Source organism: Cryptomeria japonica, chromosome 11, assembly GCF_030272615.1.
Source record: "Cryptomeria japonica chromosome 11, Sugi_1.0, whole genome shotgun sequence".
In the NCBI taxonomy this organism is placed as follows: Eukaryota; Viridiplantae; Streptophyta; class Pinopsida; order Cupressales; family Cupressaceae; genus Cryptomeria; species Cryptomeria japonica.
This window is the reverse complement of record NC_081415.1, coordinates 214,262,988-214,335,076: the sequence shown is the minus strand read 5'-3', so window position 1 is coordinate 214,335,076 and position 72,089 is coordinate 214,262,988.

The following is a 72,089-nucleotide window of genomic DNA, read 5'->3' as shown; positions in this document are numbered from 1 at the left end:
AGGCAGAGTGTCCATCTCTCTAAATGGAAAGAGTAGTGCTGACAATGTGTATTGGGTTGATGGTCTCAGACACAACCTTCTGAGTGTTGCGCAGCTGAATGATAGTGTTTTCACTATGGAATTCAAGAAAGGAATGTGCAGAATCAAAGGAAAGAATGGTGAAATGGTGGCCACCGGCATGAAGACCAAAGGTAACCTATTTCAGTTGAATGCAAATATCAGTACATGTCTCATGGCTAAGTTCGATGAAAATTGGATATGCCATAGGAGACTCTGCCATGTAAGCTTTGATAACATTGTAAAGGCTAGTTAGATCAAGGGAGTTAGAGGGTTGCTAGTGTTGAGCAAACTGGAAAATACCTTGTGCAGAGAGTGTCAATTGGGGAAAATGTCTTCCTCAATTTTTAAAGGTAAATCTTTCTCTGTAGACAATTTACTTGATCTTGTGCATACTAATTTGTGTGGTCCTATGAAAACTAGGAGTGTGCAGGGTGATAGGTACTTCATGATTCTCACTGATGACTGCTCAAGAATGATGTGGGTCACATTCTTGAAAGATAAGTCTGAAGCTTTTGGAAAGTTCAAAGCTTTTAGAGCATTAGTGGAAAAAGAAAGCGGTAAAAGGATTAAGTGCCTAAGAACTGATCAAGGAGGGGAATTCACTTCCAATGAATTCAACAAGTACTATGAGGAACATGGCATCAAAAGGTGGCAACTATCTGCCCCCTAGACTCCACAACAAAATGGCCTAGCAGAGAGGAATAACAAGATTGTGGTTGAAGCAACAAGAACAATGTTGATCCAAGGAAAGGTAGCTCACACCTTTTGGAGAGAAGCGGTTAGTACTGTAGTATACACAATGAACCAGGTACTCATCAAGAAAGGAAAAGATAAGACTCCTTATGAGTATTGGACCAATAAGACACCTGTGGTAAGCTACTTTATAATGTTTGGTAGAAAATGTTATATCAAGAGGAGTGAACATCGGAGCAAGTTTGATGCAAAATGTGATGAAGGAATATTCCTAGGATATTCCACCAAGAGAAAAGCTCTCAAGTGTTTCAACAATAGGACTCAGAGAATTATGGAAAACATCAATGTTAGAGTTGATGAAAACTCTAGAAAACCTAAAGAAACTAGTAGTAAGCAAGTAAGAGATGAACTGGCAGTAACCTTCTTGGAACTGGTTACTAATCAGCCAAGTACCAGTAACAGTGTTCCTTCACTGGTGAATGCTGATGCTGATGAAGATGAGGATGAAGAATAAAAGCATGAGGAATCAGTCAAGACCATTCCTTGGTATGTCAAGCTGAATCATGATCCTAAGCAGATCATAGGAGATAAGGATGCAAGAATCCTTACAAGAAGAAAGGTCAGAGAAAATTCTTGTATGATCTCTGAATTTGAGCCTAAATCATTCAAAGAGGCACATAAAGATGAGGACTGGATCAAGGCAATGGAGGAATAACTTGACCAGATAGAGAAGAATGGTACATGGTCTTTGGTACCCAGACTGGAGCATAAAAATGTCATTGGTACCAAATGGAAGAAAACACGTGATGGGTTATCAACCGCCATGAAAGCGATGGAGAACAAACAATGGAGAATGTCTTGGGATAGGTTCAAGATTGTTGCATTTAATGCAAATTGCTCAACAGTCAGGATTGAACCATTTGAATTACTTAACCTAAAAGTTTAGGGTTCAAGGTTTATGCTACCGACCTATCTATTTCCTATAAGGTCGATGTTGTGTGTCTGTCTGGGTTGTTGGCAAAAGTTGTGTGTGTGTATCCAACTAAAGAGATACATGATTCTTGCCAGACCAGAGGAAAGGATTGATACCTACAAAGTGTGAGTGCAGAAGGAGAAGAGGAACTAAAATGGATCTACATTGGCATTGAGTACTATTACCAAATCATTGTAATACCTGTTGATCTCTAACCACTTCAATAGTTAAGAAATCCCTTAACAGGGTAGCTTTAACTAGCTTGCAGTAGATCATTTGACAGGGTGACTCAAAACCATTGAGTTCTTGAAATCCTCTATCAAGGTAACCTTTAATAGGGTTTAACCCTTAATCAGGTGATCCCTAATAGGATCGGTTCTTAACAAAACCTATTGTATCAGTCTTTAACCGGACAAGGCTCTTAATAGAGCGGACTTCTAAAGAGTTCATAAAACAACTTGTGGGTATTCATCCCCACCATGGTTTTTCCCAATTGGGTTTCCATGTGAAAAATCTGTGTGTCATGTGTGATGATTTTCATGTGATGATTTAAATGTTTTGTGTCTGAAGGTAAATCATGTTGCTTGAGTCATTTGTGTATTTTGATGAGTGATTACCTGTTCATGCACTAGGGTGAAATGGAAATGAAGTATTAGACTATATGAATAGATAAGTCTCAACTGGTTAATGTTTGTCACAGTCATTCCTAACTTTACCAATTGCACTTTGTTTCAAACTAGTGTTAGTGCTCAGTTGCAATGTTTGTTGTCTAACCAGTTTGAAGAAAAAAAAAATTGTCTGTACTGATTCACCCCCCCTCTCAGTACCAGTTTGGTACTAACTGTTCATCATTGAGTTATTAGAAACATGAGCCTATATGATCTTGGTATGGTGTGCCTTTTAGGAGTGATGAATAGAATGCCAACACTTGAGCCATGTTGAGTATAGGACCCATCAAAGCATAGGGTCCATTGTTGTGTGGAAATAGTAAGAACATCCCTCTCTAGAAATTCAATCTCCATTGATTGTTTTCTAGGAAGCGGTGCTTAGCTAGTTGATTTGCAATTGCGTATCCCTTGATGGCTCATCGCTCTGTGTAGTGGATATCAAATTCACTGAGAATCATGACCCATTTAGCCAATTTGCCTGTAAGAGCTGCTTTGTTGAGTAAATATTTGAGAGGATCAATTTTTGCTATGAGCTTGATTGTGTGTGCTAGCATGTAATGCCGAAACTTTTGAGAGGCAAATACCACTATCAGACAAGCTTTCTCAATGAATGTATAGTTGAGTGCATATCCATTTAATGTCCTACTGATGTAATATATAGCTCATTCCTTGCATTGTTGATCTTCTTGTGCTAATAATGCCCCTAGTGATATATATGTTGTTGAAATGTAGAGAATGAGTGGCTTCCCTGCTATCGGTGGTACTAGATCTGGTGGGTTCATCAGGTATTGCTTGATTTCATAGAATGATTCTGCACATTTGGCTTCCCATATGAATGGTACATTTTTGTGTAGCAGATGGTTGAATGGTAGACTTTTATCTACTAATTGAGCAATGAATCACCTAATTGATTGGAGTCATCCTTGTAGAGATTTGAGTTGGCTGATATTCTTTGGTGGTGGCATTTCCATTATGGCTTGTACCTTTTTTGGATCTACTTCAATACCCTTAGCTGAAACTATGTATCCTAGTAACTTTCCTGATGTAACCCTAAAGACACACTTCTTAGGGTTGAGTCTGACTTGGAATTTTTCCAATCTATCAAATATTTTCTCTAGTATGTCCAAATGCTCTACCTAGGTAAATGATTTAGCCAGTAAATCATCCACATAGTCTTCCATGAAGGTGTGCATCATATCATGAAAGATTGTTGTCATCACTCGTTGATAAGTTGCCCCTAAATTCTTTAGGCCAAAAGGCATGACATTCCAATAGTATGTTCCCCAAGGATAGGTAAATTTTGTTCTATCTTGATCCTCTGGGGCTATCTTGATTTGATTATAGCTCAAAAAACTATCCATTAGTGATAGTATTGCATGAACTGCTATAAGGTCTACAATTATGTCACTACTGGGTAAAGGAAAGTCATCCTTTGGACAGGGTTTGTTGACATCTCTAAAATCAGTGCACATTCTGATACTACCATTTGGTTTAGAAACTGGTACACTGTTGGAAATCCATTCAACATAGTCGATAAGTCAGATAAATCCGATGTCTAATAGTTTCTTCAGCTTAGCTTTGACCATGAGTGCTACATGTGGATTCATATTTTGCAGCTTTTGCTTGACTGGCTTAGCTACTGGAGTAATAGACAAGTGATGCATGATTAGATATGGATCAATCCTGGGCATATATGCATATGACCAAGCAAAATTGATTTGCTTTTCTTTGAAAAATTTGATAAACTCTAATTTGTCTTCCTCTGTCAAAGATTCTGCAAGGTGTATGTTTTTGGTTGCTTTCGTAGTACCAACATTGATTGATTGAGTGGACTCAATCAATATGGGTGATGATTCCTGATAATGTTCAGGAAGAGTGTCAATTCTTCCATCTTTAGGTGCCTTAAAAAGGTTTCCACCCTCAGATGTGTCCTTTATTTTTACTTTTTTGTGATCTATTGCTCCCATTGACTGGTTTTCAGTAGTAGATCCTTTACTTTGTTCACTTTTGCAACTGAGAGACTTGGCACTCCCCTGATTGCATATGTCGTTACGTTGTTCACTGGTAGAGTCTATTTCTAGGTTAACGGTACATAAGTAATGGATAATGGATTCATCATTTGTGAAAATTGGTATGTTATGGTTTTCAGGTTTGTCCCAGTCTATGAGGTTAGGAAAGACAAGTCGTAAGGAGTCATTAGGCAGATCAAGTTCAGTTGCTATAAGTGTCAGGATGGAGGTATCATTATGGTTGGCTGGGGTATTAAAGAAGTTAAGGATGTTGTCGAAGTCTTCGATGGTATCATCTTCTGTGTAAACTTGCTCGTAATGTTGTTGCTCACTTTTTGTGGCATCACATCTATTTTGTGGACCAAATTCAAGTAGTCTAGGTTGTGTGTCGCATTCTTCTTGAGAGATGGGTGTATGACTGTCATTTTCAGAAATATCTTTAGTAATATTGGAACAACTACACCATTTATATTCATTTGAATCAGTCTCTGAGGTATCATCCCAGATTTTGGTAGTATTGTGGACTGGTATGTTGTAGGGTGAAATTAAGTCTTTGATGATTGATACAAGTATGATAGTTTTCTCTGATTCTGTGTTAGATCCTGCTTCCACTCTTTGCATTTTCTCATATACTATCTCTCCTCGGGGAGGAATGATGCTATCAGGAAGTGATTCTTCTTTATTGGATATTGGTTCTTGAACATGATGTACTTTTGTAGATGCTACCTTCTTTTGAATGATGGGCTTCTCTTGATGTTGCTTTTGTTCTTGATATTCACATTCTTTGCATATTGTCTCTGGTGACTCAAATAGTGCTTCCTGCTAGGAGTCCTCCTTGTATTTCTTCTTTGGTTTCCACTGAGGTTTTTGGTATTTTCTTGTTGTCTTCCTTGGTGGTAGAAGGTGTTCATAGCCCAATCTTGTTTCATCTTTACTGAATTATGAAGGAGGATCTAAAGGTTCTGTGATGCCTTCCTAATGTTTGCCGATAGGTCCTTTGCCATTGTATTCCATTTGTTGCATGATCAAGTAGCCTTTTTTGTATAGGTGTGTTGGTATAGCTACTTCCATAGTAGCCTCTCTGTCATTGTCTTCCTCATCCTTGTGTAGACAACTAAGGATGTCTTTTTCTTTTGATTCATGTGCTAGAGTTCCTAGTTGGATAAATTTTCCATCAAACTTGGTGATGGGTTGTGTTGCTTGATGTGTTGATGTTGTAGGTAATCCATGAGATTTAGGTGATGCTAGTAAGTTGGTTAAACAAAAAGGTTCCAAAGATTATTCTCCCATGCCTTGCTCTTTGATTTTCATTTTTTTCTTGAAATCCATAGATAGTGATTTAGACTTTTCTTGTTGAAGATCTGGTGCTGAGGAATTTTGTTTTTCTCTGTTATGTGGAACTAGGCTGTCTTGGGCTACCCCCATAGCATTACAATATTGAAAAGGGTTATGATCTGTTGATATAGAAATCTCCTGTCCATTGTAGGGGAATTTAGCACACCGATGATAAGTGGAAGGTACTGCTTGCATTTCATATATCCAAGGTCGACCCAATAATATATTATATGTGAGGTCTATGTCTAAGACTTAGCACATAGTGTCCTTTTGTATTGGTCCTACTTGAATTGGCAACATTACTATTCCTTTGGATGATCTTTCCTCATCATCATATTCTTTGATAGTGATCTTTTTGCGTGGATCAATAGACTCGTCAGAGAAGCCTAATGCACAAATAAGTTTCAAGGTACAGATATTTAGTCCAGCTCCTCCATCTATTAATACTCATTAACTTGGTGTTTATAGACCATGACTACAATATGGAGTGGAGTATTGTGTGGATGGCTTAATAAGATATTATCATGCTCTAAGAAGGTAGGGTTATGAGGCCTTATCATGTGAGCCACCATGGCTTGGAATTTGTCAGCATCTAGATCTTGAGGTACATTTGTTTCCAATAATGCTTGCTCCAATATGTCCTTGTGTTTTGGTGAAAGTTTTAACAACTCTAGTATAGATATTTGAGCAGGAGTTTTACACAATTGACTGACCAGATCATATTGAATTTTGGGTATGGTGTTTGTTGTTGACGTATGCCCCTTCAAGACATATTTTTGAGCACTGGTTGTTATGTTAACAGATTCATGTTCACGCTTGTCTTTGATTGTGATGACATTTACTTGATTTTCTTTAGCTGATATATGATTGATGGTGTTATTGTATATGTGATTGATACAAGCTCCATGTGTATCATTTGAGGTAGAAGCTCCATCCTTGTTGTAGTTTGGAAGAGGATTATTAAAGGCTCCATGGTCACTATTTGTCTTGAGACCATCAACTGTTAAATCATCTCTATAATTCATGTCTTGAACAATGTTTTTCAGTCTCATGCAGTCATTTATTTGATGACCTTTGTTGCGATGAAAATCACAAAAGTGTGAGTCATTCCACCAGGGTGGTTTGATTTGTGGCTCAAAGTTGTTGATTACTGGCAAGGCAATAATTTTGTTTGCTAGGAGTTCTCTGAATGTTGACTCTAATGATTGCCCTAGTGGTGTGTAAACGCATTTTGGAAAGTTATTGTTGTTACCTCATGAATTTGTATTAGGTCCTCGATTGGAGTTATTGCTTTGGGTATTGTTGGTGTTGTTTGTGTTGAGTTGATCTTGATTGGTATTTGGTGCATAATTGTTAGTGTCTTGGTTAGCACCTTTTGGATTCTTTGTAGCTTGAGGATTACCTGATAATGCTAGCATTGGTTGCTTGGATTTTGTATCATTTGATTCATTTTTGCCTTCATTTCCAGTGTTTTTGTTTTTGGTCCAGAACTTGGATTTGTCTAAGTTGTTGTTTTGATTGTTGTAGTTTGATGAATTTGTTCCTTCTTTGAAGAATTCCAATGTTCCTTTCTTGACACATGCCTCCTCTACCTGGATGCATTGTAGCTTGAGTACATAACTCATCTCACTATTCAAGTTGTCGATGAAAATTTCCATTTTTTCTTTTACGAGTACATCACGAGGATATCTCGAAACCATATGTCACCAATGTTGAAGGAATACCATGAATGTTTCGTTGCATTTCTACTTGGTGTTACATACATCTACCATAGTGATAGCATGTTGAATGTTGTAGGAATATTGAGTTATGAATTTGTTGACTAATTCATCAAATGATCTGATAGGAGGTGTGATTTTGGATAACAATTCCATTGTTTGTCCTCCCAAGCTTCTTGGGAATAACCTCATCAAATAGGTGTCATCATGAGCAAATTCAAGACTCATGGTACAAAATTCCTAAACATGATCACGATGATCACTTTTCTCATCATATTTGTCAAATTTGGGAATATCTGAGTTTGGGGGGAAAGGTACCATGTTTAACCATCTATCAAAAGGATAAGGACAAATTTCATTTAAGGAATACCGTACTGTTGATCCTTGTTGCATGTCTTGCATTTGTCTTTGTAGCATTTTCATTTGTTGTGTAAGAGCAACCAAGGGTGCATTCGTTTGCCAAGGGAAGAGTTCTTCTCTTCTATTGGTTCTAAACTAGTATGGTGTGTGTAGCAGCATGTTTTTCTCTAGGATGTTTTGCTCGGGTATATTTTGCTCTGGTATATTTTGCTCGGGTATGTTTTTCTCAATGTAACCTAGGTCTTCTTCTCTTTGTTTTTCTTGATAAGTGTAGAGGTTAGACCTCGTTCTAAAGGTGTTGGAATCAAAGTCTTCTGGAATCCTAACTCCTTTTCTCGCGAGCATGAGTAGATATTTTTCTTTGTTAGCCTCTATGAGTCTTTCCATGAGTCTTTGGAACAAGGCACTTTCTTGGTATTCTTAAAGGAGTTCTTTAGTGATCTTTGTATCTTCTAGATTTGGGAAGTCGAAAGGATTTGATAACCTTCACTCCATGCTGAACTCTGGCTCTGTTTCCCTTTGTTTGTTTTGTTGAGAGTGAGTAACAACGAGCATCTAGTAGAAGCTTTCTGTGACAAAAGGAACAAACTCTTCTTCGATGTTTTGTTCAGGAGTTAGTGGTTCAAATCGTAGTATATTGTAAGTGATGCACTCTTTGGGAAAGAAAGTTAGATTGATCTTTCCTCCTTGATTTAGGCATTGAGTGAATGCTATTTTTTGAAAGAATTCTCTACTCCTTAATGGTTCCTTGTCAAATTAGTTGGTTTTGTTTTGAAGGTATAAGTGGATATGATGAAGGAATGTTCGATGAGATTTGAAGAGTTGGTGATTGATGTATAAAAATTTATTCCGTTTGGCAAGTTTCAGAGAACTAGGTTTTTGTTTCCTCAACTTAGTGTTATGATAAATACTCTTTCTTGTCAAAATATGAGGATTAGTCATGCACAAGTGATCAATGGTTTCCTTTGATTTGTTTTGGATTTAGTTATCTTGTTTGGAAACGCAAGTTTTACTTTATCAAGTGAAGGTTTAGATGCCCCCTCATGAAAAAGTGTGTCAAATGATGTGGAATAAGAGCTTTCTCGATATGGAAACTTGTTTTGACAACTTGGAGTTTAAAACAAGTATGTTTTTGGATAGAAATCCATTTTGATTGAAGGACCTATTGATGCTTGTGATGAGGTTTCCTGATTTTGATAGGAGAAATGTGTTTTATCTTGCGACTAGTTTTCAGATTTTGACAACTTTGTTTTATGGAGAACTTTCTTTGAGAATAGGTTTTGATACTCTGTTTTGATTCTCTGTTTGATGAAGTTTAGGTTGAGGAAGGAAAACTCCCTAAATGGTTTTCAGATTTTTCAAAAATAACCTCTGTTTTCCCCTTGTTTTATTAGTTTTTGCCACACGCTAGGATAGAAACCCAATGCACCACAAAATTTCCTCAATGCGCTAGAGAAAAGACCCTACACGCTACGCTGCCCCTTGTGACACGCTAACTAGTTTGCTTTGATTTTGTTTTGGTCTAAAAGTTTATGCACTAATATGAGCTGCTAATGTGCTAACTGTTGGTCTCTACGCGCTAATATTTGGTCTCCATGCGCTAAACTGATGCTTCAATATGCTAGACTGTTTGGAAAAGGTGCTACTTTAAACTGCTAGTTTTGGATTTCTATGAATCGCCAATGTTAGGACTTAATGTGCTAAGGTGAAGGTCAAATGCGCTAAAGGATGGTTTCCATGTGCTAAGAAGTTGCTCTTATGCGCTAAACTACCCTAATAGTTCGACTTGGTTGTTTCTCTGCAAATTTTGGAATGTTGTTTTTAGTTTTCAATGATGATGGATGATTTTCTGAAGTAACAATTGAAAGCATGGCATAAAAGAAGCAACCATTTTTCTTATTCTAAATAATGAGTGTATGTTCTATGAGGATGTGTTCAATTCCCCAATGTTTTAATAAGTTTAGATACAATAACATACAATTCAGTCAGACTCTTTATTCAAGGGTCATAAGTAATATCATAGCCCACTAGTCTCGATACTCCGTCAACTCAAATAGCCGTGTCACCCCCTAGGGGGCGCCCATTTTTTTGCCTTTTGCCAGAAATTAAATCTAAGTGAATTTCTTCACAATTGAGTAGCTATCTTGGGAGATATATGGTGAGTGATCTTGGGGGCAGATTCTTCCCCACCCTTGCACTATGATATTACAAATGTCTGGATACTAACTCGGCTCAAAGTTTCTATGCTAAAGTTCACAATCAAGCTTCTTGTTCGGTCTTCAGTGATAAACTCCTTCAAGAGGCTTCCCAACCTTTAGAACAAAGATTTGATTTATCTCAAGGATACTTGGGGGAAACTAATCACTAAGCAAAACCGTTGAAGGGAATTTCGTCAACCTCCACTTTTGATTATAGTGGGTTGGAATACTTGGCTTCAAAGTCATTCCCCACTTAGGTCATTCCCTTCACACCGGAAAAAGAATGGCTTTAAGAGTTTTTCAACCCCTTGAGAAGGAAGGCCTACTAAAGGATTTAATGCAATAAACACTGAAAGCATAAGAGTGGTCTGTATTTTTGATCACCTAGTTAAGGGGAGAGCATATTCCTTCCACTTTCATAGTAAAGAAAACAAGTGTTCTTTTTAACTCTTCATTGCAATGATTTGTTAAAATATATATGGAGATGTTGCTCCACAAAAACATGGTGTTTATTTTATCCCTTAAAAGAAATGATTTATAATCTAGGAAAAGAACTTGGTCAACAAAGCAAAACTTTGATGTTTGGTCAACAAAAGAAATCGATCAACAGGGGAAGATTTTCCCTCTTTAATTGTGAACAAAAATTTAAAATTGATCCTTTTATGCACCAAAGGATGGTGAGGTTATTTTTTTAAAGCTTTTTGTTTGCAGAAATGGAAAGATTGCCTTGTTCTTTTTAGAGCCCAAAGTGAAAAAAATTCTCCTAGAAAAAGCAAGAAAGATTGTTTTTATAGTTCTTTTTATAGCCCAAAATAAGGCGAGTTCAATTTTATCCAACAAGAATTAAAAACTCTATGTTGGGACTCATTAAATTTGATTCAAGTTTAGAGGCCCATTTCAAAATTTTGCTCTGCATTTTCAAATGATCATAAAATGAGTCAGTTTGAATGGCCTAGTTAGAGAGAGGGTAGAATGGAGCTAGTTGATTTTCAAAGGGTAAGGCTTCAGAAATGTGTCCTACACCTTTCATTTAGCCTATACAATGATGTGAAACTTTCAGAGTTCAATTTGGATCAGTTTATCAGGTACCCATTTCAAGGGGTGAGCTGAAAGTGCATTTTAGGTGCAAATGCAGATTTTACTAAGTAGCCTACTTTGAGTGTTTATATATTTTGCCCTGTTGATTGTCATGAAGAGTTTCAAATTGGATTAAATTCTATGCATAAATGTGAGTTAGCATGCAAAATTTTCAGTCCTTATGAATCCATTTGCCCAGTTTTCAAAGCCAAATCCATTTGCAGTTGGTATGGTTTGACAAGTCCTTGTTTCAGCTGCTAGTCAGAGCCCTGTTTTGCATAAGTGTAAAAGTTGCCTCAGTGAGTGTCATGTTAGAATGTTTGTCCCAAGATATTTTTGGTATAAATGACAAGCTATATTTCGAGTTTCAAGCTCCTGCCAATCTATTTGATCAGTTTTCAAAAGGGTTTCTTGAGCTATCTTTTTCAGTCTTCCGTACTTTCATTGCTACATCAGTTAAAGTGGCCATTTTCATGAGTGCACCATTTGTACCCAGTCATCCTTTTGGTCAAACTGAGAATTCTGAGTTTTGATATGTACTTCAAGGTACCTATGTCTTATATTTGAGGGTCTTCAGAGGTCGTTTGATTTTTTTAAGAAAGGCATCATGTATTGCCTGAGCATTGACTTCATCAGGTCCACAGTGTCAACAAAGCTAGTTGGTCATTTTCGATAATTAATATCTCTTCGCTCGAGATTCATCTTGAAAAACCATTTGGTAGAGTTCATGCTTGTATATTAGAGTACACACATATTAGATGGCAAGGTCTAGAAAGGTGTTTTGACTAGTTTGAAAATTATGTCTTTGTGATTAAATGTGAAAACGTGGTGCAAGTGCCTGAAAGTTGTAAAACTCAATATGAGGATCCGAAAATGATGTCAATCAATTCCAGAGGTATGTTCAAGGTTTGTAAGGCATTTCAAAGGTCAGTTGCATGAAAACAATTTTTTTTTTTGTTGAACCCACTTTGGGACCCGACATGGCTCATGCCCATGCATTAAATTTTATGGTGAAATGTTCTTATTTCATGGCGAGGCATATCAATACTGGCTCGATTGCAATTCACTAATTGGATAGTGAGAAAGCCAAAGAAACTTAAGCAGATTGCAAATTGGTAATGCATAAACTCCCCCATTTTGGCATTGAGAAAGCATTAAAAGTCTGAAACCAAATGCATTGGTATGGAGAAAGCCATTAAGCTCCCAATGTTGAGTGTGGGTAAAGGTTTCAAAAGGTCTTCATGCAAATGCATTTGATAGATGTAATGTGTAATTCCAATACCTTTTATAAACCCTCCCTATTGTGTGTGAAGTGCCTGGAATGGGTAAAGCCCGTTAAATTTCAAAACAAGTGCATTGCCAGCAAGTGACCTCCTGAGTAGCATTTGTTGAAAAGGCTTTGTGAAATTTCAGATGTGGTTTCCATAGGAACCTTCAGCAACCCTAGCCAAACATCTTTCCTATGTGGAATGGCATTAAAGGCCATGAGAAGGCTTCAACAAATGCAAAGTGTGGATGCAAAGAACAACCAAATCCTACACCCCACGTGACCCTGTCAAATCCTCCTCTCAGCGTTGAAAACTCTTAGTAAATGCAATCGTTGGGTGTAAAGCTAGTACCCTGTGTAAAAGGGCATTGAAATTTATAGAACCCCCCATGACAGCAATGCCTCCTCCCGCGTGATGTCTTGAGGAAGGTAGAAAATCTTTAAAACATAGCAAATTGTCCCCCCATGTGGAAGCCAGTGTAGAGTGGAGAGGGTTAAACCAAATGGAAATTGGCAGCCAACATGGGGTTTTCTAACTTTTAGAAGTTCCCAAGAAAAGGCGTTAGCAGGCATAAAACCAGTAACATCTCCCTCTCTTAAGTGGCAAATGGTAATTGGTAGTTCACGTGGCTGTTGAAACTTTCAACCAAATGCAATTTGGTTTGCAATGCCATTTCAATTCCTCCTATGTAGATTGTGGAGGAGAGGCAATGTGGAAACCTCCAGGCAAAAATGCAAATAGTAAGAGCATCTTCCCTCTATGTGGCTATTGGGAGGCCACATCAAAACCATTCAAGCAAATGCTAAACTCAAATGTAAATGCCAAAATTCTCTCCCTCTGCATGGCATGGTAAAGGGTATTAAAACAAGTTTTCAAACAACTACAGCTCCACACATCTCTGCCAACACCCTTTCTTCATGTGCTATTGAATAATGGAAAGCCATTGGAAATTTTCAGCAAATACATGCAATCTGCAGGTGTGAAGCCAGTAGTAAAGTTTTGAAATTCTAAGCAAATGCTTTTGGCAGGTTGGGCTCAAAAACTATGAAAGCAAATGCAATTTTGTCAGCATCCTATTTGTGGTGGTTGAAAGGAGTTAAAAAATATTCAAACAAATGCAAGGCATCCTCCCTCCTCCTTGACGTGAGCTGTGGTTGGGTAAAATGTTAACAGATTAAACTTCAAAAAATGCAAATCCAACCTGTGTGTGAGGTGTATCGAATGGGTAAAGCATTTTTTAAAAACTCTGAGCAAAATACAAATGAAGCCAAATCCTCCCTATTATGCAAAGGATCGTGATGGTGGAATGGGGTTTAAAACCTATGGCAAATGCAATTAGCAGAAGTAATGCCCCTCCCACGAGTGAGTTGAAGAGCTATTAAGGAAGTTTCAAAAAACATCATTAAAGCACTCTGCAGAAACCTTCAAAATCCAATGCCAGGCATAAGATAATTATCCCACATTGGTTGTGCACTAGAAGTTTTTAATATTTATAAGCAAGGCTTAACCCATCCATAGTGTCAAAGCTTTGGGTTTTTGATGGATGGTGCTGATGGGCACCCAAGTGGACCCAATGCGTGTGGTTTCTCTTCACAAGGCAACCAAGGAGGCCGACAAGTGGCGATAAGTGGACCCCACGTGGGCACGGATCTAGAGGAAGGTGAATTTTGTAGAGAAGGAGTAGATTAACCAACGAGCACCTTGCAGGAGATCCAACGACTATCTTGACTTTGCAAAGGGGAGATTCTCACATGTTAAGCTCTGCAAAATGGTGGAAAGCTTACGATGGCGAAGTGTTAATGAGTGAGCAGGCTCAAGGTGATCCAACGACCTGCACGATTTCGGAGCCTGAAGGTGCACGTCCGTTAGCCATTGCGAAATGGAGAAAGATAGGTGGTAGGTCTAGGTGCAAAGATAGCTCATAGGTTTAGCTGAGGTGTCGCTGAGGTGGGGATGACATGGCGACAAGCAAGCAACAAGTGGCGCTGACAAGGCTAACAAGTGGTAGATAGATGATGTGTCATCCTAGTGGGTCCCATCAGCCAATTGGAGGCTGCCATGTGCCAAGGCGTTAGGGCAAAATCAGGCCAAAAATCAAAGTTAAAATCAAATTTAATATATAGTTGAAACTATATAAAAAATTCAAAAATTTAAATGATGGAGGCATATGAAGGATTTAATTCGCCCAGAGGTCCATTTTTGTCCAAAATACTAAGTATTATATATCACCGAAAAGCTCTTGAAATTAGGAATGTATTTATGAAGTTTGTTTCAACAAATGTGAGATATTTCGAGAGAAATTTCCATGGGAAAGATGAAGGAAGTGAAATTCAGTTGGAAAAAGAGACACTTGGCAATTTCGGTTGCAGACCTAATCTTTTTCCCTCTCCTTCTTATTCTCATTTTCTTCTCATTTGGAGGGTTCCGAAATTTTGGAGGAAGTGCTCCAGTTTTCATGGCTTCCATTTCTAAACATCTTGACCCAAACTTGTAAAGTTCTATGGATCTTTTCAGGGTATAGAGGTTACAGGGCAGTGTTGTAGATGTGTTTTCTAGTTGCAGGTCTTACTTGTGTCAGGCATGAGTAAATTCCACATAGTATTTTCTTTAGGTATGTATTTCATTGTTATGAATTGAATCCTTAAGGAGGATGAAATTTGTCAATTTCAAGGAGATTGTTGTGGCTGTTTGTAGGTATCCTTCAATGAAGGTTTTAAATTTTGTAATCAGTCATAAATGATAAAATATGTATCTAGATCTAATAGTTTTGTGAATGAATCAAATCATGCATTAGTATAAGGTATTGATGCATGAATATCTTGTTTAAGGAAAACAAACTTGTAGCTTTGATACACATTTGCAGTTCTATGTGTGACTCTATTGCCCAATCAACATGGCACTGGTCTTGCAGATTTGGGGATAGTTTCAGATTAATTCAAATTAAAGATAAATCTATTTCCCTTTATGTTTAGGGGTTTATGTTCTTTTCATTCCAAGATCTATTTTCATTTATGGTTTATACAAATTTAACCAATCTGTAGTGTGTTTCCAAATTGGGTGAGCTTGTGGAATGGTTTGTCTGCTTTGTTGATATTATCATATGTGGGTAATGAGTCTAAATTCTATGCATCAAAAGGGTGTCCCCCGCTAGGTCTAGCAGAACTTGAAGTGCAAGAGGATCATTAGGATCCTATGTTATGTTGTCCAAGCCCTGAAGTGTTTTCATTGATTGAGATTGGCTTTCTCATAGATCAATTGTAGGTGTACTTGGGTTAACCAGATTTGGTGAACAACAAAAATGGTGACTTTGCTGCCCAAGACAAGACACTAGTATAGTTTTTCTAGGTTTCATAACCTTCTTGGTGATCAAACAAAAAATGCTTAAAAGTCTTTCTTTTATATTTAGTTATGTTCAAAGTGATAAGGTTTGCAAAATGTTGGCACTGGTCTTCTCTATAAGTTTTTAGTCACAGTTGTGAAAAGTAATCACAAAGGGTAAACCCACCTAAGCTAAGTGAAAGCTTGAAGTATAGGAGGTTTTTGTATAAACCTTGTTATATGTTGTCTTTTGTTTCGGTTTCCTGTTGTTTCTCTCCATAAGCAGTAGAGGCTTGAGAATTCTTGCAAAGAGAATAAGGAAATCAAAATTTGAGACCAACAAAAGTGGTTATTCTGCTGGGGAGAATGATGTAAAAATTTTGTTAAGTGAAACCCATGAGTCTGGCCAAAATTCATTTGGGGAAGAGTCTTAGAAGTGTACAAATCTGAAAGTCATTTTTAGATTTGAAAGTGTGTCTTGTACATTTTGTTGCTTTGAAAATAAGAAAATTACTCTGCTATGTGTGGTGAGACCTAGAAATCTAAAAATGTTTCAGAGTGTAGATCAGTGGTTAATTTTTTTCCTCTTGAGGGAGGTGGCGACTCTGTAAGATCAAACCTGAGATTTGGAGGAGTTCTTCAAATTTCCAGTCAAAAGTGAAGTGAACAACATCAGCAAATTTACTCTAGGTATTCCTCATTGTTGAGGTAGTTATTTGTTCCTTATTAGGTGAAAAGGTCACCATAAAAAGGAAAATAAATTCATACTTCACATATTTCCTATTTTGAAAAGTTTAAGTTAAAGCATGGGTGAAGTATTTTGAGTAATAGAGATTGCAACTAGTAATGGATTGCTGTATAAATTTCTCTATTAAAGGTTATGCGCCATTTTGTTTTGATGGCATACATGGTTACCTAAATCAAATTCCAAGTGACATTAGGAAGCATTTACCGTTGTTTAATGGGGACCAGTTACAATCAGAAAGAATGCATGTGCAAAACTTTGTTGATTTAATGAATGACTATGAAATATGTCATGAGGATGTTTGCATGAAGTTGTTTGTGCAGAGCTTGAAAGGGGATGCTAGGATTTGGTTCTCATTTTTGTAGGAAGCTTCTATTCCCTCATGGGAAGAATTAGTTGTGTCTTTTATTGAGCAATTTGCTGAGAGAATAAACTTTAATGATGCACTGAGGAAATTGATAGAGATCAGAATTGAGGAAGGTGAGTTAGTGCCAACCTTCAATGTTAGATTCTCCAAAGCATTGACTGAGATCCCACAAGGGTATAAACTAAATGATGAAGTGTCTTTAGTGATTTATTTGGATGCCTTTGGAAGTAAGATGAGTTACAGATTGAGGGATAAAGAGCCAAAGACATTACATCAGGTATTTATGACAACCATGGACATAGAGAAAAATTTAAATATGGCATTCCTAAAAGACTTGTATCTGCTGCCATAATGTTTGTAATGTTGCAACTAAGTGTGAAGTGAGAAGTAATGTTCAGAGTTTTGGTATTCATACTTGTGTTGGCAACCACAATAATTTAATTCCCTTTAAAAATTAGATGTGTTTGGTGCAAATAATGGTTGATCCTCACTTAGATATTGATAATGTCAATTGTGTTGAGGATGAAGTAAAGGTATTTTCAGATTTCACTTCTTATAATCATTCTGATGATCTTTCTAATTTGAAGGTTATGCATAAAGTTAATTCAGAAAATCTCAATGGTACACATGATTGCAATGAAAATATAGCACACATTGATGAACAAATTTTTAAAGAATGTCACATGGAACAACAAAGTGTAATGCAAGTCCAGAAGATTGCAAAACTTAGGAAAGCTCTTGAAGTTGTGGACAAGAAGGTTCAAATGTGGGAGAGCCTTAGAGTTATTAATGAAGACCTTCTGCAATATGGTGAAGAGGATTCTTCAGAAAAGGACTATGAACTGAATGCTTATACATTTGATGAACAACATGTTGATCTAAGAGATGATTTTATGACAGAAAATTTAAGTGAACATGCTGAAAATTCATCAAATGAAGTAAATGGTAGTGGTATTCATCTTTGTTCTTTGACTAGTGATGAGGGTTCTATTGGTAAAAGGGATCAATTGTGGCAAGATAAGTATGACTATCTTGATTCTCAAAATGATGGTCATAGGATGAAATTTTGTGATTGTGAAACATGGAACACTGAAGATATTTCCAGCCAAGTTTCAATTTCTTCTTTGTTTGATGAAGATGATTATGATGATCGAATGGATAGTATCTCTAGAAAATTTTCTAATGTTTTATTTGATGTCGATATAGATACATACCAATCACTTCATTGTCTTAATGTTCATAAGGATATTCTTCATTTGGTTTCTAACCCTTTGTATGAAGAAATAATTGATCAGCCAGATGTTGTAAATGATGATACCATTCCATTCAGCAGTGACATATGTCAGGATGGAGATTTTTGTAATGGGTTGCTTGCTAGTGTGTTTGAACCCCATCTTGAAGTTTTTCATACGAAGATGAGTGAATGTGCAAATCTTACTTCAGATTATATGCTTGAGCCAGAGGTATGTTCATTTTTTCAAGAGTGGGATGTTAAAAATGTTGATTTATTTCACTTAGTAGAAGATGAAAAGAATGGATATGTTTCAGTAGTTGATCATGAAAGTAAGGTTCAAAATTATGTTCATGATGGGTATGCATATAATGCTGATTGGAAAAGCATGCAGAAAGATGTGTATCATAATAGAAGCATTTTTCTGATGATCAGTGTTTGCTTCAGATTGTTTACATTATTAAGTGATGAGAATCAAATTTTTGATAACGGAAATAGTTGGTTTCAATTTTAGTGGTTGGGAGCCATTTTATAAGTATGTTTGTATATCTTGTACAATCGCTTTGCTTCAGTTGTGTGGTTTTCAATGAAGTGCCCTGTTGTTTAGGTTGAATAAGGAAGCTTCGCTTTTGAGAAGAGAAGAGAGGTGATCCGTTTTTGGGTGGTCTGCTTAACCATAGATATCTAGATTCTTGTGTTGATCTTGCAATCAACCATCTCTAGTCAAAGCCACTATTAGGACTCATTAAATTTGAGTCAAGTTTAGAGGCCCATTTCAAAATTTTGCACTACATTTTCAAATGATCATAAAATGAGTCGGTTTGAATGGCCTAGTTAGATAGAGGGTAGAATGGAGCCAATTGATTTTCAAAGAGTAAGGCTTGGGAAATGTGTCTTACACCTTTTATTTGGCCTATGCAATGATGTGCAACTTTCAGAATTCAATTTGGATCAGTTTATCAGGTACCCATGTCAAGGGGTGAGCTGAAAGTACATTTTAGGTGAAAATGCAGATTTTACTAAGTAGCCTACTTTGAGTGTTTATATATTTTTCCTTGTTGATCATCATGAAGAGTTTCAAATTGGATTAAATTCTATGCATAAATGTGAGTTAGCATGCAAAATTTCAAGTCCTTATGAATCCATTTGCTCAGTTTTCAAAGCCAAATCCATTTGCAGTTGGTATGGTTTGACAAGTCCTTGTTTCAGCTGCTAGTCGGAGCCCTGTTTTGCATAAGTGTAAAAGTTGCCTCAGTGAGTGTCATGTTAGAATGTTTGTCCCAAGCTATTGTTGGTATAAATGACAAGCTATATTTCGTGTTTCAAGCTCCTGCCAATCTATTTGATCAGTTTTAAAAAGGGTTTCTTGAGCTATCTTTTTCAGTCTTCCGTACTTTCATTGCTACATCAGTTAAAGTGGCCATTTTCATGAGCACACCATTTGTACCCAGTCATCCTTTTGGTCAAACTGAGAATTCTAAGTTTTGATATGTACTTCAAGGTACCTATGTCTCAGATTTGAGGGTCTACGGAGGTCGTTTGATTTTTTTAAGAAAGGCATCATGTATTGCCTGAGCATTGACTTCATCAGGTCCGTAGTGTCGACAAAGCCATTTGGTCATTTTCGATAATTAATATCTCTTCGCTCAGGATTTGTCTTGAAAAATCATTTGGTAGATTTTATGCTTGTATATCAGAATACACACCTATCAGATGGCAAGGTCCAGAAATGTGTTTTGACTAGTTTGAAAATTACGTCTTCATGATTAAATGCGAAAATGTGGCACAAGTGCCTGAAAGTTGTAAAACTTAGTTTGAGGATCCAAAAATGATGTCAATCGATTCTAGAGGTATGTTCAAGGTTCGTAAGGCATTTTAGAGGTTAGTTGCATGAAAATGAATTTTTTTTTTGTCGGACCCACTTTGGGACCCGACATGGCTCATGCCCATGCATTAAATTTTATGGTGAAATGTTCTTATTTCATGGCAAGGCATATCAATACTGGCTCTATTGCTATTCACCAATTGGATAGTGAAAAAGCCAAAGAAACTTAAGCAGATTGAAAATTGGTAATGCATAAACTCCCCCATTTTGGTGTTGAGAAAGCATTAAAAGTCTGAAACCAAATGCATTGGTATGGAGAAAGCCATTAAGCTCCCAATGTTGAGTGTGGGTAAAGGTTTCAATAGGTCTTCATGCAAATGCATTTGATAGATGTAATGTATAATTCCAATACCTTTTCTAAACCCTCCCTATTGTGTGTGAAGTGCCTGGAATGGGTAAAGCCCGTTAAATTTCAAAACAAGTGCATTGCTAGCAAGTGACCTCCTGAGTAGCATTTGTTGAAAAGGCTTTGTGAAATTTCAGATGTGGTTTCCATAGGAACCTTCAACGACCCTAGACAAACATCTTTCTTATGTGGAATGGCATTGAAGGCCATGAGAAGGCTTCAACAAATGCAAAGTGTGGATGCAAACAACAACCAAATCCTACACCCCATGTGACCCTACCAGATCCTCCTCTTAGGGTTGAAAACTCTTAGCAAATGCAATCGCTGGCTGTAAAGCTAGTACCCTGTGTAAAAGGGTGTTGAAATTTTTAGAACCCCCATGGCAACAATGCCTCCTCCTGCGTGATGTCTTGAGGAAGGCAGAAAATCTTTAAAACGTAGCAAATTGTCTCCCCATGTGGAAGCCAGTGGAGAGTGGAGAGGGTTAAACCAAATGGAAATTGGCAGCCAACATGGGGTTTTCAAACTTTTAGAATCTCCCAAGAAAAGGCATTAGTAGGCATAAAACCAATAACATCCCCCTCTCTTACGTGGCAAATGGTAATTGGGAGTTCACGTGGCTGTTGAAACTTTCAGCCAAATGTAATTTGGTTGCCAACACCATTTCAACTCCTCGTGCATGGATGGTGGAAGAGAGGCAATGTGAAAACCTTCAAGAAAAAATGCAAACAGTAAGAACATCTTCCTTTTGCATGGCTATTGGGAGGCCACATAAAAACCATTCAAGAAAATGCTAAACTCAAATGTAAATGCCAAAATTCTCTCCCTCTGCATGGCATGGTAAAGGGCATTAAAACAAGTTTTCAAACAACTACAGCTCCACCCATCTTTGCCAGCACCCTCCCTTCATGTGCTATTGAATGATGGAAAGCCATTGGAATTTTTCAGCAAATACATGCGATCTGCAGGTGTGAAGCCAGTAGTAAAGTTTTGAAATTCTAAGCAAATTCTTTTGGCAAGCTGGGCTCAAAACCTATCAAAGCAAATGCAATTATGTCAGCATCCTATTCATGGTGGTTGAAAGGAGTTAAAATCTTCAAACAAATGCAAGACATCCTCCCTCCTCCTTGTCGTGAGCTATGGTTGGGTAAAATGTTAATAGATTAAACTTCAAAAACTACAAATCCAACCTGTGCATCAGGTGTATCGAATGGGTAAAGCATTTTTTAAAAACTCTAAGAAAAATGCAAATGAAGCCAAATCCTCCCTGTAGTGCAAAGGATCGTGATGGTAGATTGGGGTTTAAAACCTCTGGCAGACGCAATTAGCAGAAGTAATGCCTCTCCCACAAGTGAGTTGAAGAGCTATTAAGGAAGTTTCATAAAATGCCATTAAAGCACTCTGCAGAAACCTTCAAAATCCAATTCCAGGCATAAGGTAATTATCCCACATAGGCTATGCACTGGGAGTTTTTAATATTTATAAGCAAGGCTTTACCCATCCATAGTGTCAAAGCTTTGGGATTTTGACAGATGGTGTTGATGGCTGCCCAAGTGGACCCCACATGCATGGGTGTGCTTCCCAAGGCAACCAAGGAGGCTGACAAGTGGCGACAAGTGGACCCCATGCAGGCATGGATCCCAAGGCAAGTAAATTTTGTAGAGAAGGAGCATATTAACCAGTGAGCAAGTTACAAGAGATCCAATGGCTGTTGCGAAGGGGAGATGCTCACGCATTAAGCTTTGCAAAACGATGAAAAGCTCAGGATGGTGAAGTGTTAATGAGTGAGTAGGTTCAAGGTTATCCAATAGCCTGCGTGATTTTAGAGCCCGAAGGTGCACACCCATTAGCCATTGTGAAATGGCAAAAGATAGGTGGAAGGTCTAGGTGGAAAGATAGCTCATAGGTCCCGCTGAGGTGTCACTGAGGTGGCGATAACGTGGTGACAAGCAAGCAACAAGTGGCATTGATGAGGTGGACAAGTGGCAGATAGATGATGTGTCATCCAAGGTGTCAACCCAGTGGGTCCCATCTGCCAATCAGAGGTTGCCACATGGCAGGGCATTAGGGCAAAATTAGGCCAAAAATCAAAGTTAAAATCAAATTTAATATATAGTTGAAACTATATAAAAAACTCAAAAATTTAAATGATGGAGGCATATGAAGGATTTAATTCACCTAGAGGTCCATTTTTGCCCAAAATACCAAGTATTATATATCGCTAAAAAGCTCTCAGAATGAGGAATGTAGCTGTGAAGTTTGTTTCAAAAAATGTAATATATTTCTAGAGCAGGTTCCACGGGAAAGATGAAGGAAGTGAAATTCAGTTGGAAAAAGAGACACTTGGCAATTTCGGTTGCAGACCTAATCTTTTTCCCTCTCCTTATTATTCTCATTTTCTTCTCATTTGGAGGGTTCTAGAATTTTGGAGGAAGTGCTCCAGTTTTCATGGCTTCCATTTCTGAACATCTTGACCCAAACTTGTAAAGTTCTATGGATCTTTTCAAGGTATAGAGGTTACAGTGCAGTGTTGTAGATGTGTTTTCTAGTTGCAAGTCTTACTTGTGTCAAGCATGAGTAAATTCCACATAGTATTGTCTTTAGGCATGTGTTTCATTGTTATGAATTAAATCCTTAAGGAGAATAAAATTTGTCAATCTCAAAGAGATTGTTGTGGCTATTTGTAGGTATCCTTCAATGAAGGTTTTAAATTTTGTAATCAGTCATAAATGATGAAATATGTATCCAGATCTGATATTTTTGTGAATGAATCAAATAATGCATTAGTATAAGGTATTGATGCATGAATATCTTGTTTAAGGAAAACAAACTTGCAACTATGATACACATTTGCAGTTCTGTGTGTGACTTTGTTGTCCAATGAACAAGGCACTGGTCTTGTAGATTTGGGGATAGTTTCAGATTAATTCAAATTAAAGACAAATCTATTTCCCTTTCTGTTTAGGGGTTTGTGTTCTTTTCATTCCAAGATCTATTTTCATTTATGGTTTATACAGATTTAGCCAATCTGTAGTGTGTTTCCAAATTGGGTGAGCCTGTGGAATGGTTTGTCTTCTTTGTTGATGTTGTCATATGTGGGTAATGAGTCTGAATTCTATGCATCAAAAGGGTGTCCCCCTAGGTCTAGCAGAACCTGAAGTGCAGAAGGATCATTAGGATCCTATGTTATGTTGTCCAAGCCCTAAAGTGTTTTCATTGATTGAGATTGGCTTTCTCATAGATTAATTGCAGGTGTACTTGGGTTAACCAAATTTGGTGAACAACACTCTAAATTTTAACTAACTTAACTAAGTAAAAATTTAAACTATTTATAATTCTAAAAATAAAACTAAGCCCCACCTACAAGAAATTTCCAAAATCCTGCAAAATACCAATCAAAATAGTTAGAAAAATCTTGGATTTTGTGGACTTCTACAAGTCTAAATTTAAGCTTGGTTACAATTTGATTTGTGTTTTTTGTCTTTGATGTGCTATAGAAAAGACTGTATGCGCTATAAGAAAATAGGGATGCGCTATTGGACAAACCCTATGTGCTGAAATGTTTTCCAATTGTGTTGCTTTGTTATGTTCCCACGTCGAGACCTACAGGAAAAATGTTAAAAAGGCTATGCACTAAGTAATGGTCTGCATGCGCTAGGAAATGAATCCCATGCACTAAACACTGAGCCGAATGCGCTATAATGTAAACCAAATGCATTAACAGATGTTCCCTACGTGTTGATTCCTATTTCCCATGTACTTGCAAAAGTGGTTAGATTCAAAAACTGATTGATAAATGGGGTATAGCCCCATGGTGGGCACCAAAAATGTATGCAAGAAAAGCAAGGTGATGAAACTTAAAATGTGAAAATTATGCTCAAAGAGGCTTGTCCACACACCCACGAGAATTCTTGGTGCAATTTATGGAGTCATGAAGAATGACTCAACTTCCCAAGGTATGTTTCATGGTTCTCTATCTCACAAGGTCCCTCAAGCCAATGCCTTTGCTCTCCGATCATTGAACAAAGTGACTTAGGGATGACTAATGCAAGAACGAGGGATGCTTTTGATTGATTTGAACATGAATGCATCCTATTTATGCATGATTCTACAAATGAGTTAAACTAGGTTATAAGATGACAAGGTTAGTATAAATACTATCCTAACATGATATACTAGTTAATGATTTAAGCTAATGATAAAAGAAATATTCTAAAATGCTATATTAGATTAATTCCTATTGCAAAGAGAGGCTAAATGTATTGATAAAATTGAGCATAAATGAGATACTAAAAGCTTCGATGATCTTTGAAATGGAGGAAGGAGAGCTCTATTTATAATGAAAATAGGGCAATGGAGGGTCAAGATTGGAGGAGTTATCAAGGGTCGGGATTGAAAGTTATCAATCCATGTTTGCAATTTTCACCAATGAAATGGTGACAATTGTCAACATAATACTGCTTGAGAGGAGAGGTAGGAAGCATTAAATTCTTGAGGGGACATGATGGTTACCCTAGGGGGTTGGGTTAGGGTTAGGTTAATGGATATTCCTTTTATCCAAGGGATAAATGAATGTGCAAGGGTTAAATGGCTACCTTAGTCAAAGAAATAAATGATTTGAAGAGACCCATGAGTCAAAAGGATGGTTAAGTTAGAGGAAAGTCTCTAACCAAAGGTAAAAGGTGAGTTGACCATAAATGGTTATGTAAGAGCCTTTAATGGTTTGGAAGACTTTAGAGGTTAACCATGTAAAGACATAAAACCTTTAATGGTTATTGAAGACTTTGAAGGTTTTTGAGAAGTGACTTCCTTTTATTTAGAAATGTGACAATGATTAGGATAGGATTAGCCTAATCAGAAGGAGTTAGAAGAATCTAGAAGGGATTTAGGCATGTGAGTGGATTTTGTAGGAGAATGCAAGTGGGAGGAATTTTGGGATTTTCAATTAAAATAAAATTATTTATTTCAATTAAATGGTGTAATTTGCATTTGGATAAAATTATTTTTTTCAAGTGGGTGACGATAAATAGGAGTTTAAATAAATATTTTATTTATTTAAAATAGTTGTGCAACTTGCATTTGTAGGAAAATACAAGTGGGTGGAGGATAAAGGATTAATTAAAATAAATTGCTTTATTTCAATTTGGTTGCAAGTTAGAGATTTAAATAAATTAGATTTATTTAATTGGGGTAAACTATTTAATTAAATGTAAATTTAATTAAAAGTAGAGAGAAGGGGTTTAATTAAATAAAATGATTTATTCAATCAAATGATATAAAGGGCTTAAGTGAATTTAAATAAATAAATTGAATAATTTATTTAATTAAATAGAAGAATGTGGTGATTTAATTAAATTAGATTTAACTAAAATAGAGGAATGAGAATAAAATGAACATTAAATATTCATTTAGGAATATGGTCATTTTTATACGTCTATAGAAATTAGTATGGGTTATTTTGGAACAAATGACTATAAAATTGACTGTTAATGTTGCTACAAGGGTTCAAACTCAGGATTTTCATTATGAAGTGCAATGAACAATCATTCATAACTTCCACAAAGAACAACATGAAATCAATCACTTCAATTAGATTGTAGATAATGTAGGTAAATTTTTTTTCCCAAAGTTACATAAAGATCTAATAATGGAAACAAAAGTTATGGTATTTTTTCCAAAATGGGTAATCCTTGGCAGGGTTCCAGGCAACTTGCACTAAAATGGCCATAACTTGGTCTAAAATCCATGGAATCTTACCAAACTAGTTCCAAATGAAAGAAGACTCAAATATTTATTAGTTCCAATTGGTTTAATGTCATTACAAAGCCATACCTAGCCATACAAATTGTTGGAACTCAGAAAAATATTAAAAAAATGACTAGAAACATGGACTATTTGGTTAAGAGGAAAGTGTCTTGGTAGAGATAAGAGACCGGTATGTGCAACATTTTACCAGAACAAATGATGATCAGTGTTGTAGGTTATGTAATGCAATGAGTTGAGGAATCATTGCAGTAACTCTGGTAGCCTGGATGGATGAGGTTATGTCTCAGGTGATATTGGAAAGGACTTGAATGACATGAGTTGGTCCAATAGCTGACCTTATGTGCATACATATTTATGGGTCAACCGGTTGGATATGTGACCTGCATTTGACATTGTGGTCATGATGGTGGATGTCACAGGTATAGATGGGAGTCCCAATTTAGGACCTGACTGAATAGATGAAGTTCAGAGGTCTGTGTTTTAGGGGGAGTTCAAGGCCATATTTTCTTATTAATATAAAACAGTTGAACTTAGTAGCAGATCTGGCAGATGTTTAAAAACACAAGTGTGTTTGTGACTTTTGTATGTCTATATTCAATTTTTCTATCTATCAAAGTCACCATCTATTGTCTCGATGAAGAAAAGAATAGGAAGAAGATGTGTCTGTCACTAGTGAAAGGAAGAAGAATTTGGTTAATCGGTAGATCTACCAGCACAGAAGATATATGTGATTTCAATAGTACAATCACATTTAATTCTTACCAACATTAGCATCAACAAATTGGTAGTGTTTGAGCCCCTGATGGTCAAAGGAGGAGAAATAGGATGAAGTCTTGCTGCATGATTTTTGGTAGACCAAGGTTCCCTATATGTTGCTCAAGAGGGAGATGTAGCATAATTTGACAAGGACGAGAGAAAGAGCCTACGGTGTGACCCTTTGTCATTATTGTCAAAGGGAGAGAAAGATATTGTAGTACTTCGGATACTACAGGTGTTGACATCGATTCCAAATGGGGAGATTGTTGGCATTGTGTTGTCATTGATGTCAACCAGTATAGAAGGATGCAACTGGTATGATAGATTGTTGGTACTACTATCATTGATGTCAAGCGGTATAGCAAGATAACCGATATAGGAGAAGAGTTGATATGTTGTCATTGGTGACCATCATCACGCAAAATAGTGTAAACTGGTATGTACCGATATGCTAGAGGTGCAGTGAAGTGACAACACTAATACATTTAGACTAGATTTCCAGCTGAGGTTTCCGACGGAGAAGGTATATTGTGGCCAAATTTGATTTTTTTTTGAAAAATGCCCGCATTCATCGTAATTCCGATGATAATTTCCCATTTGGTTTCAACGAAGAAGGCATTAGCAATGAGAATTTTCTTTTTTTCAAAAAAGTGCTCGATTTCGTCGTAATTCCGACGACAAGGGCCATTACTTAAAAAAAAAGAAGAGGGGAATTCATCTATGCATTGCATTCCCGCGTAGGCATCCGTGGCAAATTCAACCCCCAAGAACATCAAACCCATGTCGAAGGCATTTGTGGTATTGATTGCAATCCCGCGCAGGAGGTAGATTCAAATTGCCCTAGTTTTTAATTTCATGTTGCAAAAAATATACATGTGGTGGTTAATTGCCCTAGTTTAATCTCGTAAAACCATAGAACTGTGATTGAGGAGTGAGCGTTCAAATTTGTAGCAGCAATCCCTTCCTCCCATATATGTGCGTGTTGATTGTTCATATGAGATCACATCTCTTTGCGGCATCATATCAAACAATTCACGAGCCTTGTCCATGTTTCCACATTTTGCATTCATGTCAAGCAGGGCATTTGCAAGTACAACACCTAACAAAATTCCTCCATTCATTATGCTTTGATGGATGTCCATACCTTGTTCCAAAGCTCCCAAAAAGCATAGGAAGGGAGGATGTTGGCAAAGCTTGTGGAATTTAGCTTTATGCCTTCCAATTTCATTTTCTTGAAAGTGTCTAAAGCCTTTTCAACAAATCCATTTTGTTCATATCCAACAATCATTGCAGTCCATAAGACAACATTTCTTTCACGCATTCTATCAAATAGTTCACATGCCTTGTCTATACTTCCACATTTTGCATACATGTCTACCAGGGAAGTTGCAACTACAATATCTGACAAAATTCCTCTATCCTTTATACTTCAATGAATGTCCATACCCTGTTCCAAATCTCCCATTTTGGCACAGGCAGGGAGGCTAGTAGCAATGGTCATGGAATTTGGCTTTACACTTACTGACTGCATTTCTAAAGCCTTCTCAACAAATCCATTTTACGCATATCTGGCAATCATTGCAGTCCAGCAAACCACATTTCTTTGAGGCAATCCGTCAAATAATTCTTGTACCTTGTCTATGCTTCCACATTTTGCATACATGCTAATAGAGCAGTTGCAACTACATCTAACAAAATTCCTCTATCTTTTATGCTTTGATGGATGTCCATACCCTATTCCAAAGCTCCCATTTTGGTACAGGCTGGGAGTATGCTGGAAAATGTAACTAAAGAAATGCAATGATCAGCTCCAAAGACATCAAAACACTACTAACAAAATCGAGAGTCTAAAATATGATAGGGAATAGTGTGAGCTGTCCTGAAATAAAATATTTTATTTTCAATTTCAACTAAAACATAATTACTCAGCCATTTAATGTTATTAATAAGTGTTTCATTTATGAAAGAGATAAATGGTTGGCCACAAGTACATGAGTTACTAAATGCACACAAATAAGTGAATTTGATATTCAAAACTATCTACAATGAATTCAATTCTTGTCCATTAGTCATTTATGTTTGCAGTAAGCATCTTTCTTTGTTTTTCTTAATCTTTATTCATAGTTATGTGCATATTTCACATTCTATAATTAGGATATCAATTGCTATGGCTGAACACTAGCATGATGTTTGTATTGTGGTATAGATGCGTGGAAACATAATTATGGGATTGTTATATTATAGAGATCATAAATCTAGATATCGCGTATTAGTTCTAGCTCTTCTTGGATTGAGTCTAAAGTTGACATACAGTCATAAAGCCATTATTAACAGATCTATCCATTTCTAGTAAAGACAATTGAGAAAGTCATTTTGATATTGAGAGTTTCTTATTTGTTTACCTATTGATCATTATTAAGCCATAATATTTAGGTCTATTTATCTCTCTTGCAAAACCTTTGTAAGTGTCCTAGATTGTCCCTACTACACACTCTTCAATGAAATAGTGGAGTTCTAAAGATTTGTTGCACAAGATGGTGTTGAACGTATCAACAAGGCTAGCATGGAAGGCATGTTCAAGCTTCCACTTGTACAACTTACAACAAATGATTTGTTGATAGAAGAAATTTTTGAAATAGGGATACAATCAAAAGACAAGTAAGTACATACAAACCTCCTCAATTGAAAGTAAAATCTATGTATAAAAAGAGTACATTGAATCCCAATCCATTAACACAATAGAGATACTATTGGAGACTTAATTGGATGTAGCGTGTTGCACCAAAGTTGTTAGAGTATGCTAAGCTAGTACATGATGTTTCGTAAAGCCACATTAGTATTTTACCCAGATCATTATCTACCAAAACTAACTATAGTAATCCTTTTGAGGATTCATTTCATGGTTCTATATCTTCATTTAGTTCCACTTCTTGTTGGAGAAAAGAACAGTTATTTATTGAGGTAGATGAATATCCCATCAATAAAGGACAAGGCCCTTTCTAGAATATAACAAATTCTACTCCAACAAAAGATCATGGGGGTTTCACTAGAGATATTGAATAAGAGATAGAATTCTACTATTGCATTGAAAGCATTGGCATGTTCTTCATTTATTGATGTAAACTCTCTGTGACACCACCACAACCAACAAAGGTGTAAAAAGTTGTTTACAATGCATGGATTTTTAGGATTGTCCTTTGAGAAAACAAAATTAAAGTATGGAAGCAGGATTTGCCATCTCTTGAGGGAATCTTGATGAAAAATAACTGTAAAATATTTGGGCGAGCTTATATGCAAAAACTCATGCTTCCTGATGGGTTTATTTATAGAAATAAGCATGAATTAAGTGGTATAGGGGCTTCTAGAAACAAGAGGGAAAAAGAGGCAGTGGAAGTGAAAACTTCTGGTGTTGTGTGTGCTCCATCTCAAAATGGGAATGGTGAAGGTGTTGTAAGAGGAGCTGAGAAGGGTGTTGGAAGAAGTGGGGGTGTTTACATCCCCCCATTTAAGATGGCTCAAATGATGAAAGATGTGGAAGACAAGAGCAGTGTGGAATACCAGTGCATGACATGGGATGCCCTTTGAAAGAGTATCAATGGGTTAGTAAACAAGGTAAATGCATCTAACATCAAGAACATCATTCCAGAGTTGTTTGTAGAGAATCTCATCCATGGGAGGGGTCTATTTTGTAGGTCTTGTATGAAATCCCAAATGGCATCCCCTGGATTTACAGAAGTTTTTGCTACGTTGGTTGCTATGGTAAATACAAAATTTCTTGAAGTTGGCAATCTTCTTTCGCAAATAATTATTTTGCAGCTTAAGAGGGCATACAAACGCAATGACAAGCACATGTTGATAGCAACCAAATTCATAGCTCATTTAGTGAATCAACAAGTTGCACATGAGATCATTGCCTTGGAACTTCTCACCCTTTTACTAGAGAACCCCATAGATGATAGTGTAGAGGTTGTTGTTGGGTTCGTGAAAGAATGTGGTTCTTTGTTGCAAGACCTTTCACCCAAAGGTCTCTATGGGATTTTTGAAAGATTTAGAGGTATTCTCCATGAGGGGGAAATTGACAAATGAGTATAATTTTTAATTGAAGGCCTTTTTGCAATTCGCAAAGCTAAGTTTGAGGGTCATCGAGCTGTGCATCCAGATCAATTAACACATGAATTTTTCCTAGAAGATGAACTTGATCAAGAAGTTGGTTTGGATGTGTTCAAGCCAAATCCTAATTTCTTAGAGCACAAGGCAACCTATGAAAAATTGAAGAAAGATATCCTTGGAGGTGCTTCTTCAGATGAAGCAAAAGGGGAGAATGATTCAGGTGATGATTCAGATGATGATGATGATGATGATGATGATGATGAAGAGGAAGGTGAGGAAGCACTAAGAATAGAGGATGAGACAGAGAAAAACTTGGTCAATTTATTTGACAATCACTTCAAGTGTTGATTTTGAGGAAGCTGGTCATAAGCTACTAAAGATCAAGCTTGAACCTGGTCAAGAGAGAACATGCCTTCATTATTATGGTCTTCTTGGGCAAATATTTTGTATGATCAATAAAATTTATGAGAAATTTTTTGATAAGTGTTTTGTATAACAATATTCTATGATACACAAATTGGAAACAAATAAACTGTGTAATGTTGCAAAGTTTTTTTCCCACTTACTTGGCACATATGCTCTTCCATGGCATTGTCTTGCTTATATACATCTGATAGAGGAAGATACTACTTCCTCTTCTTGTATTTTTATAAAGATTCTCTTGCAGGAGCTGGTAGAGCAGCTTGGTATATTGTTGCTTAATGAAAGGTTGAACGATCCAACAATGCAGGAGTCTTTTGATTCAATTTCTCCAAAGGACAATCCCAAAATTCATGATTTGCTATCAATTTCTTTACTTCTATTGGTCTTGGTGGTATCACTGAGAGTTTAAATGAGTATTTGAAGAATATGCCAAGGCTTGTAATGCAATAGAAAAAGTCTATTCTCGAGTCAGATGAATCTACCTCTAATGACGATTCTTCTAGTTCATCAGGTTCATCAGATTCTGATACATCAAACTCAGATTTTGAGAGTGAAACTGAAAGTGAGAGTAGTAAGGAGTCACCAAGAAAGAAAAATAATTCAAAGCATGACAATGAGTATGAAAAAACAAGAAGAAAGAAAAGGGGGAGGGCATCTGACTCAGAGGATGGAAGTGACAGTGAAAAAATCAGAAGGAAAAATAAAAGGAATTAAAAATCTTTCTAGTCAGTTATTCAAGGCTCCAGTAGACATCGTTTTCCTGGACTATGATAAACAAAAGAATCACTCCCAAGTGCTTTGGTTTTATAATAGATGATTATAAGATGCTACAATGTTGTCTTATGTATTTTAATAGCCACAGGTTTTAGAATTCTGTACTTGACAAGTAATGGATAAACAGTGTTAGGAGGAGAAAATATTGAAGGCCAAGTACAAATTGTGATAATACTAGATCAATGAATCCTGTTATTTATTGAGTATTTCTTGTTTTCCATTTTGTGTGATGTACCATAAGAAAACTAGAAATCTAAATTCAATAAGATGCTTTGTTCAATGATGATAATTTCTATTTTCTTGCCTGTGAAGAAAGACCATGTTAGATAATATCAACGAACAACAAAATAAGGAGACAATTGCTAGATTGTGATCTAACTTGAAAAGAAAAGGTGATGGAAAATGTTATTGTCCATGCAAAATTTGTTACGGATTAAAGACTAGAAGAATTATAATCAAAGCAATGAAGAAACATTATAGGCTGCATGGTCACATTGAAAGTGGACATGATTATCATCCATTGGTAAGTTTTTCATTATATTGTTTTGATAATTTATATACATAATAAATCACGTGATGATGAGATCATGATCACGGTTTATTTATATTTATCAATTTTATATAGGTCGAGCACCCCGAAGCACATGGTATGGATCAACACAACCCTGAGAATATGGTTTTCGAAGTGGATGAACATGGAGGTGTGAATATCGAAGCTAAAGATAATGATCCCATGGAAGATGACGATCATGAGCCAGAAAACACAATTGAAGATGATGGTACAAATACATTGATCCATGACTCATTTAGTACTCGCGCAACTGATCATGATGATGAAGATGACCTTGATGTTGTTCATGATGTCTCTCTACTTGAGAAGGCATCTGAGGCCCTTTACGAAGGCTCATAGACAACTCTTCTCTCCGTTGTATTGTTGTTGGTGAAATTGAAGGTTATGAATGATTTATCCAACATAACAATGTCATGTATGTTAAGGTATGTCATATATGTCATAATAAACTGTGAATCATGTTGTACCATTAATATTCTTTATTATAACAAATTGTATTTTTTTGTTGTAGATTGATAGGTGAGTTTTTGTTACCACCATCAAATATTCTATCTCGCTTATACCAAGAATTATTTGTTGTTATGAAAGATATTGGAATGGAGTATCAAGCAATATATGCTTGTCCCAATGATCATATTATATAACACAAACAACATGAATTTCAAACTGAATGCCCTAATGTCATATCAGTAGATATCAAACAAATCAAATAACAAAAAGGGTTCCTCGCAAGGTTTTTTGCTATATTCCCATTATTCCGTGTATGCAACGATTATTCAAGTGCACTAGCTTGGCACAATTTATGGATTACCATGCACACAATAGAAGTCGAGATGACATTATTTGAATGCCTATGGATGGTTCAGCATTTATGGACATAGAGGAAAAGTGGCCACACTTTAAAGAAGAACCTTGTAATCTCAGGCTTTCATTGGCAGCGGATGGTGTCAATCCATTTGGAGAGATGAGATTTGTTTACTCAGTGTGGCCTATTTTTGTTATCAACAATAACATTCCTCCATGGATGTCAATAAAGAGGGAGCACATAATGTTTGCAATGATTGTTCGAGGTATTTAATCATTTAAATACAGTCGTCTAAATTTAATTATGAATATTGCAGTAAAATGGTCATAATAATTATGTAATGTTTTTGTTCATTCGATTAGGTAAGTACCAAGTTAAAGATATGAATGTATATATCGAGCCTCTTATTGATGAGTTGCTAGAGTTATGGAATGGTGTCACTATGTATGATGTCTCTAGACCAATAGGACAAAGACAATTTCAATTCCATGTGATGCTTCTATGGACAATACACGATGTCCCGGGGCTAACACATTTTTGTGGTATGTTGTAGTGTTTAAGTTGTGCATGAACATTATAATTCAAAAAATTATCATATTTAATCCAATTATACACTATCTTGTAGGTCTTCAAACAAAGGGAAAATTTGCATGTCCTGTTTGTGGTCCAAAGATGAAATCTCATCATTCAAAAAGTTTAGGAAAGTAGGTGTTTGATGAGTATAGGCACTTTCTCCACAAAAATCATAAGTATCAAAATATTGAAAAACATCTTTTCAATGGGAAAGAAGAGAATACATCAAAGCCATGAAGAATGACACCTCACCTATGGAAGTTGGAATATAATAGAATTAATCATCAAGGTAATGCCATTCCATCTATTGGTTTGTCATAAAACATCTTTTCTATTTTGTTTTGTTTACTGATGATGTGATTGATGGTCATGAAGGTCATGAAGGCATAAATGACCACCTTCCTAAGGGACTAAAAAGTTATCCCCGACAATTTAGTAGGTTGCCCTACTACGAGTAGTTCCAAATTGTTCATTTGTTTGATAGTATGCATATTGGAAAGAATATAACAGAGACAAGATGGAAAATATTGGATGGAAGGTGTGACAAAGAAAAAATTGTCAAAATATGTAGTGACATTCAGGATTCCAATCATGCAATGATAAATATCATTCAATCAAATAAACATGGAGACCAGATTAATATAAGTGAGCTTCCTTGGTTATTAATGGACCAGCAAAGCAATGCTATAAAAGAAGTCATATGAAAAATTCGATTTCCCACAAGATTTGCTGCCAACATAAACAATCTCATATCAAAGAAAAGTGAATTTGGGCCAGGGATGAAAATGCATGATTGGCATACCTTCATTAAGGTAATTCATGTTCTTGTGTTTTTAGTATGTATTTAAGTACTACGCATACGTGTACTTTTCATTATGTTACAAAAAAACATGAAAAGATAATTTTATAATTGTTGCAATATGTTCTACCTCTATCTCTCTCAGATGACTTCAACAATAATGTCAAGCAAGTCATATATGATCTTGGAAAATACATGAGGTAAGTAGTGATAATTGTTTAGTTCATTATATATATATTATATTTGCAATTTGTTTTACTTGTTATGTAATATATTTTTTGGTGTCTTGAATACCTTGTAGGTGGTTGTCATATAAAGAAATCCATAAAGATGATATAAAATATTGGAAGAGAAAAATTCCTCATTTAATGTGTGAAATGCAAAAGTGTCTACCTCCAGCTTTTTTCAATGCACAAGAACACCACCTCATACACCATGTTGAGGAGATTGAATTGTGTGGACCTATACACACTAGGTCAATGTGGATGGTTGAGAGGCACTTGAAATTTTTTAAGGCTTTGGTTTGACAAAGAGCACATCTTGAGGGTTCTATGATGGAGGGATATGTGGTATACTAGACTATGGTGTACATTTCTGAATATCTTCCTAAGTTTATAGCAAAGATCCACGTGGATCACATTTGGGATCCCAACACCATTAACAAATTTGAAGGGGAGTACTTGATGGGGAAAGGTAGATTGAGGAAAGTGAGAGGTAATTATAAGATGTATAGTTAATTAATTCTTAATCTTCAAAATAAATCAATTGTAAGACATCTATTTATTTTTTGTATAGTTGGTCAAGAGTGGGATGCACTACATTTGTATATTGCAAACAATGATTGGATGACAGTATGGATTGAACGTTGTCAACATTCTGGATGCACGTTAACATGGGAAGGTGTGGCTTCATTGGTTAAAGAAGCACATCGTAATGGCGATTCCAATGTTACACAAAGGGAAATTGATTTAGCATATGGTTTAAGAGATAAATAGGTACGTATAAATTTATTAATCACCCATATGTTTATCAACTCACAATGCAATAAATTTTACAGGTTTGACATATCGCAAGTCAAACACCACAATGCTATTTGTTGCAATGGTAATAAATTTCACATAAAAAAATTGGATGACACGAAGAAAAATTGTGATTCTGGCATCACTATAGTCTTTGAGGTGACAAATATTTCATTGAGAAATGACATTCATCCTCAACAGTCTCAAAATCTATACTATGGCATTTTGGATGATATACTTTAGTGTGACTTTAATTCCTTCAAATTAGTTTTGTTCGTCGTCAAATGGTACAGGCTATGATTGAATAAAAATGATCCTAATAGAACTGTTATTGAACATGATAATGGTTTTATAATGCTAAATACAAGGTCATTTGAACCAGTTGGGGATGAGCCCTATGTTCTTCCAAGCCAATGTGAGCAAGTATTTTACTCAGAGGTTCCACATAAATTGGGTCAGTCACTTGTTAGACATGATCCAAGAGGAAGGCCGATAAAGTATAATGTGATGGAAGAAGAAGATACCGAAGAAGTAGAAGATGAAGTGGATGATGATCACAATCGACAGTTTCTCAATGATGATGAAGAAGAACAACAAGAAGAAAAAGATGATGATGATGATGATGATGATGATGGTGATGGTGATGGTGATGGTGGTGATGACGATGATGGTGATGATGATGATGAAGATGTTGTTGATGATGATGATGATGATGATGATGATGATGATGATGATGATGATGATGTTGGCAATGATGAACTTGATGTTCATGATGATGACGAATGAAATGTATGAGGTATGCGATTAGTATATTATCTATTTAATATTGACTTCTTGATAGAATTTTTTTTACATAATTAATTCATTATGTTTGGAATTCTAATGCCATTACACAATTAATTCATGATGCACCTTTTAATATGGAGATGGAGATAGGGAGAGTAACTATTTATGTGACAATTTTAAAACTATTTTTATATATGGAAATTGGATTGTTTATTAGCTATGTGATGGATGTTGATTTAAAATACATATGTGATGGATCACATGTTTATGATGATGCATGTGACATTTTTTGAACTTTGTGTTTATTTATAGAACGTGGATTGTTTATTACCTATGTGATGGATGGTGATTTATGATACATATGTGATGGATTACATGTTTATGATGACACATGATATGTGATGCTAATTGTGATGCTTACTTACATATATGATGACACATCATGTGATGCTTCTGATGCTTATGATACGTATGTATTTATTGTCTATCAACTTACAAATGTAGTAATGTTTATGATGCTCAATTGATGGTGTTGATTTCAGGTATAGTCCCTGTGTGATGTTGTCACCCTTGGTGGGAACAAGTCGTTGACTATAGACATCGTCAACCATTTAGTTGAGGATCCTACATAGTCTACATAAAGTAAAGGTAAGGAATTAAAAAATTTACAATGATTTTGATGACAAGATCTTTTTATTATTTAATACTCTTTTTGTCTACAAAGTTCATGTTGTTCATGTTGTGTACTGTGTAATTTTTAGCTAACATAAGATAATTGAATTACGTTGTACAGGACCCTAAACCCCTTTGACAAGGATCTTGCACAGTCTCATGGATGGACAGGTATAACTAGTCAATACACCCTATAGAAACAATTTATTTTTAAAAAATTACTCGAAAACAAACTTCCTTAGTTTTTCAAACCCCAACATTAGCAGCAAATCTAATACAGTTGTAGACACCTAAAATTGTCATGTCTAATTAAATAAATATTTTTATTTATTTAATTACTTTAGCCTAATTCTTCTATTAATTAAATAAATCTTTATTTATTTAATTAATTCATTTATCTTCTTCTAGCCTTATTTCTCATTTAAATAAATACTTTTATTTATTTAAATTATCCCTTTCCTAAATTAAATAAATATCTTATTTATTTAATTTATCCCACTTCCTTAATTAATTAAATCTTTATTTATTTAATTATTTCATCAGTCTTTTCTACCCATGACACATGTCATTCATCTCTTAATTCCTACACTACCTACCCTCTCAATTTTTTCTTATTTTCTCTACCTACCCTCTAATCTTGGCTGACCATTTATCTTTTACACCTCTCAATCTTATCCCTCCATTTCTTGTAGTGTCTTCTATATAAGGAGATGCTTCCTTCATTATCAACCCCCTGGACATATACATTCTAATCAAGCATCATAGAATTTGAACTTTTATATGCGATCCTACTTACAACCACATTTCCATTCTTTGTTGAGCTCTTGTGCACACACAAAATCTAAGAGCAAATATAACAAGCAAGATAAATGGAGATAGGAAGAATGGAGATCCAAACCCTATTGGACATGTGATGGTATAATCTTTGTGATTTCATTTGATTTGCATTATCTTAGGTAATCTTCATATGTTATGGTGGATCTTTGTTGTTGTTAGGCTAGGGTTTTGTGGTTGAATTCATTTAGTCTTTCAATATTGTTGTTATCCATTTTCACCGTATACATTTTGGCACGTCTAGTGGGACTCTTGTCCCTTTTGCATTTAACATCTTTTGTTGTAGATTTGGTGCTTTTAAGGTTGTAGATCTGACATTTTTGACAACATTTTGACATTTTCGCATCTAAGTACCTTTGGATCATGTTTTTGATTTTCTATCATGTCTGTGACATCTAGAATCGCGTCTGTGCCTTTGACAATATTTTTTTTTTTTGTGCAGATTCTAGGAAACATGCATGTGTTTAGGAACCACGTTTGTGTTTCCTATTCGCATCTGTGAGGTCTCCAGACATGTCTATGTTAGATTTAACCATGTTTGCATATTTATATAGCGTTTGCGTTAATTATAACCACATCTGTGTTCAGTTGTTTTATTTTGGCTTCTTTGATTTGGTTTTTCATCATTCGGATTTTAGATCTGGTTTATATAGAGTTAACATTTTCAGATCTAGCTAACAAAAGTGGTGCAGCTTGTCTTGAAAGCAAAATCATTTTGTTGAAGGCCCCTATTTCACAAAGTCTTTGGGATCTAAAATTTACCTAACTTGTGTTCTTGTAGGAAGGGGTGATCATTTGAAACAATCCAAACTACTAACAAATCTTTGTTGCAGGGCCTTGACAAGGGTTTTTTATCTTTATTGTGTGCCTTATTTTAATAGACTAGCAAACACTTCAATTGGTGCACTAAAATTGAACTAGTGTCTTTTGTGTCTTGGGCAATAGGCTCTTTTTGTTTTATCTTTAGAGTGCCTCTCTCTCATGTGGTCATTAGGACTACTAGTGAGGAGAGAACGACCCAAGTGGTAGCAAGAAAAACCCAACTCTTCCAAACCACTATAAACAACTGTATTCATGGTGAAAACTATGGATAATGTGTGCTAATTAGTTCATACCAGCACTATGTCTCCCCATAAACCCATTTGATCAAATTTATTTGATCAGTTGTAGGGCGTAACCCCTACTGATTGGGTGCCTTCTGTATTTACAGAGCTGAAAGTGATGCATGTATGGCCACATGAGCAGATGCCCTTACTAGCACCTTTTTGTTTTAGAAGCCAAAATCCTTCTAGTTGTTGGGGTAGGAGTTTAGACCTCTGGAGTGGCCCACACACATACTGTTCTTAGTAGAGATACAAATTTCACCACAAGGAGTTTTTGTGGGGGCTGATACTTGGCTGCCCCAAGAAGTCAATGCCGAGGGTGGAGTCGGTGGGGTCAATCATCTAAGTATCCACTCTGAATAGTGTAGCCTCATGTGGGAATCAACAACTATTGTCCTGGCCAACCATAAGAATTGTGTTTGTCTTATTTTGAACAATCAAACATTCAAGACCAAACATTAAAACATTGTGTCTTTTGTGTCTTCAAGTGTATGCAAAATAATTTTACATCAAACAACACACTTTTTTAGGAGTCATTTTGAGTCTAAACATTTGCAAACATTGAGTCCTCATCCTCCACTCAGTGGCTCAGGCATGGGGTATGGTCCAAGAAGTTGGTCTCCTATGGTCCAAGAAGTTGGTCTCCACCTAAGAATAATTTGGAACAACAAATCAAGGACTTACAAAAGAAAATGGAGGACATAAATACACCGAAGCCAACTTACACAATGAGAGACATATGTCTCTATCCATTTGACAAAAGCATTCCAATGCCTCCATTTCCTACACACTTTGTGACACCTAAGTTTGATAAGTACAAAGGAAAAGGAGATTCAAGGTACCTATGAGACAGTTTTTCACAGCTTGCGTTGAGGTAGCATTAGAAGAGACATATTTGATGAGATTATTCCCACAAAGCTTAGGTGATCAAGCTATGGAATGGTTCTCTCAACTCCCACCTAGAATTAAGTCATGGGGTGACTTAGCAGAGGCATTTATCCAACGTTTCTCATACAAAATAGAGATAGAAATATCAGTCACCACTTTGTGCAACACCAAACAAAGGGATGGAGAGTCTTTTATATCATTTTTACAAAGATGGAGAAATCTAGCCAACACATGCTCTTGTGAAATTCCACAAAAACAAATGGTAGAAATGTTCACTCAGAATGTTAACAAAGACATTGGTTATGTCTTGAGAAAAGCTTGTTTGTCCACCTTCAAAGATGTCATTGAAAAAGGCTTAGCAATAGAGAAGGTCCTAATTGAGCAAGGAGTAATTAAGATATTCAAAGAAAACAAAGAGGACTATAAAAGAAAAGACAAGCCAAGATTTTGGAACAAAAACAAGAACACAGCCAATGGTGGTGTTGTGGATGCCAATACAGTGCGAAACAAAATCATTTTTTCTAGATCAAGCTCTACAATCAAGTGAATACTCAAAAAATTCCAAATCACAAAGGAAGTACACCCCATTAGGAGAACCACTTGAGTCAGTTTTCAAAAAGCTAGTGGCAAACAAGATAATAACAATTCCAGATCTACCTCCATATGAGCCAAAGGTTAAACCAAATTGGTGGAATGATAATGAGTATTGTGAATTTCATAAGAGCAAGGGTCATAAGATTGGAAATTATCATCGACTGAAGAACATCATACAAGATCTGATTGATAGAGGTGACATTGAGATTGAAGGACACTCATCCAATCAAGAACATGAAATGTTTAAGGAACCATTCCCAAAGCATGACAAGGGAAAATCTAAAGCCACAGATGACCAGACAAACTATACCAGAGCATCCTATAACTATGATTCAACTGTGAATCACATTTCAATGGACAATTATGTCTCTACCATTATCATCAAGGATAAAACACCTAAAAATTCTACCCAAAGATCCAAGATTGTCCTAAAAGGCATTAGATCTTCTTCTGAACCTACCTCTGAATGTAATGTTACAACTTGTCAAGGTAAATTCACCTTGCAAGGTGCTCCATCTAAAAACACTGCTTCTTCATCAACCAAAGTTGAGTATGACCTTGTAGAATAGTTAGGGAAGACACCTGTTCTTATCTCAATCCTTGAGCTCTTACGCATATCCCTCGCACATAAAGCTATTCTTGACAAAATCTTAAGAGACACTATCATCCCCACTAATCTAAACATGGACTAGTTTCAAGCCATGGTGGGATATCTTTCCATTCTGCACTCTCTCACATTTACAGAAGCTGAAGATGCCTTTGTGAGCCAACCACATAATGCACCTTTACACATCAAAGCCTTCATACACAAACATCGAATAAAATGAGTCTTGATAGATGGAGGAGCAAGTCTAAACATTTGTACATTGAGCACTATTAAACAATTGGGATATTCAGATAAAGCTATGAATTCTTCAAACAAAATTACCATCAAAGCATATGATGATGAAGAGCGTTCAACCAAAGGCATAGTCACCTTACCACTCAAAGCTGGGCCAGTTACAAAGGATGTGGTTTGTCAAGTCCTAGACCTAGATCTCACATACAATATATTACTAGGATGTCCATGGATTCATGAAATGAGGATAGTTCCATCTACATATCACCAATGCATTAAGTTTCCTCACAATGGAGTTGAAATAACAGTTAGTAGTGATCCTAATCTATTCATATACTATAATAACTTGAGACCAAAAATGGAGACAATCATTCCAAGTAATAGGGAAGCTATCCCTTCTTTTGCATACATTGATCCTTAATCATTAAAACCTTCAACATCAAAACAAGGTGAGCTTAAAGGGAAATATCAGGACAAGGGCATGGGTGAATACACATTGAATTAAACCATGTGCTTACAAAAAGTTATGAGTTCACCAAAAGAATATGGACAACCACATCCTTCTAAATGGATATCCATCATTACATTGAAATGGGATCCTACTATCTTCCAAAAGTGGGGTGAAGTGGAAGAAGAAGACTTATACAAAATGCTTTACAAAGACCCTAAAAATGATACACAAGATCACATCAGCATACCATGTGAAAAATATGGCAAAGGGTTCAAGATCCTACAAAAAATTGCGTATGATGGAAAAATTCCTCTTGGCTTAAGAAAAGAAGGCATCATTGAACCTTTATAACCAGAATCAACATTGAAAAAGGAATGCTTGAAAGGACTTGGTTTCATGTCTTCCAAGGAAAACATTCGAAAGACAAGAGAAGCATTACAAATCAAAGCCATCAAAGGTCAATAAGAGAATTGCTATTCCATAGACTCCAATGAATGGGAATGGGATTCAAACAAGTCCTCTAGTGACTATGAACTCACTGAGAGATTCAAAGAACTAGGCGAACCCACAGAAGAAGAGGAATTTTATAGAAAATTCAAAGTTGGTCAAGAAACAACCCCTGAGGATCCCACATAGTCCTTACCTCTAGGTTCTAGGTAGAAATCACATAGAATGAGGACACCTATCCCAAAATGCATTGCTAGTATTGATAATTTGGATTCATTCACGAATGAGACAGATGAGGAGAGTGCCAATGATGACCTTGATAATTACCTTGATATACCTGAATATAACTGCATCTTCACCCTTAGCCACGCTAACTTCGAAGACATCAAAGGCCTTCCCCTTGTTCACCACCAACTCATTGACTGGGACCATGAAGGACCTGCACAGTTCAACATGTTCCAAAATGATGAAGCCTTTATTGACTATCTAGGCATACGAGATGATCTCCCCCTTGGGGACCAGAAGGCGGGATACACTATAGAAATCAATAGTGTGGCGTTGTCTGACCCCAAAAAAGTAAAAAGAAAGGACGTATCTGAGGGAAAAAACCTCTCTAAGGAACCTGAGGATGGAAGGCTAGACATTCTCCTAGCTTCATATAAAGAAAAATCATCTATGTTGGTAGAGGAGACCATCAAAACAAACATTGGTGTAGAATAAATTCCACATAACATATTCTTGCCTCAATCTATGATAGCGATAGAAAGATCAAAGTTCATCAGTTTCTTCACAGAGTGACAAATCAATTTTGCATGGTCATATGCTGATATGCCTGGATTGGATCCATTGGTAATGCATCATTTGATGGTTAAACTGGGGGCAAAACCAATGAAACAAAAATTAAGAAAGATGAATCCATAGGTGGCATTATTAGTCAAAGTTGAGCTTGAAAAATTATTGGATGTCGAATTCATACGCCCAATTGATTATCCTAAATGGATCTCCAACTTTGTGCCTATCAATAAACCAGATCATAGCATTAGAATATGTACAGATTTTAGAGACATCAATAAAGCTTTTCCTAAGGACAACTTTCCATTACCAAATATTGACTTGATCATAGATCTTACAGCAAGTCATGCGATGTTATCTTTAATGGATGAATTCTCTAGTTATAATCAAATAAAAATCACATCCGAGGATTAACACAAAACAACATTCACTTGTCCTTGGGGAACTTTTTGCTGGAATGTCATGCCCTTTGGGCTAAAGAATGCAAGCGCTACATATCAAAGAGCCATGACTACTATCTTTCATGATCTCATGCACGTTACTGTGGAAGATTATGTTGATGACCTCTTGGGAAAATCAATAGACAGATATACACATTTGGACATACTTTCAGTCATTTTTGATCGGTTGGAAAAATACAAAGTAAGAGTAAAACCCAAGAAATGTGTCTTTGGAGTAACCTCCAGGAAGCTCTTGGGATTCATTGTCTCAAAAAGAGGAATCGAAGCCAATCCAGTAAAAGTCAAGGCCATCTTAGAGATGCAACCATCAAGAAATATCAGTCAACTTCAATCTTTACAAGGGAGACTCGAGTCCATACAAAGATTCATAGCACAACTTGTAGATAAATGTAATCTTTTTCAGCACTTGCTACATGAAAACATCAAATTCAAATGGGATGATAACTATCAATAGGCTTTCCAGATACTCAAAGACTATCTTCTCAATCTGCTAGTTTTGATGCCACCAGTTCCAAATCAACCTCTACTACTATACATATCAGCTACTTCAACAACACTGGGGGCACTCTTAGCACAATAGGTTGTTGAGGGCAAAGAAAAGGTAGTCTACTACATCAGTCACACATTGGTGGGATATGAGCTAAACTACACACCAATTGAGCATGCATGTCTCATTGTGGTCTTTGCTTTGCAAAAATTGTGACATTACATGCTAACTTATAAAACTAAGTTGGTTGCAAGGATCAATCCATTGAAATACCTTCTCAATAAAGCAACCCTTACTGGGCAACTAGCCAAATGGGTGATGCTCTTGAGTGAGTTTGACATTGAATATGTGGATAGAAAAGAAATAAAAGGACAAGCTATTGTAGACCAATTAGCAGATGCTCCCATGATAGATAATGTTCCTCTAATTTTAGAATTTCTAGATGAATCCATCTTGACAGTGTCACACACAAAGCCTTGGCAGCTATACTTTGATGGCTCATACACACGGCATGGGACACGAGCTAGCATTCTCTTAATAACTCCTCAAGGGGATTTTATACCAAAATCATATCAATTATCATTTCCCTACACTAATAACATAGCAGAATACGAGGCATTAACAACTGGATTATGGATTGCAGTTCAGTGGAAGATCTGGGAACTTCATGTTTTTGGGGACTCTCAACTTGTAATTCGGCAAGCAACTGATAACTACCAAATAAAGGATGAGAAATTAATGCCTTACAAAAGAATGGTGGATGACCTAAAATAACATTTCACAAAGTTAGACTTTGAGCAGATACCAAGAGAGAAGAATCGAGTCGCAGATGCCATGGCTACAATTGCTTCACTAATCGATCTACCACAAAATGAAACCCACTATGAGTTCTTGGTGGATAACCTTTTGGTTCCCTTGTATGAGATTACTCCTACTGAGATGATAGGTGTCGTTGGTCCCAATTCCCCATTCTATGGTTCTATTTTCACATACCTTCATGACAATACCCTTCTTCCTGACTTATCTAATAACCAATGTTGCACTTTCATTTGCCAATCCTCTCGATACATCATTTTAGCTGATATCCTATACCATTGACGTCTAGATGACACTCTTCTTAGATTTTTAGAAAGGGATGAAGCTTAGATTGTGTTACGTGAAGTTCATGAAGGGATATGTGGTCCACATTCTAGTGGTCCTACCTTAGCCAAGAAACTCATCAGGACTAGATATTACTAGCCCAATATGAAAAATAACTCATATTAGTTTGTCAAGAAATGTAAGTAGTGTCAACTTCATAGAGACCTCATTCATGTGCTAGCACAAGAACTTCAACCAATTGCGACTCCTTGGCCCTTATGTCAGTGGGGACTTGATCTCATAGGCAAGATTCACCCTCCTTCCTCCAATGGTCATAAATTCATCATCACTGCCATAGAGTATTCCACAAAATGGATCGAAGTCATGCCTCTTACACAAGTCACTAGGAAACAGATTGCTACATTCATTCTCAACTACATTTATCGATATGGCTTTCCTATTTCCATCGTCACTGACAACGGGCGTCCCTTCAAAAATTAGGATGTTCGTGAACTCTATGATTGCTTCCATAATACTCATCATTTCTCCACACCTTATTACCCTCAAGGTAATGGTCAAGTTGAGGCATCTAATTAAACAATCCTTAAAATCCTAAAAAAGACAGTCGATGATGTTGGCCGCAATTGGCATATCCAACTTAATCTCGCACTTTGGGCTTACCGCACGCACACCTACAAGAGCTACACCCTATTCACTTGTCTATGAAATTGAAGCTATCTTGCATATTAAGGTTGAGTTACCCTCTTTATGAGTCTCTTTGCAAAACATTATCAGCGATGAAGACTACAAGGTATCTCACTTATAAGAACTTGAACTATTGGATGAATGAAGACAAATTGCTTTTAATCATCTCAAGGTTTATCAACAATGAATGAGTCGTAGTTACAATTATAAAGTCAAACCTCACACATTTGAGGTAGGTGACTTAGTTCTCAAATAAAATCCTAAAAATAAGCAAGACAGAGAGAAGAAGGGAAAGTTTGAACCAAATTGGCTTGGTCCTTACATCATCACACCAGCATATGGATCTAGTGCATATTAGCTCTCAACCACAAAGGGTGAACCTTTGGAGGAACCTATCAACAAAATGCACCTTCACAGGTTTTATGCATAGCTCTTCTGATTATCCTAATTCAAAAATACAAAAAAATCATAAAACATAAAAAATCGTTACTTGGTGAAAACCTGGCAAATAGTTGCCTTATGACACAAAAAAAAATTGAAAAATAGAAAAGCAGTTCGTCCAATGGTGAAAACCACTTTGGTGGCACCCTGGGCAAGTACCATGGTGAAAACTAGGTCACCAATGCCATGTGTAGAGACATTACTCCTCCCTCCTTCAAGATTCCATTTCATCTTTCACTTTTGCACACACTCACAACCTATCCATTCATAATAAACTTACCCATTACCAACATGGCTTGTTATTGATCTACCCAAGATTGGTTTGCCATTCAATAAACTGTTGGCATAATGTGAACCAGTATGAGGACATGATGACATTGTATGTTGTCATTGATGTCAATATGCTAAAGAAGAGAGAACCAGCATGTTACCAAGAATCGGTATATGTAAGAACTGATATAACAATGTGAACCAGTATGTGTAACAAAGTGAAGCGGTGTGTCTATTCAAGGTGAACTGGCATGTTGATATGAGAAGTGGTACATGGAAGCTTTGTATGACTACCGGTTGGCCATTTCAAGGTTTTCGGTTGGCAGTCTCAGGGTTTCCGATTGATGAGTTTCAAGCCTGTGTAACTCAACCGGTGACTTTGTGTGATGAGTTAGCATTGCAATGAAGAACAAACTATGTTTCCACATCAGTATTGTGTGCATGAAGGATCTTACATAAAGGAGATTGTTCCTATCTACCTCAAGAATGTGCGAAGTCTACAAATGGTGAAAACCCATGATGGGTTATCAACCGCCATGAAAATGATGGAGAACAAACAATGGAGAATGTTTTGGGATAGGTTCAAGATGGTTGCATTTAATGCAATATGCTCAATGGTCAAGATTGAATTGTTTGAATTTCTTAACATTAAAGTTTAGGGTTCAGGGTTTATGCTACTAACTCATCTGTTTCCTATAAGTTCGATGTTGTGTGTTTGTCTGGGTTGTTGGCAAAAGTTGTGTGTGTGTATCCAAGTAAAGAGATACGTGATTCTTGCCAGACTAGAGGAAAGGATTGATACCTATAGAGTGTGAGTGTACAAGGAGAAGAGGAACTAAAGTAGATCTGCATTGGCATTGAGTGCTATTACCAGATCATTGTAATACCTGTTGATCTCTAACCACTTCAACAGTTAAGAAATCCCTTAACAGGGTAGCTTTAACTGACTTACAGTAAATCCTTTGACAAGGTGACTCAAAACCATTGAGTTCTTGAAATCCTCTAACAAGGTAACCTTTAACAGGGTTTAACCCTTAACTGGGTATTCTAGCCATCCCTTAACCGGGCGATCCCTAACAGGATCGGTTCTTAGCAAAACCTATTGTACCAGTCTTTAATCGGACAAGGCTCTTAATAGAGTGGACTTCTAAAGAGTTCATAAAATAGCTTGTGGGTATTCATCCCCACCATGGTTTTTCCCAGTTGGGTTTCGACATGAAAAATTTGTGTGTCATGTGTGATGATTTTCATGTGATTATTTAAATGATTTGTGTCTAAAGGTAAATCACGTTTCTTTAGCTGTTTGTGTATCTTGATGAGTGATTACCTGTTCATGCACTAGGATGAAAATGAAATGAAGTATTAGACTCTATGAATAGATAAGTGTCAACCGGTTAATGTTTGTCATAGTCATTCCTAACTTTATCAGTTGCACTTTGTTTCAAACTGGTGTTAGTGCTCGGTTGCAGTGTTTGTTGTCTAACCAGTTTGAAGAAATTTTTTTTGTCTATACTGATTCACACCCCCTCTCAGTACCGGTTTGGTACTAACTATTCATCATTGAGTTATCATAAGCATTCCTTTTCATCCCTTTCCATTCATAATAAATTAGCTCCTATCTGTGGCTAAGGCAAATCCTACGTCTAGTGATGGGTGTGGAACTGAGAGCATCACATGTTTCGAGGAGTACAATTTCTTCTAGATTTTCTTCAGTCTATCCGCGCACAATCCGCAATAAAACAACACTTGCAATGCCAATCCACTATAAAGTTTTGTCTTCTCCACAATAAAATGTCAGTTTCATGGATTCAGTCAGTTTCAGATGAGACATAGCAGCAACAATGGGCTTCAACAAATCAAATCTTTCAACATACTCAGACAATATTATGGTTCAGTGCTATGTATTCTTTTTGTGAAAGTAAACATTGTGACCACAATCAAATAAGACTTATACAAGTGACAAGAGACACTAAACTTGAGGACTACAGTGGATGTTGGTGTCGAGTCTTGGTTTTCTTTTGATTTTAATTTTCTGGTGACATGTCTTTTAGCTTTTCCAAGATGTCTCTGACTAGAGATTCTATCTCCAGGATGTCTTTGACTAGAAAGGCAAGGATGGGGTATCGTCACCTATTTTCTTTGTTGTCTGTGGATTGTCTCTTAGTAATGCTATGACTTGTCCAAGGAAATGAGGACACTGAGAGTCTAGTGTGAACTGGGGAATTCCTTGTTTGTGACTATCTTATCTCCATGCAAACGGGTACAATGACTTTCTGGGTCAAATATATGCCTCGATTGTCATAACTTATTTTGCCATAATAAAGCTCAATGATGATAATGCACAAGAATCTCTTTCATATCTTCTATCTTTCATCCCCCTTTCTTGATTGATTTCCATTGTCCTTCTTGAGTCCGTGTAGTACACTATCATATGACTGAGTATAATGACACACCAAAAAAAAACATTTGCATCTCATGTAGTTTGCACCTGCATTACCACTTATTAGTATTTCATACATACATATAGATATCCCAATTGCATCACATCCTGCACACAACACATGTTAGCACATTTTACATTCTCGTCATATAAATAGCTCTTTGCATTATCATATTCATCTGCATTTCATACATCCACAATTGCATATGCATAACATATAAAACATAAAAGAGCAAAAATATTGCATTTCCTCATGTACATATTTGCATCCATATCATAAGCATCACATAGAAACATATAGAAGCATCACATAGGTACACATGCATATAGCTACTGTAAGGATGAATATCATATATATATATATCAAAATCATAAGTGTCATGATACAATGATGTCAAAATCATATGGCTACAATCACCCGAAGGTGTCATCATACAAAATGGTATAAAAACTGATACATAGGGAGCCCTTTAAGGCTATGATGAACTCCCTCCCTCGGAGCCACCTGGCCTCGAAAGAATCTGAGCCCTGGAAGGACTTGCCCCAGGATCATCTTTCTTGCCCCCTCTTTTTGGTGGTGGTGGAGGACCCATGACCCCACCACTAGATGTTTGTCTCCTCTCTCTCCCTCTAGTGGTCGTCGTAGTCCGCGATGGTCTCTCGAAGCTCCTAGCCCACTGCTCTGGTGGCACGACTCTATAGTATAGGTCTCTCCAGTAGCCTATCTCCTCCTTGGCTTACAGAACATAAGCATAACCAGCTCCTATGTCCTTTTCTACTTGCCTCCCTACCCTCAGTGTTGTCTCAGCCTCAGTATAGCCTTGGATAGCCTGATCCCTCTCCCACTTAGTGTCCCTCAGTTGTCTCCTGAGTCTATCCCTCTCTCGATCAAGACCCTGGATCTCATCTGCCCATCTTTGGCAGATCTCCCTCAACTTCAATAGCTCATCCTCCTCCTCCCCCCCTTGTACCTATGGTTGTACCTATGGCTATACCTGTGGATGTCCCCATCCCTATCCCTGTACCTATCTGGGACCCTATGCTGCTAGCATCTATAAAGGTAATCAACCTCTGCCTCTCACCACATCAGCCTATCGCTCCTCTCCACCCTCTCTCTGTGGAGCCACTCTCCTCTCCCCTATCACACCCTGCCTCCTCCATCGGCCTCTACCTTTGCCATCTCCATCATCATCCTCATCCCCTCTGCCATCTCCATCTATCCGCTCACATGGATTTTTTAGTTGAGGAAATGGATGCTCAGCCCAATATGCAGTATACTCTGCATCCTCTATCTCTAGCCAAATATCCCAAGGTAAGGGAATCATCTCTACCATCTACATCACTGCTTGATCATATGATAATAAAGGCCCCAAGTGTGCCTGATCTCTCACTATCTGAGCATACATCCTAGAACCTTGTGGCATCCGCTGAATCCTGCTGAACTGCCTACCAACCCTATCAACCAACTGCCTCTCCAATACATAGGGTGTCCACCCAATCAGATACCTACTCCTGAAGGTGTATGGCAGCTCCACTACATCATCCTCCCACTCCTCACACTCTTGGTATGGTCTCCATACCACAGTGTCAACCTCATCAATGACCCTGCGCTAGTGCTCTAGTCTCCCAATCTGTGGATGAGATGTAATCATATCATATAAGTGAACAAAACTATGCCCATGGTCCCTACCTCTAAAATGAATTGATCAGGTAACTGACAGATGCTCATAAGCCCATACCTGCAATAATGTCACTCCGCAGCCCAATCCTATGGATCCATGATATACAAACTGATGAAGCTCATAGTACAAATGTGCTAGCATGGACGGTCCCCAAGCATATCTAGTATGCTATGTCACCAATGTCTCCAATGTGCTCCCCCAATCCACAACCAACCCTCATGTCACCCTATTCGGACAAAGGAACCCACTCATAACTCCTACCAACATTGTTGGTAGTGCTAATCCTGTTGTGGTCATCGTGTCCCATGCCATGTGTCCAGCCCTCATCTCTAGTCCTCGATCTTGAAACATTCATCTCAGGGCATCCCTATCTCCATCTTGATTGTAAGGAACTAACTCCCAATCGATTAGTATCCTCAAAATCTTGTATACATCCTCTAAGGTGACTGTCATCTCACCCATCGGCAAATGAAAACTACAAGTCTTTGAGTGTCATCTCATAGTTAATGCAGTTAGCAATCCCGTGTTTGCCCAAAACCCAAGTACATACAAAATATGTTGCAGGCCCATAACCTGAACCGCTACTCTATCCTCAACTGTCAGCTCTACTTGCAAACTCTAAGTCAGTGGGAATCTCTCTCGTGACTCTAGTATAGGTAGATACTCCTGCACTCAAGCAAATCAACTGTGTCAGTCAAAGTGGCATTCACTATTCATCACAAAATGCTGCTCTTTATCCTAGTGCTTATATTTATCATATGGCACTCTATCCTAGTGACACTCACTGTTCATCACAAAGTGTTTCTTTTTATCCTAGTGGTACTCCTTGTTCATCACAAAGTACTATGTGTTTTTGCACTCCCTATTCATCACAAAGTGCTGCTCATATTTGCACTCCCTGTTCATCACAAAGTGCCTTAATCTATTATGGTCTTCCCTAGAGGACTTTCTTGAGTGTATCCTCTCAATAGCTTATCCAATCGACAATGTATGTTCATCACAGAACTGCCAATTTGGCCTCGAAGACATAAACACGCCAACATTACATAAACACACTTACATACTGCATAAACGTGCCTGCTCTGCATAGACGTGCCTAAATTACACAGATGTGCCTATGCTCTACACATATGTGCTTGAACTACACATATGCACCTGCTCTACACAGACGCGCCCACATAGCACAAATGTGGCTGCTCTGCACAGACACACTCGCATATGACATAAATGCCTTTTCCTACACAGATGCGCCTGGCACAAACAAAGACGCACCTAGCCAACCTTGATGTGCCTGGCACCAATGCATACATGCCTTAGTATTTTTTGACCTTGTTTGACATACCTAAATGCACATTTATTGCACTACCTAAGATGCATTAATGATAACATTTATTGCGATAAAGTACAAGGATGTTTTGCAGTACTTACCATCTCTCCTGCATTTGTTGGCCTCTGAAATTGACGAAAGTGATCGAATCTATGAACCAATGCCATCACTGCTAACTATTACTGCTCTATTCTCTCTATGCACTCTGATCTCTTGGATGTGTGGATGACAATGAGGATGTATTCCCCTCGTGGTCTATTTTATAGACTTCCCTAGCCCTAGCTCTAGCCCTAGCCTTAGTCTCCCATGTCAATCTTCTTTATCCTATGACTTTGTCACTTTATCCTATCCGATCAGTCTATTGTAGCCTTTCTTTCTTATCGAGAGATTGTCTGTGATCTTTTCAGACATTTTCATCCAATCACTCGAGGGGGCATATCATTCCCATCTTGGGGCAACTTTGTATCAGTTCATATTATCTTCTTTGAAACAACGCGACAAGCTGCATTGTCTCAAAGAGGGGCAAAATGTAGACACCTAAAATTGTCATGTCTAATTAAATAAATATTTTTATTTATTTAATTAATTCATTTATCCTCTTCTAGCCTTATTTCTCATTTAAATAAATATTTTTATTTATTTAAATTATCCTTTTCCTAAATTAAATAAATATCTTATTTATTTAATTGATCCGACTTCCTCTATTAATTAAATCTTTATTTATTTAACTAATTCATTAGTCTTTTCTACCCATGACACATGTCATTCATCTCTTAATTCCTACACTACCTACCCTCTCAATATTTTCTTATTTTCTCTGCCTACCCTCTAATCTTGGCCGACCATTTATCTTTTACACCTCTCAATCTTATCCCTCCATTTCTTGTAGTGTCTTATATATAAGGAGATGCTTCCTTCATTATCAACCCCCTGGACATATACATTCTAATCAAGCATCCTAGCATTCAAACTTTCATATGCGATCCTACTTACAACCACATTTCCATTCTTTGTTGAGCTCTTGTGCACACACAAAATCTGAGAGCAAATATATTAAGCAAGATCAATGGAGATAGGAAGAATGGAGATCCAAACCCTATTGGACATGTGATGGTATAATCTTTGTGATTTCATTTGATTTGAATTGTCTTAGGTAATCTTCATATGTTATGGCGAATCTTTGTTGTTGTTAGGCTAGGGTTTTGTTGTTGAATTCATTTAGTCTTTCAATATTGTTGTTATCCATTTTCACCGTATACAATAGTTATCAACACTTGAGGCCCTAGTTGGACTTATTCCAATTTTTATCCCAAAATTAACTTTAGGGATGACTTCTTCATCAACATTACCCTCATTTGCAAAATTTATCTCTCATTACCAATGAATTCTCTCATTTTATGGAGTGCAGGTACCCCAAATAGGTATTTTTCAGATCTATCTTCATTGAGTGAGTAAAATGGAGTAATAGAAAATGAAAGTGACACATGTAGTAGATTTACAATAGGGAGATCAACAAGAGGTCAAAAGATTAGAATAAAATTCAATAAACGCATGAAATTTTTCCTTGCTCAAGGGGGGTCATGTTCTTATGATTATGAGACCAAAGGCGACATTGAGGTGCCACTGAGGTACAAACATCTATAGAAACAATGGGTGCCCAAGGAACTTCCTCCAATAAACACTGATTTTTGTGTTAACGACAGGATATATCACATAGCACCTTCGTCGTTACATGGTTTAGGCTTATTTTCCATGGATGGCATAAAGTTCTGTTACAATAGAGTTGCAGAATTGCTAGAGTTTGTTGGACCTTGTTACAATTACAAAGATTGGATGCAGATTGTTAAAATACAAAAAAAGTATGAGTAGGTATGCATTGTCAGCAAATTATATACAACAGAAAGATAATGATCAAAGTAAATGAGTGGCTGTATACATTGATGGTCAGCCAAAAGAAATAGGGAATATTGCAAGTTTTATAAATAGTACGACACTTGGGTCAACTAATAAATAACCCAATTGCATATCTGAGGCACGTGAGGGAAATAGTCTATTTGTATGTGCGATAAAATCAATAAGTGAAGGCGAAGAGCTTCTAATCGATTACAGTTTGAATCGTATAGATACAAACAAAGTTAATATCATGGGGGTGGTACATACTATATACCATTTAAATTAACCAACCTCTAATTAATGAATCCAATATACCATTTTATTATGAAGTTTTTTTGCTAAGTCTATTGGTTTAATTTCGCTTACATTTTTAATGTTTTTTCTTTGTCACAGGCCGACATGGATCCATCACATATCGTAGATAGAGATGTAGCTTGTGACACTTCTACCAAGCAGGTAAACCTCATTGTAATTGTAAAAATTAGATAGAAGCAAACTATTACATTATTATGTTTTTTTTTAGTGATTTATACTAATTTTGTAATTGTTAATGATATTCTTGACACAGATGGATGTTTAGGGAAAGGGAAAGGGAGTTACAGTACCTGAGCACCTTTCTAGGGATGTGGAATCATTAGGGTTAAGCAATGATGACCCTAAAGATCCCACAGACCTTATGAAATTCTTTAAAATGCCTCTTATAAAAATTAGAAAAGAGATTGTTGCTTTGGCAGTCATGCATCCTATCACTGATAAGATACGAGAGAGGGTGGAATTATTTCTTCAGACAATAGAAAACTTGCAAGTAAGTAGTAATGAAAGCTTTAATTATAACAAAAGTTCAATAATGGTTTATATTTTATTCTCTTTTATGTCATTAACTAAAATATGTATGTATTGTTTTTACAACAATTTATCCACCCTCATCAAAGTCGTTCCCATGATTAGGGTGTTGCAGGATCTTCAGGTGCTGACGGTTTTATTGTATTATCACTTGCTTGGCTTATCAATCTGAGTACCCAAAACACATCATACTTGATACTATCAATTTTCAAAATAAAGGTTCATCCTTGTTTACAATTCTTGCACTTTCATATATTTAATGTTTGATATATTTAATGTATTATTCTTTAGGTGTTGTCAATGTTACTGTGCAAATGTCATCGCTGCCTCATCAGAGGTTACCCTCACCTATATTGCCGACTGCAATGTCGGCAACACGTAGCATGCATACATCCTCTAGTGCACGTCATATTGGCCTGCCCATTGTTGGTAGATCCCTCTTTTGCTCTATTTTTTGTCATGTTTTTATTTCCCTTCAAGCGTTCTTTCTTGAATTCTAATGCCATTTCATAGTGGATTCATTTTTTGCAGGAGGAGATGCACATGAGGATGTGCCAGAGGTGACTACTGCTGATAACATACCATCAATTCCTTGATCTTCTCGTATTGCTAGTATGGGAACATTGCAGGCCACATTGGTGATGAGCGACAAAGAAATGATTCCCTTAAAGATACAAAAGGTTCCAAGTACTTTAAAATTATTATTATATATACTCTAATTGTAATTTACTTTATGATCACTCATTTTGGACTAATGATCCCATGAATTTTTTGCAGGCAATGATATTTTCTATAAACATCTTAGTGACATTGCATTGGAGATATTTGGGCCCACCATACGTAAAAGGTGGTACATCATATGTGAACTAACCCTAATCCACTTTTGATTTCAAATCATTGCTAGAATAGTTTTCCTTTGATCCATTTTCTTGAAGTGTAATAAATGCAGCTTCAGTTCATTTTTGAATCTAACAGGTTTGTTTTTGCTTTAAAAGGTGGAATGACCAAGAAAAAAGGTTAAAAGATGAATAGACAAACCAAATGGTTGAGTGGTTTGGAAATGACACCTTTGACAAAACCAAGCTCCTTGAAAAAGTTGGCACATATCTAAAGTATGTGAGGGACCAATATAGGACCCATTTGGAGAGGAACCTAAAGTACGAGCATCCCCCCATGATTCTAGAGAGGGAGTGGAAGGACCTAATTTTGGATGCCAAGGAGAGAGTTGAAAGGAAAAAAGGAAATACACCACTAGATGCCAGAAGAAGGTATGAGATACTATTAAGAATGTATTTATGTACTAATTAATTACTCTTTATATTTATATAATCTAACATATTTCAAACTTTTTATATACTAAGTGACACATCAAAGGCAACCAAGTCAAGGCAAGAAAATCACAGGAAACATAAACTCGGCTCTGATGGTTACATGAAACTTGTTGCACGAATTGTAAGTATCTCATGTAAATGAAATATTGCATCAAAATATTAATAAATTGCAAACATTTTTTTTATTATCAAACAATGCAAGCAAATTTCATGGTACCAAGAAAAAATGCAGGGCTCTAAATTCAATAGAGCACTCACAAAAGATGACAAGAGAATTGCCTACCAGTAAGGCTATTCAGTTGTGGCTGATCGACTATGAGAATTGAGTGGGCATTCACAACATTTGAGTGCATCCGTCACACAGGTAAATATGCTAAATGGAAGTTGTTTCAAATTGAATACTTTAACAATAATCTAATTGATGTTGAGTTCCAACATAAAGTGATTATATTTGTTTTAAATAAGAAAGCAATGATAACAATGTGTATGTCATTGGAATGCAACCTGCTAATTGTGAAACACCACCTGCATATGAAGGTATGGATGTGCATCCTAGTAGTGGAGGTATTCATTTGCTATTAAAATTTATTTATTTAACTATTAATACAATTAAACATCTTAATTTGTAATTAGAGTAGTAATTAATGTAACCTTTTTTGTTAATATTTTATAGCATGTAGTCAGTGGTGAGCAAGTGGAGCATGATCTAGGTACACAACATCAAGAACATGATGTTCCCCACTCAGGTAAAGATGACCATTGTTATTGCTTTAAACAAATATAATTACAATTGGTGTTTAGCATTAATGTAACCTTTAGTATTTCAACTCCAGATGATCTAGAGGGTGTTCAACATGTTGAGGTTGAGGCTACACAAAATGATGTGGCCCCATCAGGTAAAGAGCACAAAAATTATGTTCTTTAAATTAATAAAATACTTATAGCAATAATTTTTTTTTTTTGAATTTAACCCATTTCTTTGTTATTGTAGAGGACCCCCTTCGCTTTAGTGTCCTCATCCTCATTATAGGACTAGGCATACATCGAGATCACGAGAAGTTGGCGGAACATCTGCAGAGGGGGGAAATGATGAAGAAACCGATGTTCCACTTAGTCTTTTCATAGCTTCAAAGAAAAAACAAAGAAAGAAATTATTGTAATCTAACTTATTTGATAATGACTGATTTTTATGTGTTAGTGAATGTAATTATGTGCTAATTAATGGTTATGGATGATATGTGTTAATTAATATTGACAAATGTTACGTGTTAATTAATGTTAATTAATGTTATCTATTAATGAACGTTATGTGATATTAATGAATGAATGAATGTTATAAGATGTTAACGAGGAATTTAGAGTGATGTTAGGGGGGGGAGGGGCCAAAAGAACTTCCACCTTCATGTGGTTGGCCCTATTAAGTAGAGAATATTAAACTATTCTTGAAACCAAGCGAAGCTCAACAAGATAATACACTTTTCAATATTTTATTATGTTGCATAGTCAATCTTACTGAATAATGTATATTGAATCTTAATTGCAGGGTCCAACAGAGCCGACATGAACAACAACACCACAAGTTGTTGGGTATAATGAACTCCCATATTGTCTTATTTGTACACGAACAATATGAGTTGCTTCTAGTGTTGATATCCAAGGTAGGACTACAAAATTTATGAATATGCCTCATCCTTGTAAGTTTTTTAATTACTTGTAAGTCATGAATATTTCTCTTTAGTTGATTAATTAAATGAAAATCTTTAATGAATACAAAAAACTATATACATATGCAAGCACACCATGGTTGAGATTTTCCAACTCCCTAGTCTCACTCTATGACTAAGCTCATGCCATATCTAAATCAAAGACATCTCAAATACATCGTCGGTGGAAAGCTGCAAAATGCCATTTTCATTCATAAGCAAGACATACACAATTGGGCACAATCACCAAGAGAATGGTAAAAAGTGTGTTTGAGATTGTATCATGGATGCTTTTAAGGATTGTATCATGGATGCAAAAAATCTCTTCATTAATCCTTGACTCATGATTGCTATAATACTTCTTTAGACTTCTCATGTCATTTGTTGCACTTCTTCACTATTTTGGATTGAGTTTCAACTATGTATTTGCCTTGACTTATGATTGTACCTAGCTTTGTCCTATCTTTGTAAGCCTCCTCTTTTAATTGTGGTTGTAGCTTTGATAATACCTTTTTAATTTTTCACTATTTTTAAGGACGACAACTCCTAATGCATGTTGCAAATTGTGTTCTAGTGACTGAGACTAACCTTTTTGTACTTGATGTTTTTTACTAGTTGTCATAACCTCTGACTTTGATGCTTGTGCCTTAATAGAACTAGATGTTTCTTGTATGCATACTTGGTCAAGGACTGTATTGTTATGCCATAAGGCTACAAACTAAGATCATTTATTGTATTGAGTTTCACATTTGACATGAGTTGCCCTATGACTGCTATGCCTCTTGAGGTTATAAGGTGTTGTTCTTGTCAAGTTTTGACAATGCTGCAACAATAGCATGTTATTTGTTGTTAAGGTTTGAAAAAACCTTTTAGAAACTTATACCCTGCTCTTTTTCACTCAGTAGACTTGATTACTATCATTTTATTTGGTACTAGGTATGACTGCCTACTGGCTTTACTGTAGACTGCAATCTCTCTAGACTATATTTTCTGAGTGTTGTTGTTCTATACTTGACCATCTATTAGGAAAACATAGCTTGAAATGTCCAAAACAATTAATGAATGACTGCACTATCACCAATCTATCTTGAAGATTTGACTACTCTTTAGATTATGATTATGACTGTCATGATATTTCATGAGACTACTCTATCCCCATATGAAACCCTTTGTTCCCACAAATCAATGCTTTGAACTTGACTGCAACTTTATAGTGATCACTATCTTTGTATAGTAAGCTTGCTACTTTCTCAACTTTTGATATATTGGAGGCTCCTAGGGTGGTTTCTATCTTATAGTCACAATACCTTGCTATAATTTGCATTTCAAATCACCACTCAATGATCATATCATGTCTTTGTCTTTTAAATTTGACTCTCAAGCTTGCTCTATTTCTTGACATTTTGAATAATTTTGGGCCACTATTCATTAATTTTATTACCCTATATGTAAAAGACCTTGCTCACTACTTCCCGTACTTGAGCTTTATCTGGTTTGTGTCAATCCTACTATTGAACCTTTTCTATTTATGATTGAGATTTGTTTTGGGATTAAAAACTCTTGATGATTTCACTAAATGACTTTTGCATGACTGTACTTTCTAAGCTATCCTAGGGAACAAAAGAGACCTAGGGATTTGCTCACTTCAAGGAAAAAGAAAATCTAGCAAGACAATCAACCCTTTTAAATAATATATGGAACCCTTATGGTGAGCAAGAAAGCATTGATGAACTTATAGATGTTGTCATAACACAAAGCTGAAACTATATTATTTTTTATAGATAATTAGATTTCTCCTTTAACCCAACTTTTGCTTGAATCATTACTGTAGGCATATCCAATGCATGATTTAAACAATAAGATACTAAAAATTATAAAATAGGGTTCTAAAAACCCTACATCCAAATGTGGATATCTATTGTTATGACTATGACAATTTCTCTCCAGAAGCTTTGATGCTAACTTCTATCATGCCTAAACTTTGCATGTGGTTTGCATGGTGTTGGCATGAGGTGCTTTGTAAATTTCCTTATGGATTCTCTTCATATTTTTATGAAACTCCTTCATCAAATAGGAAAAACTCTCGTTCAAACTTTGAAGTAACCCTTTGACTGTTGCATGCAGTCCTTTTCTTATAAACCTTCCTCCTTGCGGTGATGTGCTAGGACATAAACTAAAGGTGTAGCTTGTGGAACCTATTGAGCATCAAATCTGAATTAAGTAAAATATCTTGATTTGAGAGATTAAATCATAGAAGCCATCTATCTTTGGAAGAAATCATCATTTTCATTGATACCGTAATAACCCATAAGTAATCAAACAAGTCTAATAGCATTCTATCGAAATATCCAAAATTCAAATAGTATCAATCAGACCCAACGATGTCTCATCGATATAAAAAGGGTTTTGAAGGAAAGGTAACACCGATGAACTCTAAAAGGGACTCATTGAAAGCAATGATTCCACTGAAAGAGGATATCGAAGAAAGCAGAGAAGGTTTTCATCAACGGGAAAAGGCTTCTGAGGAAATAATACCATCGGCACAACATGAAGGAAACTTACCGAAAGAAGCGTTCTTATCGAAAGAATGATATCAATCAAACAGAAGGAAGCTACATCACTAAAATATATTGATAAGGATATGAATTTTGAGGAGGCTAAAAGGCATGTCTCCGATATGTATTGTTTTGCCGTTACAACTTTATTTGTGGAAGTATCTATGAGTTGAAAGATAGACACTACCAAATGCATATGAAAGAAAGCAGCCATATGAATGACATAGCTATATATATTACTGGTAATCTACAGGAAGGGAGAAAGGTAGAATCTTCAAAAGAAGCATACGGTCTTTCTATTAGTAGATGTATTCACTGTATTCCAAGATTGCTCAAGATCAAACCAAAAAGTAACATTATAATTCTATCTGAATATGCCATTTTTTACCAAGCATGTTATGCTGTGAAGACATTCTAGGAACTTTCTTGTATTCTTTTGAGATGTAGAGCATGGTGATGTTGTCATTGGATATGGTTGTCTTTAAAAAATGTTGTTGAGCATCAAATCTGAATTAACTAAAATATCTTGATTTGAGAAAGTAAATCATAGAAGCCATCTATCTTTGGAAGAAATCATCATTTTCATTGATACCGTAATAACCCATAAGTTATCGAACAAGTCTAATAGCATTCTATCAAAATATCCAAAAATTCAAATAGTATCGATGAGACCCAGTGATGTCTCATTGATATAAAAAGGGTATCAAAGGAAAGGGAACACCAATGAACTCTAAAAAGGACTCATCGAAAGCAATGATTCCACTGAAAGAGGATATTGAAGAAAGCAGAGACGATTTTCATCGATGGGAAAAGGCTTCCAAGGAAATAATACCATCGATGCAACATGAAGGAAACTTATCGAAAGAATGATATCGGTCAAACAAAAGGAAGCTACATCGATAAAAGATATCGATAAGGATATGAGTTTCGAGGAGGCTAAAAGGCATGTTACCGATATGTGTGGTTTTACCGATGCAACTTTATCGAGGAAGATTACTAATGAGCTCATCAATGAAAGATGATAGTGGAAGAAAATCATCAAAAGATAGATGGCCTCGATGAAACAATAGACCCATTCATCGAAGGAGTGTAGTGATGTTGATAGAAAAAGTGTTTCGATGGAAGGATAAAGGAAGTTACCAAAGCCCAAGGTTTCTTCAACATGAAACCCAATGGACATCAAATATATATCAATGAGGAAATAGGTTTCAAGGAGGCTAAAAGGCATGTCTTTGATATGCATTGTTTCACTGATATAACTTTATTGGTGGAAGATGAAAAGAGAGGATAAAGAAAGGCTTCAGTCAGACAATAGATCCATTCATCGATAGGGCATAGTGATATCAATGGAAGAGGTATTTCAGTGGAAAAATAAAGGAGGTCACTAAAGCCCAAGGTTTCTTTGACATAAAAACCCGATGGATATCAGATAGGTATCAGTGAGGAGACAACCACAGTGACCGAATATAGCATTTTGATGAAGGGAGAAAATACCTAGTCGAAGTAATGTTCGAAACAAAAGTGTTAGTTGACGGTTATATGTTGAAAAGCCACAACACTTGGTGATGATGTATACTCTCATATAAAGGAGGGAAATTTTGTAATATGGAGGAAATTTAGAGAAAGGAGTAGATTATAGCCTCAGGCTTACCACTGTACTATTTTGGCGAAATTTAGAGGAGGAAACAAAGACTGTTCTAGATTCTCTTCTATCATAGTCATGCAAATGTTGCATTCGAGGGGTATTTCCTTCCTCGTTTCCTCTCACATCAGGTATGTTTCTATTTCATATCCAACTGAAATGTAGAGGTTAATCATGTATCACTAATTAACTATGGAAATATTACTCATTAAAAGAAAAAGTAAAATGAATTGAAAATAATCTTGCTCTGATAGTTGTGAACATACTATCATGCCTAGCTGTGATTATTTTGTCTTGCATAGCCATGTAAATTCCACCTTGAGTAGCCGATGTATAGCTATTGCATGTTCATGATCTTTCTTGTTAAGATAAATTGTAGAGCCTAAATCATTCATTATCAAGTCTTGAACTTAAGGAAGATAATTTATTCATAAATATAAATCATGACGATATTCTGTTACTTTTCATCGAATACACTATCTTGCCTTATTCATAAGAAAATTGAATACTGCATTCATATCTTGTGCATAGTATAGTTGAGTAGCAACCTCAGACCATTCACTATAGAATATGATTGCTAGCCCATGAGGGCATAATAGCTGAGTATTGCAGCTATTCTATCTTTATTTATTTTCCACTCTTAACTCATAGTTCAACCAAATATGGTTCATCTTGGAATCAATGCACATCGGTTATAATAAGATTATAACCAGTTTCCATAGTTGCAAGACCTGAAGAAGGATTCTTATCATCAATTAGATGCATACTTTTGGGAATATACAAAGACAAAAAAATATATTAGAACCGTATTTTTGTTGAGTCATAATATGATGTGTTAATTTAGCTAAATAAGGGAACCAATGTTGTATTAGGTTTAATTCCATGATGACAGTTGAAGCTTGTTAGAGATAGGGGATTTGTAGCAGTTGGCTTGTTAGGTTATGTCACAATCCCATGAAGGTCCTTGTAAATGGTTAATGTTAGTAGACATGAGACTATTATGTAACGAATTGGATCAGCTAAACCTAGAAGTTTTGTAACCAATAAATCAACTGACTCAAGTGTATGTTAATTATCTTATGATGGTCATTTATGACCGTTATTCATAGTAGACATTAAGCAGTTTGCTAGATAGTTGGTTAGTAAACTAGTGAGTTAGTTGGCTCAAGTGTATGCTATTTATCATATGATGGTCGTTAATAACCATTATTGTTAGTACACATTAAGCAGATGGCTTGTTTAGATGGTTGGTAACTAGTGAGCTTGTTGAGCTCAAGAATTGGATGTACAAGTCGACCAAGGGAGGTGAACACTAACAATGCATTGGTGCTTGCAATGTTAAAACCTTGGCCAAGATGGTGATGCTTTATCTAAGTGATTGTTAGATCACATGAACTAGATACACCTACTAGTCAGATGATCATAGTAGTTAGGGGTTACCTATAGTATGTGACTGACTAGTTGCGTGTAGGTTTTGAACACCAAGATTAGATGGCCAAATGTAAAAGAGACCCAATCCTTATAATGCACCCTCATAAAGGGTTGGGTCTCTTCCAATTGGAAGGAGCATGGGAGACTGGCAAGTCTATGATTGAATGGAGAATCCCTTGATGATGCTCTCCCTATTCCAAACTATGTCGAGGCTTGATACAAAAAGTTTCAGTTGGAAAGTTAAATGAATTTTAACCTCTAAACCTAAATATCTCTTCCCTCAAAAATGAAACTTGCCATTTGAATTCCTTTCTCATATTGATTAGCTTAATAATATTTGTTCAATTTTTTTTATCATTAAAAGATTACCTTCCTTTTAGATAAATTATTTAGATTCTTATTATGTTGAAGAACATTTAGTTAGTTTTCTCCTTCAACTGAAGTAGTTATGTTTTATTTTGAAATGCTCAATTTTTTATCTTAATATAGATCACAATTTATTTTCTTTAAGTATAGAATTAATGGAATATTACATATGGTATCAAGGCAACCAAGTTTGACATTGAACCTCAGGCTTTCCACCTATAAACAATAAGGTAGAAAACTGAAATGAAGCATTTTAGTGAATCCTGGAAGTGGATTCGAACCATTGTGGATTACTGCATTTTTCTATAGGCAGTTGCTTGTGATATTATCTAAAGGAGATAAGGTTACTTGTGTTCTTCTAGTAAAACTCTGTGTTTCATATTGTAGATTTGAATAATATATTTACTTGCTAATTGTAATTGTTCCTCTTATTTCTTCCTTGGATGGTCTCTTAAGGTTAGAGTTAAATTCATTCAAGCAATTTACAATAAAGACATCAAAGTAGAGCTCATAAGAAACAGTAATTGACAGACTCATCGAGAGGGGGTGGGTTTAAAAATTATCTCATAAGTCTACACAATAAGTGCTAAAGAAATATAAAGACTCTATAGCCCAAACAACAAAGAAAGGCACTGGTCATCTATAAAACACAACCCATCAATTCATACTTTCACATAAAGAATAATAGGAGTAGTTGAGTAGGAATTCTAGGGTAAATTAGCAATAGTGTATATATAAATTTCAAGCACCAAGTTCGAATAGCTTCTACAACAACAATCTTGAACTCATCTACTATATCTCCATTCTAGGAAATGATGCCATTCTGAGATAGGGGAAAGTCAGATCAAGACACTAAATCTGGTATAAAAAGAATTAGTTGAAGGAACAACTAGTGAGTAGGTATACCCGCCTATGTCCTATAGAGCCTAAAGTGAGAGAGTTAGTAACCAAGTAGGTTCACTCTATAAGTTGGCCAAGTCAATTGGAGGGTTTGATCATAGGAGTTGGCATTTCCTTAGAACCTATCCAATCTGTTGATTTGAGACCCAACAGAACCCTAGCATAACTTCTAAAAACTGGCTATAAATGGTTCTTTTCATTTGAAACAAATTGCAAAACCTAAAATCACATGAAAGCTTATACTTTTAGCTTTCTATTTCCCTCCAAGCTATGCATGAAATTGATTTTCTTGATAATCACATGGAAGGAGGCCTTTAGAAAACTTTTGTAAATAAATAAAGAATTTTATTTGTCTTTACATCTTTTGAATTAAAATGCCTTTTCAAGTGAACTATTTTCCCTCCAAACCTTGCATTGTGAAATCTCATCCTTTTAAATAAGCTCAACCTTATAGACACCTTCAAGGTATTTAATAAATCCTTTCTCTAAACTTTCCTAAATTCATGATAATACATGAGTTATATAATAATTCTATTTTTTATCTCTTGAAGTCAAAAAATTAGTAACAAAGTCACGCCTTCAAACCTTAATTTCTAGATAGTTAAATGTCCATTTTACATTTCTAAAAAAATTGGAGGTCTCGTGATGGCTACATGTTGACAAAGTTACCCCTCATAACTACTGGTCCCTCTCCCTAATAGGGTATTTGCATGAAAACCCAAGTCCAACTATGTCAAACCTGAGTTTAACTCCTTCAGACTCAAGTTAATCATTGGTCACATGTAGAACATGCATTTGAAGACTTGAATGACCTCCCTCCAAAGTATTTTCTTTCAGAAAAAACTTTTTCTTTCATGAAGTCACATGAATGTGCTTCTTTTCTAAAGTTTTTATAATATAATCATAAGAATATAGCCCTTCTTTTCATTTATAAGGTACATTTGAAACCTTTTGGAGCCTTTTAATGAGATTTCTAGAACAACAATGACCTAGGACCTTAGAAAAGACTAGAATAAGCTTCAGGATATTAAAATTTAGACTCAAAGCATGAAGATGCTAACAACAAAAAAACCCCTATTAAATGCAATTGACATATAAATGAAAATTGGATAACAAAAATAAATAGGGATATAACATTAGGTATTATAATAATATCATATGTGAAAACAACCAATAATAAAATCAAACCAAATGATATATAGGATTTGGTCATACATGTATATGTAGATATATAGATATATACATAATATGTATATGTATATGATGCTCTGCAAAAAGAAGGATAGTTAGAAAAACCTATTTGATTGCTACACACACAAAGAGAAGCACAAGAAACAAATGTTAGTCATTAGGGTTAGCAAATCAAATATTAAACACTATCCTAATCAAGCATATCGAGAAAGACACTACACAACAAATAAAAAGCTTAATGAATCTAAGAAAAGCTGAACTCTATGGTCTAACTACCAGAGATAGAAAGAAACTCTCCAACCAAAGTAAGGGAGACAAAACCAACAATCTCTACTTAGGGAGGAGCTCTAGACCCCAAATATGAAGAAAGAAACAGAGCTAAAGTAAGTGAACTGGATAACAACAAGAATGTAAAGTGCAGCCCTGATTTGCTAACCAAAATGCTCAAAATTAAATGAAAATCTTTAATGAATACACAAAACTATATACATATGCAGGTGCACCATGGTTGAGATGGTCCAACTCCCTAGTCTCACTCTATGACTAAGCTCATGCCATATCTAAATCAAAGACATCTCAAATACATCATTGGTCGAAAGCTGCAAAATGTCATTTTCATACATAAGCAAGACATACACAATTGGGAACAATCACCAAGAGAACAAAGTGTGTTTGAGATCATTGTCCTAATTGTGGTGTGGTCACGAAGAGGTTGATAAATTTATGGTGATCTCTTCATGACCACACCACAATTAGAACAATGATCTCAAACACACTTTTTACCATTCTCTTGGTGATTGTGCCCAATTGTGTATGTCTTGCTTATGTATGAAAATGACATTTTGCAGCTTTCCACTGACGATGTATTTGAGATGTCTTTGATTTAGATATGGCATGAGCTTAGTCATAGAGTGATACTAGGGAATTGGACCATCTCAACCATGGTGCACCTGATCATATTAGCTTGAAACCATGTGCCTCATATTAGCCTCAAAGCTATGCCCCTACTGGTAGGTGGTGGGGATAGAATATCATTCGCTGTACATATCAATGACTAGATAATAATAATTATTTTTTGATAAAAATTATCATCATCGAAATTACGAAAAATACCAAGCTTTCGATCGACAATGTAATTGGTGAACATACAACGTTCTCGTTGGTGAAATTTTCTAGAGTCATCGCACTTCCGACTCAAACCACACAAATATTCGATGAGGATGTTGTATGTGCGATGACACTTTGTAGTCAGATGGTCGTTGATATCTCTGAATGGATTGATGACACAAGCATCAGATAAACAACATCACCATCGGTGCAAAGTTCCAAATCGTCATCGGCTTTGTGACGAAATCTACTGATTTCGACAAATTCTTTGATCATCAGCAGAGTCCATTGGATTGTCGTATTTCCGACGGGCATGGCATCATTGACCAATCCAACGTTGAGTTTTTGATAGTTGATTTAGTTAGCACTCCGACGAAATTTTTTCACAAATTTGACAAACGGTTGTCAGAAATCAGCTCCGAATGTACTAGTGTCAGTGAGCAAAAGGTTGTTGTCATAGTGATGCATACAACCAGAATGAAGAGACTACATGATGGGTTCTTGATTATGGATAAGAGGCGGAATGTTACTTGAATCACATCAACATTGGAGGTGAAGTATGAGCAGGCCACCATATTGCTAGTATAAGGTCAACTAGCAGGACTCCCACTGGATGAAGATGCTATCATAAGCTAGGTGATAGGCTGACAAAGGGTGTTTCCTCTATGAGAAAGGGTGACATATGTCAACCAGAAGTTGTATCCTCTCCTTGGTGAAATCAAACTAGTATTGGCAAAATGATTCCCTGAGACAAGTAGGTGAGTGAGTGCAGAGACCGGATGTGCAAGTGGAAGATGATGAAGTCCTAGAGCATAAGATCAAAGATACACACTGGATCAGATTGTGAGGACAAGGTGTACTACCGAGATAGAGAAGGAGAGTTGAATTGATGAGTTTTCCATCTTGGCAAACTGATAGAGAAGAGACCCGGTTAGGAGAAGATGAGGTCTGCAATTGCAATCATGAAGTTACCATTATGCAAATTATGTGTTGTGTTGTGATAGGTGTAGAATGTTGGAGGATGATGACATGGAGTCATATAGGTGATCACTGGTATGCAATAGAGTGAACAGAATAATCAAAAGTAAAAGACCTTCATTGATGAAGGTACACATGATGAGTTACTCCTGATAATTGTTGAGGTCTGACATGTTTGATGATCAGACAAACATGATATATTGGCAGGATCTAGAAGACATTGGCATAAAGTATAACTAGCAAGGTGATTTATGCCGATAGGGTTAGTGAACTAGTATGTGTTTACTGGTTATGTATGTGGTTGGTGGCTAAGTTTGAATTGACATAAACAATGTGCTAAGTTGGATGTTGACAATGGTGCCACATGGAGTCAAGGTGGAAGACATGCAAGAAATCGTAGATGGAGTGTACATCAATGAAGTTGTTATAGAGCTGGTCGACATTAATTGTAGATCTTGTAAATCATGGAAAATTTTGTAGAAACATTGAGGGGTGTGCGGCTCGAGGAAGGTCAAACTGAGATGATCGATGCATAGTGTCTAGGTGCAGGATGGGGTTGGTGATGAAATCTACAAACCATTAATGGTGATTGATCTTGTGTCTCGTTGACTAACTATCTGTGTTTACTAAACATAGAAAATGTGTTTTAGAAGGCATGATAATAGCAATGTCGTGCAGGTAGTTGTATTGGAGATTAGATGGACTAAAATCTAATTGGATTTGATGTTCCTCATGATCAGTGGAAGAAACCCTAAGGCACCAAGTTTCCATGTTTCTCTTGGTGGGAAAATCTGGCTATATGTATGCGAGCCAAAGATATTGTTTGGAGCTACTAAAGGAGAGAGTATTGCCAGTAGATGAAGGAGTGTTTTTGCAAGTAAAGATAAATCAGCCAACTGCTCATCAAGGAAATATAGAAGAGATTGAATGTGAGGGAGAACCAGGTTGAAGTGTTCAACCAGCAATAGTGAGATAACCAGTGGTGACCAAACTGGTAGAGAAGAGCAACATAAGAGTACAGAGTAGGCAAGAAGGAACTGACAAAAGATAGTATCAGTGGAGGTCAGTAGAGTAGTTGAAAGAAGAGAGAACCGGCAGTTAACTAGATAGAAGACCCAACAAAGAGATTTGAAGAAGAGTTACAAAATCCATTTGAAATAAGAAGATAACTTGACTATCAAAGTATGTTTTTTTGTAATCACTGAGTTGTAGCTCAGTGTAGGGGTTGTAGCTCCTTGGGTTGGTGCCCTAAAATCAAGGGTTGGTGCTCCTTGGGTTGGTGCCCTAAACATTATAATCAAAGATTGACTATGAGGCTAGATTGGAGCAGTAGTCTCCAACAACATTTCTCACCGAGGTTTTTCCACGTATATGTTGGTGTTATGTGAAGTCCCTTTGTGTGTGATTACATTTGTGTTGGTCTCCCCACTAACCGATAAGTCTGCATTGAATTATATCTGAGAACCACTATGTTCACCATTTAGTGGAATTGATTATGTGTTGCATTGATGTTTTGTCATTGATGTCAACACTAGCCATTTGGATGCTTTACCAACACCTTTCTGGTCCTAGTAGGATGAGTGGTTTCTAGTTAACTTGGATTTGGTATGATCCGATATAATCTAGTGATGAAATTGGCTTGTTCATGATACTTATACTCATATTTAGTCTGTTGGTTTTGGTCTGGTGACTGGATGCTATCCTGCTTGCTTAGAAGATTGGTTTCCAGTTCTGGTGAGGGTTTCACCAATAGAGTTTTTAATGGAGATCATTGATGAATTGCATAAGTGGTGTTGGTGTAGATCCTTATGGAGTTTCAGGATGCTATTGGTGATCATGTTTGAGACTTGGCATTTGGAGATCATTGTTGAAGCGTGTGGACCTATACTTGGTCTCGGTTGATCTAGGTTATGGACTAACTTTAATTTAATGTGTGGATAGGACCTATTGATGTATTTCGAGGATGTCTTATGTGTTGATATTACTTGTTTGGTCTAAGGCCGACATAGTTTGTAATTATGTAATCGGTTTATTGTCCGATGGCCAACCTAATTGTTTATGGTCGAGGGTTTGTATAAATAAATGTAAGATCTCATTGTAGATCATCATGGTTAATGTTAAATGTGAATTCTTGAATGGGGATCTTGATGAGGAAGTTTATATTAAGAAACTTGATGGTTTTTCACTATCAGATGATACAGATATGGTTTGCAGGTTAAGGAAAGCTTTATATGGACTAAAACAAGAACCTAGAGCTTGGTATGCAAGGTTGGATGAATATCTTTTGAAGCTTGGTTTTACTAAGGGCAGTGCTTATAGTAATTTATATTATAAAATCACTGATGATGATATATTGATTGTTAAAATATTTGTTGATGAAATTACTTTTGGAGGTGAAGATAAATTATGCATAGAATTTTCTTTGAATATGGAGAAAGAATTTGAGATGTCTATGATTGGTGAGATGAAATTTTTCTTAGGTTTGCAGATTACTCAGAGTGACAAAGGTATTTTTATTTGTCAAACTAAATATGCTAAGGAATTATTGAAGAAATTTGGTATGGGAGATTCTAAAGTGGTAAGTACTCCTATAGTTACAAGTGAGAAATTGACAAGAAAAGATGTTTCTACACTGGTAAATCCTACAAGATACAAATCTATGATTGGAGGTCTACTTTATTTGACTCAGACTAGGCCTGACATTATGAATGTTGTTTGTATTGTTTCAATATTTCAGAGTGACCCTAGAGAGAATCATGAGATGGCGGTGAAAAGGATTTTTTAGATACTTGCAAGGTACATCAGAATGTGGCTTATGGTACCCTAAGGCTTATAAATTTACCTTGTGTTCATATACAGATGTTGATTGGGCTGGAGATATTGATGACCGGAAAAGTACTTCCGGTGGAGCTTTCTTTCTTGGAAAGAAGTTGGTTTCATGGACCAGCAAAAAAAATCATGTACTTATTTATCTACTGATAAAGCTGAGTATGTTGTTGCTTCTACTAACTGTACACAAGTTTTATGGATGAAGAAAATTTTGAAGGATATAAAGGTGGATTGTGATGCACTAGTATTATTCACTGTGATAACTTTGCTGCTATTGATATATCAAATAATCTGGTATTTCATTCTAAGACAAAGCACATATCTATCAAGTATAACTTTTTGAAGGAGAAGGTGGAAGTAAATGAAGTTAGACTAGTTCATGTGAACACTAAAGAGTGATTGTAGATATTTTCACTAAATCATTATCCAAGGAATCATTTGAGTACTTGAAAGATAGATTGAGAGTTTCTGCCCCTCTGATAAAGACTTAATTGATGCACTTTGGAATCAGTCCGACATGCACTATCTGAGATACTATTCATTCTAGCACTGATGTGGGATGCTACTACTAAAGGGGAGTAGTCAGCTTTGAGATTCAGAGGCTTTTATTTTTTCTTTGATATTTCTGCAGATTTTTGGCATTGGTGTCGAATGGGGGAAGATATTGATGTGAAAAAGATAAAGAAAGAAAAGGATAAATATCAAAGGGGGAGATATTAAAAGTAAAAAGGAGAGATATTCAGAGCTATATGTGGGTGATTGTTGGTTGTCTTCCACAGGGGGACACTTGTTTGGCATTTCTTAGTACTTAGATGTTTTTCACGTCTAGTGTTGCCATCAATGCCAAAGGAAGATATTTTTAGCCATTTGATGGAATTGATTATGTGTTGCATTGGTGTTTTGTCATTGATGTCAACACTAGTTGTTTGGATTCTTTATCGGCACCCTTCTGGTCCTAGTAGGATGAGTGATTTCTAGTTCACTTGGATCCGATATGATTCAGTAGGCTCCAGTATAATCTGGTGATGGAATTTTCTTGTTCATGATACTTATACTGATATTTAGTCTATTCGTTTTGGTCTAGTGATTGGATGCTATCCTGCTTGCTTAGAAGATTGGTTTTTGGTTCTGGCAAGGGTTTCACTGACAAATATTTTAATAAATATCATTGATGA